Source organism: Engystomops pustulosus, chromosome 1 (genome assembly GCF_040894005.1).
Source record: "Engystomops pustulosus chromosome 1, aEngPut4.maternal, whole genome shotgun sequence".
Lineage (NCBI taxonomy): Eukaryota > Metazoa > Chordata > Amphibia > Anura > Leptodactylidae > Engystomops > Engystomops pustulosus.
Genome location: NC_092411.1, coordinates 266,592,118 through 266,664,206, shown reverse-complemented (window position 1 = coordinate 266,664,206; position 72,089 = coordinate 266,592,118). Strand labels below are relative to the sequence as shown.

General features: G+C 43.7%; 3 protein-coding genes across 10 annotated transcripts in view; 1 reads left to right on the top strand and 2 right to left on the bottom strand.

Moving 5' to 3' along the window:
* The window catches only part of NSG1 (neuronal vesicle trafficking associated 1), a 53,351-nt gene extending 30,959 nt beyond the window's left edge, over window positions 1-22,392 (bottom strand). Inside the window, exons 1-3 of the mRNA XM_072126093.1 lie at window positions 22,160-22,392; window positions 21,680-21,832; window positions 12,698-12,814 (exon numbers count right to left, since the gene is read on the bottom strand). Of these exons, the coding sequence (XP_071982194.1) occupies window positions 12,698-12,814; window positions 21,680-21,808 (246 nt within the window). The 5' untranslated portion in view covers window positions 21,809-21,832; window positions 22,160-22,392. The remainder of the gene's footprint in view (window positions 1-12,697; window positions 12,815-21,679; window positions 21,833-22,159) is intronic.
* A 17,662-nt stretch (window positions 22,393-40,054) lies between these two features.
* Window positions 40,055-63,849, top strand: LYAR (Ly1 antibody reactive). 5 transcript variants are annotated; one of them, XM_072126089.1, is made up of 10 exons: window positions 40,055-40,151; window positions 47,875-47,974; window positions 56,951-57,105; window positions 57,190-57,304; window positions 57,413-57,520; window positions 57,904-57,987; window positions 59,132-59,501; window positions 61,520-61,591; window positions 62,130-62,215; window positions 63,525-63,849. In XM_072126089.1, the coding sequence occupies exons 3-10, from the start codon at window positions 56,984-56,986 to the stop codon at window positions 63,657-63,659; spliced, it is 1,092 nt and encodes a 363-aa protein (XP_071982190.1). In that variant the 5' UTR covers window positions 40,055-40,151; window positions 47,875-47,974; window positions 56,951-56,983; the 3' UTR covers window positions 63,660-63,849. The 5 variants fall into 5 exon arrangements, with proteins under 5 accessions (XP_071982190.1, XP_071982193.1, XP_071982189.1 ...); XM_072126092.1 differs by lacking the exons at window positions 40,055-40,151; window positions 47,875-47,974 and adding an exon at window positions 56,189-56,337 and having other exon boundaries at window positions 61,523-61,591; XM_072126088.1 differs by lacking the exons at window positions 40,055-40,151; window positions 47,875-47,974 and adding an exon at window positions 56,189-56,337.
* Window positions 44,312-56,244, bottom strand: ZBTB49 (zinc finger and BTB domain containing 49). 4 transcript variants are annotated; one of them, XM_072126086.1, is made up of 9 exons: window positions 56,104-56,216; window positions 54,168-54,241; window positions 53,429-53,602; window positions 51,400-52,430; window positions 49,652-49,698; window positions 48,595-48,668; window positions 47,864-47,946; window positions 47,628-47,789; window positions 44,312-46,006 (listed from the first exon to the last, which is right to left on the bottom strand). In XM_072126086.1, exons 3-9 carry the CDS (start codon window positions 53,578-53,580, stop codon window positions 45,378-45,380), a joined length of 2,178 nt encoding a protein of 725 aa, XP_071982187.1. In that variant the 5' UTR covers window positions 53,581-53,602; window positions 54,168-54,241; window positions 56,104-56,216; the 3' UTR covers window positions 44,312-45,377. The 4 variants fall into 4 exon arrangements, with proteins under 4 accessions (XP_071982187.1, XP_071982184.1, XP_071982188.1 ...); XM_072126083.1 differs by lacking the exon at window positions 54,168-54,241 and having other exon boundaries at window positions 56,104-56,244; XM_072126087.1 differs by lacking the exon at window positions 54,168-54,241 and having other exon boundaries at window positions 56,127-56,221.
* Window positions 63,850-72,089: the final 8,240 nt, after the last annotated feature.

Sequence of the window (72,089 nt, the reverse complement as noted above, 5' to 3'; positions counted from 1 at the left end):
TGCGCATGTCCACATCGGGTGGCTGGTTTCCCACACCCTCAATGGAAGCTTTGACTTCCTTTCAGAGTTGTGCGCCTGCGTAACTGATTGCCATCCTCGATCTGATAGTGCGAGCATGCGCAGTATTACTGTTTACAAACCGTGTTTGACGGACCCATGCTTGGAAGTATGCCTACCCATGTCCCGGTAATGTTTTTAAATAGCACCTGCACTTTATATATATTAATTACCTTGTTAAGAGGTTTATGTATAGTTTTTCACTTTCATAACACTTATTGAGTATCTATATACTCCTATAATATACTGTAATTATGCACTTTTGAATGTACTGTGAGTAAGCACTGCACTTCGCTGATTATGCACTTTATTCTGTATTCTGTATTAATCATTGTATTGTACAGATAGAGTATATATATGTTCACTTGCCTTTGTAACCTCACTTGAGAAAGGCTCACAAGCCGAAACGTCGTCTTTTATGGATTAAACCACCGTTTTTTCACCTATTTTTGTGCTGCCTTTTTCGTCATTTGTTTAGATAGATAGATAGATAGATAGATAGATAGATAGATAGATATGGGATAGATAGATAGATATATAGATAGATGATATATATGAGATAGATAGATAGATAGGAGATAGATAGATATGAGATAGATAGGAGATAGATAGATAGATAGATATTAGATAGATAGATATGGGATAGATACGAGATAGATAGATAGATAGATAGATATATAGATAGATATTAGATAGATAGATATGGGATAGATACGAGATAGATAGATATGGGATAGATAGATAGATAGATAGATAGATAGATAGATAGATAGATATATAGATAGATGATAGATAGATAGATATGAGATAGATAGGAGATAGATAGATAGATAGATAGATAGATAGATAGATAGATAGATAGATATGAGATAGATAGATATGAGATAGATAGATAGATAGATAGATAGATAGATAGATAGATAGATAGATAGATATGAGATAGATAGATAGATATGAGATAGATATGAGATAAATAGATATGAGATATGAGATAGATAGATATAGATAGATAGATATGAGATAGATAGATAGATAGATAGATATGAGATAGATAGATAGATAGATAGATAGATAGATAGATAGATAGATATGAGATAGATAGATAGATAGATAGATAGATATGAGATAGATAGATGGATAGATAGATAGATAGATAGATAGATAGATAGATAGATAGATAGATATGAGATAGATAGATAGATAGATAGATATGAGATAGATAGATAGATAGATAGATATGAGATAGATAGATATGAGATAGATGGATAGATAGGTAGTTAGTTAGATATATATGAAATAGATAGATATTAGATAGATAGAGAATAATTTTGTTCTTAGGACACTGCGCCTATCAGTGGCGTCTCAACTATATCTGAATAACCTGGACTGACTGTACAGATGTCTTGGGGGGACCAGTCGGCTGAATAACTATTCTGCCAACATCTAATGACAGTGTATGGGCACCTCGGCTTTTATACCCTCACTGCCAAAAACAAGAGCGGGAATAAGGTCGCCCTTTCTCCTGGTACAAATGATTGCGGGCTCTCAGCAGATGGTCGCTGTCTTGCTTCTGGCATGAAGAGCACTTATCACTTCTGCAAGAAGACATTTCATAGTCTGATCAACTCAAGAGTGTGAATTCAGCAGAAAACACGGCTCAGTGATGTCAGGGGGTCACATGGAAGGCTCCATCTCATTGCCTTGCAGTTCTGTTACATAGAAACAGTAGATTGCAGAAGTATTCACACCCCTTAAACTTATCCTCATTTCAAATGTTACAGCCACAAAGTTAAATGTAATCTATTGATATTTTATTTGATATAGCATAGGAGGGAACCTAAACTCTCTTCTGCCTGAGCAGGCTATAGAACTGCACCCCTCTCCACCCCATCCAGTAGTTATATAACACAGATTTTTAACAAGTGGTTTCTCCATGCTGCGTATCACATCCATGATGACATCAGGTGTGAAGAGACACTATTTTTAAGTGTCTGGTCCTGCTTTGTACAGGTGACTGCATCCTTGATGCTGCCCCCCCATCTTGCTGCAGGTGATGTCTGAGGCAAGAGGCTCAAGTCGTCTCATGGCTGGTGCTCCCCTGATACAAAATGTGAACACAAAATGAAACACAAAATGTAAAGAAAATCATTTGTGCTTTTGCAAATTTTTGCACATTCAAAAGCTGAAAATTGTAGTGTGCGTAAATATGCATACCCCTAATAAAATCCAGTGTGTCCACTTACCTACAGCATTATTACCTAATTAGTATACCTAATACTAATACCTCTATGTTATCCATTCTCACTATAACTACAGCTGTTTTGTGAAGGGATCAAAGGTTTGTTAGAGAACGTTAGTGAACAAACGCCATCATGGAAACCAATGAACACACCAGAGCGGCCCAGGGATGAAGTTATGGAAAAGCGTATTGCAGATTTAGGTTTAAAAAACATTGCTCCGGCTCTGAACATCTCACAGAGCACTGCTCATCATCAGTAACTGGAAGGAGGCACAAATGCTAACCAACCAGAACATAGTGTCCACCTAAACTGACAGTGTAGACAAGGAGAAGCAGCCAAGAGACCCAGGATCACCCCGGAGGAGCTGCAGAGATCCCCAGCTCAGGTGGGAGAGGAGAGCCCAAATATAAGTAGTGTCCTCCACAAATCTGCCCTTTATGGAAGAGGGGCAAGAAGAAGCCATTACTGAAAGCAGGAAGCCATAACAAGTCCACAGTCTATGTAGGAGACAAAGCAAATGATATCAAGAAGCTTCAAGAACCAGAAGCTACCTACTCAACTGGCATTACACGGGCACCTGGGTTTACACAAAGGAATAGTGGAGAATGGCAGATGGTATGGAGTGACCCTCACCAGGGACTATGTGCATTGATTGTCACATCAATCATATTGACAGATCCATAAACAGCTATTGATTTCCGCCACAGAGAATCTGCTCATTATACACACTGAACGCCTGTCCTCCCACCTCCTACCAAGAACTGTAGGTAGGTCAGTCCTTATCTATGTACTGGGCTTCAAGCGTCTTTTGGGAAATTTGGTGTATTTGGACCTTATTTTGCCAGATCTATAAGAGTGTTACCTTATACCGCTCAAAATAGTCTAAATTTTTTTTACAAACAGTCCAAATTTTAAGGGTAACTCCTTTTCTATGCAAAAAATCCACATGTTTTGTTCCTGTTGCAAATCATGTCATACCACGTATTGCATTGCCTTTGCTTCTGTCGAAGAGAGGGCAGCTGCAAGTCCAGAATACACCTCTATGAGTGTATGTCACGTATGTATGTAAGTTTCGCACGAAAACCTGGACTTTTACAGGTGCTTTTGATAAGTTTGTGCTGTATTAGTCTCTTCTAACAATGCCTGCCTTCAAAAACATTCAAAAAGTGGGGTTTTTTTGGTCAGGCTTATGGCTGTCACACAAAGCTGTAGGGAAATTCAGTGCAGAATGGATGATGGACCACCCTAGAGTGTAGTTCTAAGTTCTGCTTCTTAGAGTGTTGCACTCTAAGAATTGGTTCTAGGAACATGTTAATTCGAGTCAAGATTAGCCAGTTGGCCAGTTGGTTGGATCATATTCACCTTCTTTCACCCTAAAGTTTAAACGCTGAGTGAATTCATAAGGTGCGTGCCCCATCTCCATGGGTGACTACCTACATTGCCAAGTCTTCCTACTCATGATGACAGCTCTTTGGAGACACAGAGGGTCTACTGTTGTCTACACCATTGGCTTGAGAAGCATGGAATAGATTTACCCCGGTCACCAAAGATCTTCCAACCCGAGGAGATTCTTTGCCTAACGTCGAACACTCAAAATGACTAATCAGCATAGTGGATTACAATATAGGTGGGGTGGGCAGTAGCCCGAGGATCAAGCTATTAAGGGAGTCCATGGCCACCCCAAACCAGAAGAAACAGACACAAGAGCCATTTTAGGAACTTTGCAGGTCCTCCAAAAGCAATCAGAAGGGACACATCCTCCATTCCCCCCAGAAGCTGATTCTAGTCCCATATGTAGGAAGTGATTCCAGACTTGTAAGTGCTATAATATTCTTACAGCCCAGGGCCCATGGCAGGCTTATTTGCCCCTTCTAATCCGATCACAGGGTCTATTCTTTGTACGACAGCTACATATATATAATCATCACCCATGTAGATTTGTACCGATCCCACATCTCTGGGACTGGATCATCACCACTATATGGAATTAGAATTACTTTGGTAACATTTCAGACGCGGGGTAAGGAGGTGGGTTTGGTTAGCGCCGGCACGTTCTCTAACAATACAGATATGTAGTTAATGGCGGGCGCATCATTTAATTACACTAAATATTTGCCTTTGTAACAAAAACATCCTTCAGGTCTCTTGAAATCAACAACAGCAGCAGCGAACATGATGATTCTCAATTAGCGAGGACCCAGGAGGTAGCGCCAGACGACACCCCTTTTAATTACCATATTTATGAAGCACCATCTATTATTCATGGTTTCCTCAGCTGGGAAAAGGAATTATAACAATGGATACGGTCGGAGATAGCATCGGCCTTCCATATATTGACTCTTTACTTTCATGTGACGCCAGTTGTAGGCTCGTAATAGAATCGTGGGCTCCGCCAACTCCGCTATGACTAGAGATGGACAACACTACCCACCCAAGATACAAGATCACCACATATAGCATCTCACAGAAGACAAGAGGATCAATTCACCAACCACATGTGCCTGGTAGGCCTTCATATGGTGAAGCCAAAGCAGGACAGTTACTCTTTCCCTGGTTGACTATATGTATTACTACATCGTTGTCACTCGTGTCTTCCAAGATCCTATATATTTGGACATATGATGTGGTCTGGGTTGGTCACCAGCACTCAGGACAGTATTATGGGCAAACACTAACTTACCAGTGGCCCACTAAACAAATCCTTGATAGACTTCCAAGACTCATGATTGACCCACACCCTGGGACCTCTCGTTGCAGAGTCATTGACCAATCTCCCCTTGTCTTGAGAAGTTCCAAAGGTTGACTAGATCACCCAAAGGCTTCCTGAAGAGAAACCAGTAGAGATGAATAGACCACTGTATTTAGGGGTGCGCTTAGGGAAGTAGGACTCAACTATGGAAGGTGGATACCCTTCATGACTACTCTGGCTCTATCCACCTTCCATAGTTGAGTCCTACTTCCCTAAGCGCACCCCTAAAAATCCTAACAATCCTATGGGCCACCCAACTGTAAGGTGTCTCCAGTGCTTTGTTCAAAATGGAGAACAAAAAGCCACCCTGATATAGATCTAGGGCAAAAATCTGAATTGTGCCCCAAGTGAAGAAAGCGCTGGCTACACTTCACTCCAATCCCGTAATGATTCCTACATTATAACCGGTACATTGCGCAGATTGTTAAAGCTCCTGCAAATAATTTCCTCCATTCTTAGTGATTAGCCTGAGAGGATTGAGCCCACGGCTGATCTCGTCAGCTCCCAAGATACAAAATCTTACAATACCCTGCGTGTGATGCTCCTGTTACCTAGCAGCACATCATAGCAACACAGGATGCTGAATAATCCCAAAGAGACAACACGGGGGGAAGAGTTCAAACTAAGAACATCATTAGGTCCAAACAAATGGCAAATTGTATTATTAGTCTAAATGATTATTTTATGTTAGTGCCGATCCCTGCAGTTCTTGTTCTACCCTTGAATCCTCACCTCTGGGCACCGGCTAGAAGCACACAAACGTTGTATTGGTCACATGCTCGCCATTGTTGCAACAGGCAACACATCTTGCTATGGGCTAACGGACCCGGTTTCTACTGCCCCGTGTTGGAGCCGACTGCCGAGTCACAAACACGGCCAGGAATAGGAACAGGAACGGATTTAGGCTACATTCACACTGCCGCATGGGGGATGTATATACGGCCGATATATGTCCCCCATAGACGGCAATGGGCTCACGGCGCCCTACGGGAGCGATGCGGTGCAGCACACATGCTGCAACATACTGCTCCGTACCCCGTGAAAAGATAGGACATGTCCTATCTTTTCCCATATTACGGCGCCGTGCACCATGTATCCCTATGGAGAGGGGCGGGGGTGAGCAGCGTCACCTCCTCTCCCTGCGCTGCCGTGTGCCCGCCGTGCTACGGTACACCGCGCAACGGCAGTGTGAATGTAGCCTAACAGTGGCACAAGTCCTGCACTGTATGAAAATTTACAGTGGTAAAAACACTGTAAAAACATTTTACACATATTTAAAGCACAAACTGGATTTTTATGTGTCAAATAAGCAGATTTATAACAGTAGGTTTGTGTAGTGCCTATATATGCAGGATAAGAACAATAGAACTAAGCCCATGTATACATATAGGATGAGAACAATACTATGCTATGCCACATATGCAGATTAATTGTACTACTGTGCTGTGCTGAAGTAGTACATACAGAATAGGAGTAGTAGTACTGTGCTGTGCCCATATATACATGATAGTAGTAGTAGTATTGTGCTGTGCCCATATATACAGGATAGGAGTAGTAATACTGTGCTGTGCCTATATATACAGAATAGGAGTAGTAGTACTGTGTTGTGCCCATATATACAGGATAGGAGTAGTAGTACTGTGCTGTGCCCATAAATACAGGATATGAGTAGTAGTACTGTGTTGTGCCCATATATACAGGATAGGAGTAGTAGTACTGTGCTGTGCCCATATATACAGGATATGAGTAGTAGTACTGCGTTGTGCCCATATATACAGGATAGGAGTAGTAGTACTGTGCTGTGCCCATATATACAGGATAGGAGTAGTAGTACTGTGCTGTGCCCATACATACAGGATAGGAGTTGTAGTACTGTGCTGTGCCCATATATACAGGATAGGAGTTGTAGTACTGTGCTGTGTCCATATATACAGGATAGGAGTAGTAGTACGGTGCTGTGCCCATATATACAGGATAGGAGTAGTAGTACTGTGCTGTGCCCATATATACAGGATACAAGTAGTAGTACTGTACTGTGCCCATATATACAGGATACAAGTAGTAGTACTGTGCTGTGCCCATATATACAGGATAGGAGTAGTAGTACTGTGCTGTGCCTATTTATACAGCATAGGAGTAGTAGTACTGTGCTGTGCCCATATATACAGGATACAAGTAGTAGTACTGTGCAGTTTATGTAAATGCTGGGTAAGAGTAGTAATGTGGTGCTGTGCCTACATATACAGGATAATAATAGTTGTAGTAGTACAGTGCACATATATGTATGGTAAAAGCAGAAGTACTATGCTGTGCCCATACATACAGACTACAATACTACATCAGCAGTAATTTGTATACAAATGTGCAGGATAAGAGTAGCAATACAGTGAAGTCGATGACACTTTTCCTTATCTTGAAGTATTATGATACTGGAGAGTAGTTGGTGGTGGAGATGGGCCCTGGGCGGCCGTCCAAAACTCCCATATTATAATCCACTACTGTCAGGCGCTGAATGGAAAGCTGAATAAGGGGAGTGTGGTCTACCAAAGTTATAGACAACATTGAATGGGATTTAGTTCTAAACTGATCTGTGTCCACACACGTAAGTATCCAGTCAGGGAGGCTGAGCAGAACGGTGTAACAGGAATCTGTATGATTATCATAGAATATTATATTATATTAATAACTGCAGAGAGTCTATGTGGTATTGTGCATCATACAGGATGTTTTAATCATTTCATAATTTAATAATCGAGGGGGAAGTGTTTTTAACTATGTGTCAATACACCAACCAGGCAAATAAATGGGAACAAAAGATTGTGGTCATCAGCACATGAACCCCTGACCTGATAAGCTATGGATGAGGAGAACACTAGAGAAGTAATTTCCCGGCTGACATAAGAATTGCCGGTCTTTGCCGGTGATTTCTTTTCCTCCTCTGTAAATCAATAGCAGGAATCCTTAGCGCAGCGACTTGTGCGATTCTGACAAATGCACAAACAGAAATCAAGTGACACAGATGTCCGGAGGCCTCCGATCAAAAGTGTCATTTTCCAGGAAAAGTCTATTAGCTGATGCCACAAATAGTCTTATTAACGGGGCCTGACGTATGCGCCCTGCTGGTGCGCCGATGACCTGGATACTGGAAGGAAAAACCAGAAGACAGGAGACTGCTAGATAGATAGAGCTATATAGATAGATAGGCATAAAAAATGGCAGCTCTCCAAACAGAATGATCCAAAAGTAAAGGTTACTGTACACCAACACCAACTAGTGTATAAAAAAAGAAACTTACATACTCAGCTACCGGTGGTCCCTGATGCTCCGCACGGCTCCTCTTGCCTCTTCTCTTTGTGTGTAGCAGTGGGCGGAGACGCGTCCATGCACTCTGCCGGCCGGCGCTCACTATGATACGGTGGTGTCACTGCTAATGATGTCATAGTGTGCGCATGGACACGTCTCTGCTCGCTGTTACAAGGAAAGAGAAGAGCCGCACGGAGCATCGGGGAGCGCCGAAAGGTGAGTATGTAATTATTATGTAATGTTATTTTTTTATACGCCGAGGGGATGCAGGGCATTTCAGCAGAGGGGTGGGGGGAGGCTGGCTGCATGGGGCATTACATCAGAAGGTGACAGGCTGCAGGGAGCATTTCATCAATAGGGGGCAGGCTGCAGGGAGCATTTCATCAGCAGAGGGGCTGGGCTGGCTGCATGGGGCATTTCCTCAGTAGAGGGGCTGGCTGCATGGGGCATTTTATCAGTAGGGGGGCAGGTTGAATGCAGCATTTCATCAGTAGAGGAGCTTGCTGCATGGGGCATTTCATCAGTATGGAGCAGGCTGCATGGGGCATTTCATCAGTATGGAGCAGGCTGCATGGGGCATTTCATCAGTATGGAGCAGGCTGCATGGGGCATTTCATCAGTATGGGGCAGGCTGCATGGGGCATTTCATCAGTATGGGGCAGGCTGCATGGGGCATTTCATCAGTATGGGGGCTGGCTGCATGGGGCATTTCATCAGTATGGGGGCAGGCTGCATGGGGCATTTCATCAGTATGGGGGCAGGCTGCATGGGGCATTTCATCAGTATGGGGGCAGGCTGCATGGGGCATTTCATCAGTATGGGGGCAGGCTGCATGGGACATTACATCAGTATGGGGTCTGGCTGCATGGGGCATTTTTAAACAGTAGGGGGAGGCTAACTGCATAGGTAATTTCATCAGTACGGGGGCTGGCTTCATGGGGCATTTCATCAGTGGGGGAGGGCTGGCTGCATGGGGCATTTCATTAGTAGGGGGGTCTGGCTGCATGGGGCATTTGATTATTGTGGAAGGCTGTGACCAATGCATTTCCCACCCTAGGATTATACTCAAGTCAATAAGTCTTCCCAGGTTTTTGTGTGGCAAAATTAGGGAACTCAGCTTATACTCGGGTCGACTTATACTTGAGTACAGGCGGTCCCCTCGACTTACATACAACCCCTAGTTACAAACGGACCTGTGGATATTGGTAATTTATTGTACTTTAGTCCTAGGCTACAATAATCAGCTGTAACAGTTATCACAGGTGTCTGTAATGAAGATTTATTGTTACTCCTGGTTCTTATGACAATCCAACATTTTTAAAACCCAATTGTCACAGAGACCAAAAAAGTTATGGCTGGGATTACAATGATAAAATATACAGTTCCGACTTACATACAAACTCAACTTTAGAACAAACCTACAGACCCTATCTTGTATGTAACCCGGGGACTGCCTGTATATACAGTATTTTATTCAATCGTACAACATTTCAGCTTTCTCTATTAAGAAGTTCTGATAAGGAGGTTAAACGTTGGACTAAAGTAACCCTCCTTTTTGGATAATTCTATTTGAAGTGCTGCCATTTTTATGTTTACATTGTTTATATGTTTTTATGTTTATACTGCAAAGTACTGATTAAACCTTGGTGGAGCCCCCATTGCTCATATACTGGTGGGATCAATTTTGTTGTATAGATAGAGATAGTTTTTTCTAGTTCTATCAGCTTCACCAGTCACTAGAAGTTGGTGCCCTTTCAGGAACTAATCAATTCTCTATAAACAATCAAGAAAAATGGCGGCACAAGAGGTTGGTTACTTTATTCCCATGGTGCAACGTTTCAGCTCCTCTATCAGAAGCCTTTCTCAAATGGAGCCTCCAGATAGATCTGGCGGGGGAGGGAGGTGGGAATTACAGCATACGCTGACGCACCTAGCAGCGGTGTATTATAAATCTCCCCCTTTATGCCCCCCCCCCCATCGATCTACACGATCGTCCAGTGATTGGAGTTCACCAGGGGTAAATTCGGTTGGTTGGACATAATTTGGAAAGACAATTCTGTCTACAGAAGGTGACAATTTACAGAGGGTTGCAAAAGTATTCACACCTCTTGAGCTCCCAATCACTGTAGCTACTCCAGAGTGACCCTGGGTGTCTTGGCTGCTTCTCCATGTGTGGGGGGGTCAGTTAAGGTGTAGGGCCTTGGTAGGTTAGTACTTGTGCCATACTCCTTCTATTTACTGAGGACTGAACCCTGCTGTGTGATTGGGGCTTTTTTTTTAAACCCAACCCTGCAATACACTTCCCCCAACGTCATCCCTGAGCTGTACTGGTGGGCTCTTTGGTTGTCATGATGCTGTTGGTTCACTGATGCTCTATAACAGTCCTCCGAGACCTTCACAAAACTGTGGTTGTAATGAGACAAGTGAGACAAGAAGTGGACATTGAATTTATTTAGGGACATCAGAGTACCGGGGACTGATACATATGGAGCCCACACTTTTCAAGTTTGAATTAGCAAAAATTTGCAAATGCAGATATGATATTGTTGTACTTCACAAAAACTTGATACATTGGGGCAGATTTACTTACCTGGTCCATTCGCGATCCAGCGGCGCGTTCTCTGCGCTGGATTCGGGTCCGGCCGGGATTTATTAAGGTAGTTCCTCTGCTGTCCACCAGGTGGCGCTGCTGCGCTGAAAAGCATCAGAACGCGCTGGAGTTCACCGGCTCGGGCTGAGTGAAGGTAAGTGCAAGCTCCGCGACAGATTTTTTGTTTTAAATGCGGCGGTTTTTCAGAATCCATCGGGTTTTCGTTCGGCCACGCCCCCCGATTTCCGTCGCGTGCATGCCAGCGCCGATGCGCCACAATCCGATCGCATGCGCCAAAATCCCGGGGCAATTCAGAGAGAATCGGCGCAAATCGGAAATATTCGGGTAACACGTCGGGAAAACGCGAATCGGGTCCTTAGTAAATGACCCCCATTGTTGTGTTCTATCACGTGAAATATCAGAAATTTGTGACTGTAATATTCTAAAATTCAAAAGTTTTACTCGATACCTGTCAAACCCACAGACTAAATTCCAGTGGAACCTATCAGTATGGGATCAGTGTGGAAAGGAACGCTACATCAGTTTGTAACACAAATTGAAAAAATGGAAAGTGTAAACATTTTGGAATGGTCTGATGTGAAGCCACGATCCCAACTCTGTAACAAATGTAACACCTATGCCACTGGGTAACCACTGATCCATCTAGGTAACCGGTGACCAACTAGCATATCCACTAATCCACCAAGGTAACCACTGAGCCACAAGGGTAACCAGTATGCGACTGGGCTAATCACAATAGTAACCACTGAGACACCAGTGTGACCATTAAGCCGTCGGTAGGGTATCCAGAAAGATACCGAAAGATACCGGGCTAACCAATGAGCCCCCAGGATAACCACTGAGTCACCACTAAGCTAATGAGCTAACAAATGAGCCATAAGCTTAACCACTGAGCCACCAGGATAACCCACAAGCCACTGGACTAACAACTGAGCCACCGGGGAAACCACTAAGATACCGGGCTGACTGATGAACTATGGTTACCACTGTACATCCAGGTTAACCCCAAAGCCACCATATTAACCTCTGATCTACAGGGTAACCATTGAGCGCCAGACTAGCCACTGAACCACAAGGGCAACCACTAAGAAACAGTGTTAATTAATGAACCATGGTTACCACTGTACCTTAAGGTTAACCACTAAGGCACCATGGTAACCACTGAGCAACCAGGGTAACCACTGAGCCTCCAGGTTAACCACTAAGGCACCAGGGTAACCACTTACCCACCATGGTACCCACTGTGCCACTTTGCTGTTATTGGAAGATACATTATAAGAAGGATTGTGTCCAGTGTACATGTCATAGGTGCTGATCCTATCTTTTGCTTATAAGTAAATGTTCTGTAGGGTTCACATTGTATTACACATTCACTAGAATAAAGATCTGCCCTGCAGTACCTGACACAGCCTGTACACAGGAGCGGCGCTGTTTTCGGGGAAAAAAACTGTCGCATATCCTTTTGCACAGCTTTTTGTACTTACTAAATCAACTTCACAAGATTAAATTTAGTATTCAAAATATTAACTTATTAAAGTTTTACATGCTGAGCCAACAATGCAGGAAACCCGGGTCATCTCATGAGGACGCTCGCTCAACTTTTTCTTCGTCAAGATCAAAAACATCTTTACAAGGTCAATTGTAGGGGAAATGTTTCCCGTGTTCTCGCTATCAGAATTTCCACGTCTCATCCAGATCATCCGGACCTTACAATTAGTGACCTGGTATATCTCTTACCTTGAATCTTTCCGATACTCCTTCGCTGATACTGATTGTGAATTCCGCAATTTTCGGGGGGCGAAATTTCCCTTTCTTGTGATCACGTTCATACTCGGTCTTTGTTTTCACCACAACCTAAATACAGTGAATACAAACAGTTAATAAATCGATCTATAATAATAATACGTTGGGTTTTTTTTTGGTAAGGAAAAAATTTGCGCCCCCCACAGGCAAGAAAAGGTATAACAGTCCATATCCACAACATAAAAACTCAAAGCAGAATTTAATTTGGACCCATGTCCCAATCCTTACCGACGAGGTGCCAGTCTGTGTACCGGAACAAGAAAATGGAAGCTAGGCTGCAGTAAAGCAGTTTGCCCACTACATGGAGAAGGGAGCTGTTCTCCTGAGTTATTTCCATTGCTGATGGCTGACTGTTTTGTCTTTATATTATGATGATTAAAGGGGTTTTCCATGTAATGATGTTGATGACCTATCCTTGGTCCTCAATCACTATAATAAGCATAGATAACAGAGCTGGGAGAGCAGCCCCATACTCTGTATAGTGGCCAAGCTGTGTTACTACAGCTCAGATCTCCTATATTGATGACCTATACAATACAGAGGTGTAATTTTAAACTCTAGAATATGTAATGGGGCCTGTGCGTATCATGAGCCATTAATAATACTACTGTATGGCTAATCTCCTTTGTGATCCCTCATTTTTTTTAAGGGACAGTATTAACTTCTACTCTTTTACCCACAACATCTAAGCCCTTGGTACACCATTATTTATTAAAGGGATTATTCAGTACGAAAAAATTACATAGAGCGCCATACATACATTTGTGGCCGTATCTGATACTGCAACTCAGTCTTAGTCCTCGCGTGCTATAAGTGGACAGCGCCACCTAACGACACAATAAAACTGGGATATTTGACATCCGGATGTCATGTTCTTGTCTGGTGTAAATGGAAATATAATCCATTCCTGTTTTATCCCAATCACCAGGAAGAGGTTTTCCCTGCAGAAATCCAATGTTGTTTATCACGGAGCGATCATATTAAGTAAGAACCACTTATCCCAAGCTGACATCTCATAGAGCTCCGTAATCCTGCACACACCACTGCCAGGGGTGCATGTCATGTAGATGAGAATTATCACAAAGCTGCACTTTTCCACCACCCAGAAGTCGCCCCCCACTATCTATCACATGGAATATCGTATGGCGCGGCACGATTATTCCATAATTGATTTTTAGCTCGGCAGGAGGGTGATCGGAATGCATAATCCAGCACAAAGCTAAACTTCCCAATAATGTTCTGTATGCCCGATACTTTAAGGGGATTACTGCCGCTCAGTGTGGACAACAGGGGGGAATTCAATTGTTACTATTAAGCCATATAATATAATATTTATTTCTTGAGCAATTTTTACTCATTTCCTCTTTTCATTTTGTCAGTGTCAAGTAATTCCAGTGTGAAGTTACTTAGCTTAAATTATTTAAAGGGGTTTTCCAGTATAGTGGTCTAAGTCATCACTATACTCAGTATAATGTATAAGGTCATGGCTGCCCAATGATTTGGCTGCCCACTGGCATTGGCTGGTCTACAGACCCGGTTTGATTCAAGTCAATAGGAGTGGAAATACAGTATAAAGATCAGCCACTACACACAGAATGGAACTGTTATTCCGACTCAGTCTCTTGTGTACCCGCGGCAGCAAGAATCAGCTAATAAATGGAGGTCCTGAATGTTAGACCCCCCCCTCCGTATATTGATGACCTATACTATGATTCAGCCGGCTTATAATGACTATGGACAACAGCCTTATAATGATAGCGAGATGACTTTTCTGACTCAGTCCCAGTCTACACAGCAAAGCTGTAAAGTGAACTGCTGTAAAACAGGAAATGGCAGCCCATTGAGTGTCTTTCTATGGCCAATTTGTAGAAGGGGCGAAGGGATTAACCTTATATCAGTGGCGGCGAACCTTTTAGAGCCTGACTGCCCAAACTTAAACCAAAAGCCACTTATTTATTGCAAAGTGTCAGCACAGAAATTTAAGCAGTAATTTATTTCTCCTTGTTCTTTGACAACTTTCAGTCATTCAGTCTCCTAAAGACACCAACGCAGCTGAAAGGGGGAGGGCAAATTCACCTATCATTTTAGGAAGATTCTGTAGGAAGATTCTTTTAGTTCTGTCTGGTGAACTTCATGCTAGGGCGATGCCCCGGGTGCCCACAGAGAGGGCTCCAAGTGCCGCCTCTGGCACCAGTGCCATAGGTTCGCCACCAATGCCTTATATGAATGAAGATTATTAAGCTACACTGATGAATTCACAGTATCTGTATAATGTCTATTTATGTATGTGAGAGTGACTGTACAGATATGAGATACTTAACAGAGGAGGTATCAAAGTAGGTTCGCTATGTCCAGGAAAAGTCTGCAAGGCAAGAAAAAAACTGTGCTGGAAGGGGGCAAGAAAATCAAAGTCTAGGGTGAGGGGAACATTTGATGAAGAGGGCAGTGAGTATGAAAATGAATATGGACAGACATTTTGGTACCACGAGGGAGGTGGACCTCCTTTTGGGCTTTATTTTATGGATAATAATAGAGGAGGATTGTCATCAGCTCATGTCGTCAGGACTTTGAGGTCATTTGGGGCTCTCGAAAAAGTCAGTCTGGTATGGAAGCTGTTGAGGAGAAGTTGGCCTGTTCTCTTACCTTGGGGTGACTGTAGTCAGGGTCTGTTAGGGATCTGGGAACCTCCCCAGTTTAGTGGAACAGTAAGATAAGGTGAAACCTGACCTATGGTTGATGTGAGAATGTATCAAAGACCTGATGTATGATCACCATTATCCCGTATTGGGTGATTGTCCACTGGTCCTGATCATGGAGCAAAGGGTAGAAGATGGAAACCAAGAATCCTCAACAGACTGGTTGAAGCCTTGAGATGCAGAAGGCTGTGACCAGGAAATTAAACCATTATCAGCAGGGCCTGACGTCTGACATGTGATGGGGAGAGACCTATGTGAAGATACATTGTCCACAGAGAGGCCTATTCTACTGTTTTGTGTTCTTTTTCCGGCTTTCAGTTCCTGGGTCACATATAAACCTAACTTTGGTGGACCATGGGCGTGACCACCATGGGCCCTCTCTAGCCCAGTTTCAGAGGTGGTGCAGAGCACCACTTATGCATAGTTTAATCATACAATCTATGTGTAACTTATATGTATATTTTATCCGTTTCTAATTTCAGAATCCTAGTGAGGAGGTGGATCAATAAAGTCGTGTTCTGGATACTGTGTCCAATGTAAATTTCTGAGCGATACCACGTAGGTGTTGGCTGAGACACGACCATCTCATGTAGTCATTTGTCATATGTCAGTACTATACTGCGTTCTGTAGCAGGGTATTGATTTCTAATCACTATATATAAGGACCTGGTGGAGAGACGGATATTCTTCATTTCACTCAATTAGCTTCTTTCAGGTAAATTAGTCTTTAGCCAACAAAAGGCTCATTAATTACAGCAGAGGCAATTTACTACAGGACGGAGCCTCATATGGGTAGAGAAGGAATGGATGGAATGGATTTGTGTACTGCCGGCTATAAGGTCATCTGAAATAATGATACATGATACAATTAGGCACAGTTTTCAGACCCCATGTCTATGTCTAGTTCCACGATATTGTGCAGTATGTTATTGTTTCATGTTGTGTGTCGTTGTCTTGGTCCATAGACAAAGGTGGAGAGAGAAATTTACATCAGTGACCAAATCTCTATGTCTACACCAAGGCGGCCATTTTGAATTGCAAAAAAAGGATCCAAAGGCGTCCACAATTGCTCCAATGGTGGCACAAGAATTACAAAGTGGGAAAGCTTATATATTTATATGAAAATAGCATATGGGAATTATAAAGACTTCCAATCTACTAGAAGAGAGTAATGTTCTGAGTATGGTGCATCAAAAACTACAGCATGCACTCGTGAGCAGTATATAGACTCTTAAGCAGGCAGAAATACACTGGAAAATGGTCTAAGTCTAACTATCAGCAGCTCAGCCACATACTTGGAAATATCTATTAGTTCCACTTCATCTGATGAAACGGCTCTACCCCACGTTTATCCAGGAGTGCTGCTCATTGCGGCTCATTTACTTACAGGGTGACCAGAGTTCACTGAAAGTGCAATGTCCGCCTATAAAGCAGTGTGTGGCTATTCACTAAGATCGTGTGCCCGATATCCTGCATGTGTCGCTTCCCCGCTCAGGTCTGACAGAGTTCACCATCTTTTTTGTGGTGCCAGTAAGTGCTTAGGCTTGTGACTGAGTTTGAAAGTTAAATGCCACGCTCAGTCCAAATCAGTCGGATCGTCCGACGGCACACTACCAAATTTGTGCTGCATGAAAGCCAGTGCAGCTGCGGCAAAAAACTATCGAGTGCGACACAATCTCAGCACAGACACCTATTATACCTGTCCAAGCCATGCAATCCCCGAAAAAGGTGTTGTCCGACGGCACGCCCCCCGTTTTCTATCGCATGCATGCCGGCGCCGGTGCGCCGCAATCTGATCGCGTTCGCCAAAAACCCTGGGCAATTCGGCACAATAAGGAAATATTCAAGGAAACCGGACAGAATCGTGGTCCGCGGATCCTTAGTAAATCTCCTAAGACCCGTTTAGAAGGCAGGGGATAGCTGTAGCTAGTCATATTGGAAAAAGGGAAAAATAGTATTCCATAACAGCCAATACAGATTAGAGAATCACCAAAGATTTGCTGAATTTTATAAAAAGGTTAGTTTCCGGTCAAAATCTATTTTCCTTCCAATTGTCCTGGAAATTGGTATATAACCCCTAAAATACAGATATTTTTCTAAAAAGCTCCAACTTTTACTTTGGGATTTTAACAGATATTAATAATCTTTATTTGTATAGTGCCATTATACATTATACATTATACTTAGAGAACTATTCAAGATACAAGACATTGTAAATATACCATCATTTTCGACCCAGAGAGATGAGCCACACATTTGGACCTCATTTATCAAAATGTTCTATTTTTATACTTGTCTTTGTTGCCCATGGCGTCCAATCAGAGTTTAGCTTTAGCTCTGGGAAAATGAAAGCTGAGTTTTGGTTGGTTGCTATGCAACTGATTTTAATCAGTGGGGCCTGAATGTAAGGCTCATCACCCGGGTATTTACTGTAGATGATGGTCCCAAATGAAGAACATACCCAAAAAATGTTATACGAGCGTACACATTACAGTAAAATCTAATTAGTTGCCTACCATTTAATATATAGTGGATGCTGCATTTCAACATGTCCTAATGACCCAATCCCAGAGCTATTTGTAAGTGGCTTTTCCCCATATACATATTTATCAAGGGAGAATGTTTGGCCAACCTTACTGTTTGATATATATGGGGCTTTTGTAGATCCCGGTCCGTTTCTATATTGAGTGGTTTGCCATATTTGATATAATATAATATGCTATTGATATATAATATTAGATGCAGTGGCAGTAACAGCTTCCAGTTTCCAGTCATTGGACTGTACAATCAATGGACAATTTTCTGGTGTACAAGACATGAAAAACTTGCAATTTCTGGGGCACTGCCAGGAATTGTGACTTTTTATCCCCCTACACCACCATAACAACAATAAGAGTGTGTGAAGGGGCAGGGACAGTGGTAGCAGCCATAGCAGCTGTTATGGGGCCTGCATTGTCAGGGGGCCCTGAAATCCAAATTTACAGACCAAAGAATGGAAGATGTGCACTATTTTATACATATTATGCTGCACATTGTATAGCACAATATGTATATAACAGTATACATCTTCCACAGCATACAGCATGAATCGGTCATTAGCTTAGATAAGAAATGTCAGGGAAGAGAGAAAGGACTTCCGAATGACAGAACTAGGGATCTCTCATACCTGCTGTGGTCTTTACCCACGTGGTCCGCAGCTACCAGGACAGATCTGTGTGTAAATGTACACTCACCGGCCACTTTATTAGGTACACCTGTCCAACTGCTCGTTAACACTTAATTTCTAATCAGCCAATCACATAGCGGCAACTCAGTGCATTTAGGCATGTAGACATGGTCAAGACAATCTCCTGCAGTTCACACCGAGCATCAGTATGGGGAAGAAAGGTGATTTGAGTGCCTTTGAACGTGGCATGGTTGTTGGTGCCAGAAGGGCTGGTCTGAGTATTTCAGAAACTGCTGATCTACTGGGATTTTCACGCACAACCATCTCTAGGGTTTACAGAGAATGGTCCGAAAAAGAAAAAACATCCAGTGAGCGGCAGTTCTGTGGGCGGAAATGCCTTGTTGATGCTAGAGGTCAGAGGAGAATGGGCAGACTGGTTCGAGCTGATAGAAAGGCAACAGTGACTCAAATCGCCACCCGTTACAACCAAGGTAGGCAGAAGAGCATCTCTGAACGCACAGTACGTCGAACTTTGAGGCAGATGGGCTACAGCAGCAGAAGACCACACCGGGTGCCACTCCTTTCAGCTAAGAACAGGAAACTGAGGCTACAATTTGCACAAGCTCATCGAAATTGGACAGTAGAAGATTGGAAAAACGTTGCCTGGTCTGATGAGTCTCGATTTCTGCTGCGACATTCGGATGGTAGGGTCAGAATTTGGCGTCAACAACATGAAAGCATGGATCCATCCTGCCTTGTATCAACGGTTCAGGCTGGTGGTGGTGGTGTCATGGTGTGGGGAATATTTTCTTGGCACTCTTTGGGCCCCTTGGTACCAATTGAGCATCGTTGTAACGCCACAGCCTACCTGAGTATTGTTGCTGACCATGTCCATCCCTTTATGAGCACAATGTACCCAACATCTGATGGCTACTTTCAGCAGGATAATGCGCCATGTCATAAAGCTGGAATCATCTCAGACTGGTTTCTTGAACATGACAATGAGGTCACTGGACTCAAATGGCCTCCACAGTCACCAGATCTCAATCCAATAGAGCATCTTTGGGATGTGGTGGAATGGGAGATTCGCATCATGGATGTGCAGCCGACAAATCTGCGGCAACTGTGTGATGCCATCATGTCAATATGGACCAAAATCTCTGAGGAGCTTCCAGCACCTTGTTGAATCTATGCCACGAAGAATTGAGGCCGTTCTGAAGGCAAAAGGAGGTCCAACCCGTTACTAGCATGGTGTACCTAATAAAGTGGCCGGTGAGTGTATATATCAGTGTATAAATGTGTGAGTGTATAAATATTTTCGGAGGGGTAAAAGGGCCCTATTCAGAAGCCTGCTATGGGGCCCTGCCTCTCCTAGTTACGCCCCTGGGCAGGGAGAGGGCCCAGAAACATCCCAATGTGGAGCATATGCAGGTCATAGCAGAATTCTACACTAGACGGGGCCTGGCGTGGTATATGGGCCACAGGCCGGAGCCTCTTAGTATATCAGGCGTATTGTGCGCTGGCAGGGGGAGGATCAGGACTGCCGAATAACGCGGTACTGATAAATCCCCCCATTGACTACCGGAGGTAATTACTATGAGACTACCATCCAATAATCAGCAACCAATACGAGTCATTGCATACATGAAACCCGTTATCTCTAAGTAACATTTTGTGATAAAATACAGAAATCCATAAATATCATCCCGGCCATTTTTACAGCGATGACTCAGATGCAGCAGTGCTGAGTTTGTTGCTGCAGCAGAGCTGAGTTTTTCTATATCGAGATACCCTCAATGTAGTTTTACATGGGACTGCTGATAATCCTGCATTACCTCAGCCCTGTCACATCTGTATCTGCTCTGTATCTGTATATAGATGATCATCAATGAGACCACAGGCTGACATCACCAGCTTTATATATAAGGAAGTGACTCGGCCAATGCTGCATTCCAACTGCAACATCCCGGTGATTATGTATTATTAATATTATTATTATGGCGCAGCAGAGACACATACCAGCCAGGACTCATACACAACACGCTATTAAAGGGACACCAACCTCAACCTGCTAATGAAAATGCAGTGCTACAACACAAAATGCTAATAGCACTCACACATATCTATGTAATAGTTCCTGGAGGTGCGGGAGATATTCATGGGGGCAGGGATTTTACTGGCTGATAACAGGGAACAACAGAATGGATTCACATCTAAAGAAAATATATAAGAACATAAACGGATTCATTTCTCTATTAACCAAAATATCAATCTTGTACATAACCTGGGGACTGCCTGTATATATAAAATAGTAGTAATAATAAAGAATAAAAAATGTAATAATATATTAATAATAATGTATGGAAATATAAGTAATAAAACATATATAGCTATAAAATATAGTAACATAAATAGCACAGTATTAGGTCTATTATATTATAAATTAATCAATAATTATATATAAAGTAATAATAACAGTTACCTGGTCTAATTATTAATTTAGATTGTGTATTGTATAAATATGTATAATAGATTACATTAGAATATAATATGGTTTATAAACAATGAAGGAATACCATCTATACTATCTGTCCTCCCACAATTCCTTGCACTGCAGCTCTCCCTAATGTGGGTGAGATATAGTCATAAGCATCTACATATCAATAGGATGCCAGGGCTACAGTACACAATGACACACCAGCAAAAGAAGAAATGGAGGATGTAGCATTGCATATTAATGCAGATTTATGTCATTCAGGGTACGAGGAAAGCTAGGTATGAAGTCAATGCTGGTATTTATTTAAAAAAAGCTAATTTAAGATCCTAAAAATGACCTAAATGGTGAAGCTATGTGACATACTGAAATAAAGGTTATGTATACAGGTAATTTGTAATGGTTGTATTTGAATATTACAAAATTAAGCAAAATTGGAGGAGGCTCCCCCCCCCAAAAAAAAAAAAACCTGCCGGATGCCCATTGTCTACCAGCCCTTGTATAACATGGGCTGCACCTGCAGGTGCCCACCTTTGTGTGACCACCCCCCCTGTACCTACCTTGTCAGGGGGTGGGAACTGCAGCTGATTGACATCCAGAGGGGTCATCAATGGGATGGTATCAAATCCATCTTCGCAGATAGGAGGCTTTGTCCCCTTGTCGCTAAAATTATTGCCCAGCTTGACCATTCTGTCCAAGTACTCAGCGCACCCCTGCAAAGCCAAGGCAAAGCATCAAAGTCTCAGCAGTCAAAGGCGACACCAGAGGGATGGGGGGGGGGGCTACAAATTTCAGTAATGCTGAACAAAAGCAATAACAAAATCAGGAGAAGAAGAAGAAGGAGGGTGGGTGGCTTAGACAAATTCTAGGAGGAGGATGCTACCTCTCTGCTGCGCAAGAAGAGAATGAATCCCTCCCTGAGCCTCATCCCCATCAGACTGTTACCATATAATAACATATAATATATCTTCAGGATAAATCACATCTAATGGTCTGGGAGATATTTGGTATATAGGAAGAAGATGCTCCAGTCTACTCACCAGGGGAGGATGAGATGTGATACCTGCTGGTCCCCTTCTTCTTCTTCTTCTGTAGGGTGCGGGGGCTCCTCTAGGTTGGAGGGTCTTTGTGTGGAGATGGAGACAGGGTGCTGCTGGGCTTGACACTTACTGCTAGCTAGATTTGCATGGACCCATGGGTTTGCAGCTTAGAGGCTGCTGCTGAATCCAACACAAAGAAGCCCCCTGGAGGCCACCAACCACTCCTCCTTCCCTCCTCCTCCTGTCCCTCCCTTGTATCTGGTGCAAACCATCATCCGATCCCCAGCACCTTCTACCCAGGTTGTGCCTCAGCTCTGGATTTTTAATATGGTGTGATATATAATCCATCGCGGTTAACTCTTTCAGGGCTGCTCAGGTCAAGGACCAAAGGGGTTGTCTCCCTGCCAACTGCGGAGCTGTAGGAGGAGGTCAGGAGGAGATGTAGGTGTAGGCAAATGTATACATTCTTCTACTATATATAAACAAAATGCAAAAAAAAAATGAATGCACACTTGGTTATATTTTAGAACTGAGGCTGATATAAAATGACTCAGTCTACATGATGATACACTGTGAGCCCATAGCCCGTGTCATACAATAAAACATACAAATGAGGCCTGAGGTTCATTACATCCAATTGAGTTACAACTACAGAGATTCCTCTGTTACACTGAAATGTTTCCCATTGAGATAATATTGTAATACAGAATCTGGGAGAGATTTATCAGAAGTGTCTGAGTTTAGAACTGTTCTAATTGCTCATGGCAACCAATCAGAGCTCAGCTTTAATTTTCCCAAAGCAGTTTATAAAATGAAGGCTGAGCTACGATTGGTTGTCATGAGCAACTGGAACAATTTTGATCTCAGACACTTCTATATCTAATATATGTTTCCTCTATCTATCTCATATCTATCTATCTAGGTAAAGTTCAAGTCTGTACAGCACATAAGTCTCCTCAGAAGGAGGGGTGCAGCGCCCCCAAAGGTCCTAGCTTGGTCCTTGTGTAGATAAGTATTTGGAAGAAGTGGGTAGCACTCCAAGGTTCAAAGTCAACAAATGGTGATCACCATTATCTATCTCATATCTATCTATCTCATATCTATCTATCTATCTATTTATCTCTCTCTATCTATCTATCTATCTATCTATCTCTCTATCTATCTATCTCATATCTATCTATCTATCTATCTATCTATCTATCTCATATCTATCTAACTATCTCATATCTATCTATCTATCTATCTATCTATCTATCTATCTCCTATCTATCTATCTATCTATCTATTTATCTCTCTCTCTATCTATCTCTCTATCTATCTCATATCTATCTATCTATCTATCTATCTATCTCCTATCTATCTATCTATCTATCTATTTATCTCTCTCTCTATCTATCTCTCTATCTATCTCATATCTATCTATCTATCTATCTATCTATCTATCTATCTATCTATCTCCTATCTATCTATCTATCTATCTATCTATCTATCTATCTCCTATCTATCTATCTATCTCATATCTATCTATCTATCTCCTATCTATCTATCTCATATCTATCTATCTATCTATCTATCTATCTCATATCTATCTATCTATCTCATATCTATCTATCTATCTCTCTATCTATTTATCTCTCTCTCTATCTCTCTATCTATCTATCTATCTATCTATCTCATATCTATCTGTCTATCTATCTCATATTTATCTATCTATCTATCTCATATCTATCTATCTCTCTATCACATATCTATCTCTCTATCACATATCTATCTCTCTATCTCATATCTATCTATCTCTCTCATATCTATCTATCATCTATCTATTATCTATCTATTATCTAAATACCTACCTACCTATCTCATAACAACGTTTCGGCTCTATATGAGGCTTGAAAAAGGCTCACGTAGAGTAGAAACGTCGCTGTACATGTTATGAAATAAAGAGGATAACTAACTTTTTTCAATTGAATAATGTGGAGTGCTGCCTTATTTCCATTTTATATTATAGAGGAATGGAAAGTTTCGGGGCGAGCACAGCAAACTCTAATGTTGAATTCAGCTGTGGGGAAGAGTCAATGGATCCCTGTTCTCAAGATAAGTGCCGATCCCAGTGTGTATGTATGTATGTGTGTGTATATATGTATGTGTGTGTATATATGTATGTGTGTGTGTATATATGTATGTGTGTGTATATATGTATGTGTGTGTATATATGTATGTGTGTATATATGTATGTGTGTGTATATATGTATGTATGTGTGTGTATATATGTATGTGTGTATATATGTATGTATGTGTGTGTATATATGTATGTGTGTGTATATATGTATGTATGTGTGTGTATATATGTATGTGTGTGTATATATGTATGTATGTGTGTGTATATATGTTTGTGTGTGTATATATGTATGTGTGTGTATATATGTATGTGTGTGTATATATGTATGTATGTGTGTGTATATGTATGTGTGTGTGTGTTTATGTATGTCCGCTAAAGGAATCTGGAATGCTGCACTGACAATCACCAAATTTTGCAGCTGCCGCTCCAAATAATTATGCCCAGGAACTGTAGTGCTATCACTGCTATTGATATGGGGCTGATTCTGAATATGATGTTACCCTAAAGAGTTAATTCCTATTAGTTCCGACAGTGTCTCGTGCTCTGGGTTTGTTCACACTGATGCCTTTCACCCTCAGGTATTGTAATATTCTGGATGGTGAGAATAGTGTAGTTTGCTCTGCAAACAGTAATAGAAACCGGGGACATATAATCATGAGATCCGTCATGGTTCTTGATGCAGAGTGAACAGAACCTTGGTGATTTAAATTAAAATTATTGCAACTATTATTTGTAAAAAGATACATTTGTGTCTCATTCTATGTATCCAGTTATATTCTGCCGTCAGCAGTACAGACAAGTTAGAAAAAGTGGCACTGGCAGTGTTTCACCAGCACCCATCCTCCACCATGCGGAGATCACATGGGTGACTAATGTTGTAGCAGCGATACACAGCAACAAATCCCATATGTACCAACAAACAGATGCTGTGTGTCCTTATAGGTGTGAACAGTAATGGTGACAATGCTATGTTGTGTAATGACTGCAACCCATAGGAAAGAGTCACACAGGTGCAATGATGACACAACATGATACAACTCCAAAAGCGGATATTCCTATACTATGGCCAATGGCACACACGAATGATGTAAGCAATACTGTATACGAAATATTAATTCTCAAGATTGTCAACATCATCCAAACAATAAAAAATTATGAAAAATCTCAAAATGTGTCCAAGGGTCAAGACTAAAAAACAAAAATAAACATACTTCTGCCATTGCTGTGTCATTTCAGTATGTGAGCCTAGAGAGTATGAGCAACTTACGTATGTTTGGTGTGCAAAGGCGTCTACAAGTAAGTCTGACCATACAAAGCTACAGAGACTGTTAGGTATTGTCCCTAGAGATCTGTGTAATCAAGCCTTTATATATGTTGTTGAATAAAATTGAATAATATTCCAGGATTGTAGCTGGACTTGTTGAACTAGGGGAGGGTCCTTACACTGCTCTGCTGTAAAATCTCTGCACTGAATTGCCCCAGAACTTCTCCATTCTGAAGGACTTCTGTTCTATTAAGCCAGAAACCTCCTACAGCTTTTACTTAGAGTAGAGGGTAGGGACTACAGAGCAGTTCAATGCATAGAGCTAAGAGTGCAACAGTGTCAGAACTTCATGGTCAAAACTGATGAAAGTTTCCTTTAAATGTAATACATTGCATTTGAAAAACCTATTTTATTTTACCCAGAAGTACGATTAAGTGAGCTTTATATTCAATGTCATCATGATATATTTTTTATTGTTTTCATGGAGTTTATGCTGCAGATTTTGAGCCAAAAGCAGAAAAGTGATGAGCGGATGATTTAGAGTTCTGGTTCAAAGAAATTTTATAAATCTGTGGGTTCGGTAACCAAACCCCACCAGTAACCCTTTTATCCATTTTGGGGAGGTTTGTTGTTCCTGATGATGTTATTGAGAGTGATTTTTAAAATTTGACCAAACCCAAATTTGAAAGGATCCACTCATCACTAAGTGACTGTGCGACTGAGCATGTGTGACCCCCAGCAATTGTCTCAATAGGTGGACATGCATATTGCTGTACATTTTGAACACCAGGTGGCACCATATATGAAAATAAATGCTATTTGCTGCCTTTTTTTTTAGAAATAATGCAGCGTGTACAACATCAGAGCCAAATTCATACATATATTGGTAATATTTCAAGGGTTCAAGTTCAACAGTCGGATGGACAGCGGCATCTTAATGGACTATTTGCTATGAATATAGATCTTATATGAGGAACCTTGTGTTTGTCCTCATCACTCAGTCCCTTCTCTCCAAGACTTGGGTGGGCACCTTTATAGTGGGCACCTTTATAGTATGGATGCTCACTGTTTACCGCTGAGGTCTAGTGTCTGTACCAGGAAAAAATAGGGGGTTTTGGCGATTTGGTTGTAATTAATTGTCAAGCCAAGGTTGTCACTGATAGTACATGTGCCCATTCCATAGGAGGGTGGCATCTCTTACCCACCCTCAGCATTGTGACAGATTGCAACACAATTGCTATAAGACTTTGCAGCACATATGCCGCCTTCATATAGTGTGAACATGTCATTTCCATTCTGTAACACGCCAGAGAAACAGCTCTTCACATAAACCCTGTAATTACCGATGTGCAGCAGCTCTGCCAGCCCTGGCACCACCGAGGCATGAGAGGAGGTGCGGAGACGTGTGTGCCTCAGAGGCTCCCAGCACACCAGGTGTTAAATCCACACAGCACCAGCAGTGTGCGGCATTGGAAACCTGTCTGAGCTACTTGTGCATTCAGCTGGCATTGTGCAGACGTCAAATGCAATTGTATGCCCCCTCCCCCCACCATCCACTCACCAACATACTATATTGATGGAAGCGGCAAGAAACGCACAATATAAGACAGGGAGAGCAGCCGTGTACCACATCACTCACCGATATGTAATAACGGGGGAAAATTCAATCATTTCCTGCGTTCAGGCAAGTTTTTGAGTCATAATAAATACGTATAAGGCAACCACCGGTGATGGGAAGACTTTCCTTTTGGCCTTGTATCCGCACCAGATTACTGCCCTATGGAGCCATAGGGGAGTGATTGCCAGCTGTGTTTCATACAGACGCGTTTCGGTTTATCAAATACGGACCTATATTTCTAGGTTTGACACAGCACAGGGACCAGGACTCAAATCTGTGATGCTGTGATCCACAACCTCCCCTGCAGGATCAATGTCCAGTCCTAAAGGTGTGATTATAGTACAGGACCATAGTCCGTGACTCACAGCATCATATAGGACTATAATGTGTCAGGCTTCAGAGGTAGTGGACCCGCTGTACCACCGCGGGCGATGACATAAGTCGACACCAGGGAGCGGAGTCTGGGTCTGTTTGTAATCACGAAAAAAACCTCTTTAAGGCTATATTCACACTGCCATTGCCTGCCCGTACCGTACCGTAGCGGGCAACGGCAGTGCACGGGGAGAGGAGGAGGAGGTGAGCGCAGCTCATCCCCGCCCCTCGCCATAGGGATACATGGCGCACGGCACCGTATTACGGGTAAAGATAGGACAGGTCCTATCTTTTTCCCAGGTACGGTGTGCACGGTGCCGCACGTGGCTGCACCATACTGCTCCCGTAGGGTGCCGTGCGCCCATTGCCGTCTATGGAGGACGTATATCGGCCGTATATACGTCCTCCATACGGTAGTGTGAATGTAGCCTTAGATCCACTTTACATGTATTATTATGTATGATGGGACCTGGGTAACAAACAAATTAGGGCACTCTATACTTCCCAAAGTTTCCCTTTAATTTCCATTCACATATTTCCATCATATTATGCCAGTATAAGACATATTCCTGTATATTATCCATATTTGCAGCCCCCATAATATTGCAAGATATTTCTAAAAAAGGTTCTCAAATTAAAAATGGGTTTTAATATAGAGTCTGTTTTTATGTAAATTTTGACATTGGTCTTTTCCATTTGCAAAAAAACATTTCAATAAATTATTATAAAAAAGGGCTCCCCTTCATTCCCCTATGGGTGTTTTTTTATTTAGATGGACCCTTTGGAACACAACGCACTAAAATCTATCCGTCAATATGGGCTGCAAGCATCACCACTGTTTTTCTAAAAAGTTGCTTTCTAGAGGGGTCGAGGGCTTTCCATAAAGCAAATCTACCATCAAAATCCATCATAATAAACCAGGGACACTTACTCATAGATCCACACACTGTGACTGTGGTAATCTTCTTTGCTATCCATGTTCTCCTTTCTTCTAAAATCAACTTTTAAAATTGTGGTTATGAGCCAGAATGGCTCCTGGGGGGTGTTACCTGAAATCCTCTGTGTTGCAGCTTCACAGGCTTTTACACTGTGCAGGAGCACTTCCTCCTCCCTTAATATGAGATCACATCAGGCAGAGGGAGGGGAAAGTACTGAGTGAGTAGGGGGAGACAGCATAACAGCTTGTGATTTGGCAGCATGGAGGGGAGCTGGTAACACCCCTCAGATCCCTTCAAGCTCATCAGCATCATTTTAGACTTTAGAAGGAAGTCTGCCTTGCATAACAAATATAAGACGAATACCACAGTCACGGTGCCTGGATAATAATTCTTTATTTATATAGCGCCTACAGAGCCTGCAACGCTGCACAAAGCTTGCCAAATCAGCAAGATGGTAGAATTCCTTTAACTCTCACCCAATATAATCCCGACAAGGTATCTACTACCGTTTAGATATGGTGCATGGGCATGTGCTAATGTTCCTAATGCTGTGGTTGGCATCTGGTCTCCCTATTTACCCCGTATAGGTTCTCTATGTAGGTTGATTTTCTCTTGGATGTATGTGTGTTAATACAATGGTTGTTCACTGTGTCGCTTATCGATACCAGTTCGCGTGGTTGAACATCCACCATTTGTGGACAACCACCTCTTTCCCCAATGTAACACAGTCGGAGGCCATTTTTGATTTTGAGTGACAGTTCTGTGTTTTTGAAAAAATGTTTCATAAAAACATCCAAAACATCCAATCCGGTACAAGGAGATATCTCGTTGCCTGAGATGCAGGGAGGTTTGTGCTGAGCGTTGAAGCTGCAGCTATTTGCATTGTCTCCTCCCTGGAGACGTCCACGTGTTTTGGTCCCCATGACAAAATTCCTTTGTGATTAAGAGCGGAGAACAACTAGAACATCTCCGAGTATTTCATGTAGGATAAACCTGTGCACCGGGGGCCATTACAAGCGCCCTGCATTCTAGAGTCTCTTTTATCCACCCACGTATGAACAAAGTGAGAAAATAAAGCACAAAGAGAGTCCGCGGTGACAATCGTAATTGTAGACTTATTCAACTTTGACACCCCAGCGGCAGAGCCGACGCATGTACTCATATATTTCATCAGCCGCTTCAATTGAGAATACACAGCGAAGCCTGAACTTCCCAGTGATCCGTAGCAAACGCGAAAACAACCAATACCAGTTCCTAATAGACTTGTGGGGTTTCCATATCGTCTGCGCTTTAACTCGTCTTTAGAAATGTCATTCAGATCTGGATGAAGAGTCTGGTGATGTAAACCGCTCTTCAGATACACATTATCTTCCTATAGCTTCAGCGCTGTTCACACTACGTTAAGCGACGTGATTGGGGTACAATGAAACATCCCAAATAAATATTACATTTCCTTAAGGTAGCCCAAAAATATGGCTTTTGTTAATCACTGTGTGTGGGCGGGGTAATTAAGACTCTCACTGTCAATCACTGTGTGTGGGTGGGGTAATCAGGACTCTCACTGTCAATTACTGTGTGTGGGCAGGGTAATCAGGACTCTCACTGTCAATCACTGTGTGTGGGCGGGGTAATCAGGACTCTCACTGTCAATCACTGTGTGTGGGCAGGGTAATCAGGACTCTCACTGTCAATCACTGTGTGTGGGCGGGGTAATCAGGACTCTCACTGTCAATCACTGTGTGTGGGCAGGGTAATCAGGACTCTCACTGTCAATCACTGTGTGTGGGGGGTAATCAGGACTCTCACTGTCTATCACTGTGTGTGGGAGGAGTAATCAGGACTCTCACTGTCTATCACTGTGTGTGGGAGGGGTAATCAGGACTCTTACTGTCAATCACTGTGTGTGGGTGGGGTAATTAAGACTCTCACTGTCAATCACTGTGTGGGAGGTGTAATCAGGACTCTCACTGTCAATCACTGTGTGTGGGCGGGGAAATTAAGACTCTCACTGTCAATCACTGTGTGTGGGCGGGGTAATCAGGACTATCGCTGTCAATCACTGTGTGTGGGTTAATAAGAACTCTCACTGTCAATCACTGTGTGTGGTTGGGGTAATCAGGAATCTCACTGTCTATCACTGTGCGTGGGCGGGGTAATCAGGACTATCGCTGTCAATCACTGTGTGTGGGGTAATAAGAACTCTCACTGTCAATCACTGTGTGTGGGTGGAGTAATCAGGACTCTCACTGTCAGTCACTGTGTGTGGGTGGGGCAATCAGGACTCTCACTATCAATCACTGTGTGTGGGTGGGGTAATCAGGACTCTCACTGTCAATCACTGTGTGTAGGCGGGGTAAACAGGACTCTCACTGTCAATTACTATGAGTGGGTAGAGTAATCAGGACTCTCACTGTCAATTACTGTGAGTGGGTGGAGTAATCAGGACTCTCACTGTCAATCACTGTGTGTGGGAGGGGTAATCAGGACTCTCACTATCAATCACTGTGTGTGGGCGGGGTAATCAGGATTCTCACTGTCAATCACTATGTGTGGGCGGAGTAATCAGGATTCTCACTGTCAATCACGGTGTGTGGGTGGAGTAATCAGGACTCTCACTGTCAATCACTGTGTGTGGGTGGAGTAATCAGGACTCTCACTGTCAATCACTGTGTGTGGGTGGGGTAATCAGGATTGTCACTGTCAATCATTGTGTGTGCGTGCGGTAATCAAGACTCTTTTTGTCAATCACTGTATGGGGGCAGAGTAATCAATATCAATCACAGTGTGTACGTGGGGTAATCAGGACTCTCCCTGACTATCCTAGGAGTCCTTTTAAAATAGTACTCTACCTTTTACTCAGAAAGCAAAATAAAGAAAACAGAGCTCAGATTTTCCATCTCTATCAAATCCTATTTTCAGAAAGGGTAACAGAAATCAGTAAACTGATTCATTTCTGAAGTGTATTGTGGTTTGCAACCTGAGCATCAACGTAAGTATCTTTTTAGAGCCTAAAGTTACATTCCAAAAGGGTTTCTCCAGATTCTAAACCCAACATTATTTCTTGGAAGTAAGAAGTGTGATACCTCCTAACATGCTTTAAACTGCATCTGCATCCACAGGATGTCAATACAGTGTAAATCAAGACAGAACAGGGGTCAATAGACTCCCTCTCAGTCAGAGTAAAGATGTACATTAGGGGGTCTCAATACAAAACTGTGCTTGCGGCCCCTGATATGCCAAATTTGTAAGTACCCTAAGATATGCCAAGACTAAAAAAACCGCTAAAATTCTAATTTCAATTTATTACATTAGACATGTGCAGTATTAGGCTGGACCACCAGAGTACAAGCGGATCCTCCGGTGGGCCCTGGTACAACCTAATGATAAACCCCACAGGGCCAGCAGAAAATAACCCAATTTGGAAGCTGCTAGAGTCTATTTCCTGGGGGATAATGAAGAGTGAGGCCCCAGTCTAATTTTCTCTGTAGGGCCTAAGTAACACGAGTCCAACACTAGACAACTGAGTCCCATCTTTATACCACTCACTCAAAACTATCCCCCTACCCCAAGCTTCTCCTCACACTTTTAAGAGGGTTCTGTGTCTGTTAGCAGTCAGCTGTCAATCACTGACAAGAGGTGAAGGGAGGTTGGGTCAGACATGAACAGCACTCAACTCATGAATATACTAGACTCATAAATTATCTGTCCACTCTATCCATTGATCTATCAGTCCCAAGCAGGAATAGGGCTCTCTATACTGAAACAGTGTGATAGACCGTGCAGAGATAACAGACACAGAAGTAAATTACCGTCAGATAATGGACAACAGAGTGTAAATACCAGGCCCCTGTGCCAGCTGATGGCATGTCTGGCATGTGATTTTCTGCTAATTGCCTGGTCTTGTATTGTGCCGCTACCTCTGCTCCCTGCTACTCGTTCAGCTCGGATAATCAGCTGAGTCATCTTCCTATGAGATGGGTCACAGCTTCCCCGGATGAAGTGTGTGCACCCTCCACCCAGCACAGTCACTCGTGCGGTGCCCCCTTCTTTGTGACAGTAAGAGCAGAATTAATGGAGGCAATCGTGTTATGAAAATGTATTCACGATAGATAGATCTAAGCCGTGCGGCTTGTGTCTCTATTGTAACAACCACCAGCTGTCTACTGACAATAGACTAAGAATGGATAGAAATTGGAGTCACGTCTGTCCAGGGTGACAATAAAGCGGTGAATAGGAAGACGTAACCTACAAAATGATGGACAGGATAAGGCAGAATTCCCTTATTATCTAAGAAAAGGCACATATGATAACCCAGCAAGTAATAGGTGAGGGGTTCATCTTTTAGGCTAGGTCCAGAACATTGCCGCCATCTAGGAAGCCGCAATATTAGATTGAAGGAGGATGGTCATGTAACATATCAAAGAAGACCAGAATTGTCTCAGATATTGATTGCCACAATCAGAATTGCAATATCTCTTGTGGTTCAAAAGTTACCAACACGGAGGTCTCCAGAGATAATTGCTCAGCTGCTCAGTCGGGCACATTCCCAGTGGGCCATTCATAACGTAGGCTGCTCTGATAACCCGGGTTATGCTATTCCAGATCTGTATCATAAATCAGCTGCTCCTCCAGCAACCTGCGCTGATAACTTTTGAACCACAAGAGATAAAATTGCAAATCTGATTGAGGCGATCAATTCCTGAGTCAATTCTGCTTTACATGACCACCTTCCCATTGGGAAAACTTGCCCTTCATCCTATATTGTGGCTTTCAAGATGGCCGCCATGTCATGAGCATAGCCTTAAAGACAGGCCAACCTCACCGTCTCCTTGCTGGCGTTAAGTTGATTGAGAAATAACGCAGCGTTCGCAAAATAGGAAAAGGGACAGTACCACCATGAGAGCGATGTCAACCCAATGGGTTTTACAGCTTCCCTTGTTTGCATAATCGGGTCAGTAACATCGGCCGCAGCGTCTCCTGCTGTTCAAGGGCTCAAATGTCCTGGTAAATTCAACACATATATAAAGGTGAAGTGGTAGATGCCAGGTAGATAGAGGCGCCATTCACAACAGTAGAGGTGCATATCCCTTATTGATGATCTTTCTGATAGGATAACGAGTTTCGGGAGTGGACCACCCCCTTCATCAGGTCCAAGGCAAAAGGTCTAAGCCTAATGTGTTATAACAAAATTATTGTGGGCGATGGTGAGTCCTTCAGGAGTCGGTGGCTGACATGCTACATGCGTCCACCCCTTGCTGTCTCATTTTTCATTTTGTTTCTGAAATATAAGGGTGTTCTGAAGGGTGAGTTATAAGGGTTTTGACTCACCCTGTAAATATGTTTTGTTCCCTTTTGTTCCCCTTTCTGGGCCCACCATGGTCAGTCAGTTTATAACATTACCCTACCCAGTCGGCCAGGATCCTATGGGGCTCCGCTAACACTCTATAAGCAGAAAAGGACATGGGGTCCTGGAGCTTCACCTTTGTCAATGAATAATACCATATATATATATATATATATATATATATATATATATATATATACAGGCGGTCCTCTACTTAAGGACACCCGACTTACAGACAACCCATAGTTACAGACGGACCCCTCTGCCCACTGTGACCTCTGGTGAAGCTCTCTGGATGCTTTACTATAGTCCCAGACTGCAATGATCAGCTGTAAGGTGTCTGTAATGAAGCTTTATTGATAATTCTTGGTCCAATTACACCAAAAATTTTGAAACTCCAATTGTCACTGGGGCAAAAGAAAAAAAATTGACTAGAACTTCCATTATAAAATATACAGTTTCGACTTACATACAAATTCAACTTAAGAACAAACCTCCAGACCCTATCTTGTATGTAACCCGGGGACTGCCTGGTATATATATATATATATATATATATATATATATATATAAAATGGAAAATAATTCATATACAAAGTACACATACAGGGGTGTAACTAGGAGTGGCTGGGCCCCATAGCAGACTTCTGAATTGGGGCTCCTTCTCCCTTCATCAGGCAGATTTCTTATTCCAGGGGGGGTTGAAGGCACATATCATTCCCAGTAACTGCAGACCACAAGGGGGAAGGTAGACAGCACACAACTAGAGATGAGAGATTCCGCTCTCCCAACATTTCTTATCTGAATTCCCGACTCAGCTGTATACAGAGGATGATTTTGCTGTACAATGTGCCGCATATTGGGGGTCATTTACTAAGGGCCCGATTCGCGTTTTACCGACGGGTTACGCAAATTTTTCCATTTTGCGCCAATTTTCCTTGTATTGCCCTGGGATTTTGGCACACGCGATCGGATTGTGGGGCATCGACGCCGGCATGCACGCGACGGAAATCGGGGGCCGTGGCCGAACGAAAACCCAACGGATTTGGAAAAACCGGCACATTTAAAAAAAAGTGTCGCGGGACACGCGCTTACCTGCACCAAGTATAGGATCGTGAACTCCTCGGGGAACTTCAGCGCAGCAGCGACACCTGGTGGACATCGGAGGAACTGCCTTAGTGAATCGCCGGAGACCCGAATCCACCGCAGAGAACGCGCCGCTGGATCCCGAATGGACCGGGGAAGTAAATCTGCCCCAATATGTATATAATGGTGCACATCCTCCTGTCTTTAGTGTCAGGTTGGATGCCGGGGCCCCCTGACACTGCGGGCCCCATAGCAGTCGATATGGCTGCTAACCCTGTAGTTACACCCCTGTACACATGAGTATGTGATATAAAAGACATAAGATCTGGAATATGGGTGTCATGTATACAATACCAGCTGGGTGACTACTAGAGGGTGAACGCTGCAGATAAAGAGACATCAGTGAGCGCCGGTAGACAAAGCTTTCCTCTTTCAGCTTCGAATTTATCATTTTTCTTTCACGTACATGTAAAAAAACCCCACAAAATCCTCAGTATCTAAATTGCTAGTAAATGAGGCAATGATATATGCTTAATTCCCGCCTGCGCCTGATGGGAATGTGTAATGGATGTCCGTGTCAGGCGCTGGAGGAGTAGTCGGCTGTGTGAAGCGAGGGGTAGCTTCTTTTATTGAGAACACCTGGATGCATTAATTAACTAATACGTTATGTAAAACGCTTGCAGTAATTACAGCCGAGGCTTTTATATATACATCCAATCCCTGGCAATGCCGAGCGGATAGAAGGGCTTATTAACCAAATCGTCTCTACTCTACTCAAGGGATAGTATGAGATGAACTATCTTCAGGAAACAGCGCCACACTTGTCCATAGGTTGTGTTTGGTATTTGCAATTCATCAAGTGCTGGGATCTGGGGAGATCTTTCTGGAAGGTTCTATTAAGAAACTAGATCTAAAGAAGACATTGGGGCAGATTTACTTACCCGGTCCATTCGCGATCCAGTGGCGCGTTCTCTGCGCTGGATTCGGGTCCGGCCGGGACTTATTAAGGTAGTTCCTCCGACATCCACCAGGTGGCGCTGCTGAAGTCCGCTGGAATGCCTCGAAATACACCGGCCTATCCTGGATGAAGGTGAGTGAAATTTTCGCGACACAATTTTTAAAAAAAATGCGGCGGTTTTTCTGAATCCGTCGGGTGCCGCTGCGCCACAATACGATCGCGTGCGCCAAAATCCCGGGGCAATTCAGGTACAATCGGCGCAAATCGGAAATATTTGGGTAACACGTCTGGAAAACGCGAATCGGGCCCTTAGTAAATGACCCCCATTATATTCTTTGCTTTGTGGTAGTAGAAACATCCAGGCCAGTGGTGGCGAACCTATGGCACGGGTGCCTGAGGCGGCACTCAGAGCTCTTTTTGTGGGCACCCGGGCCATCGCTCCAGCACACCAGACAGGACTCAAAGAATCTTCCTCCAGTTCCAATCAAATAAAAAGATGCTGCTTTCAGTCATATATTAACCCCTTAACGCTCTGCGCCGTAGCTCTATGGCGCAGAGGTATAAGGGATGTATGAAGAGGGCTCACGGGCTGAGTCCTCTTCATACAGAGGTGGGGGTTTTTGCATTTTGCACAAAACCCCCACCGCTAATAACCGCGGGCGAGTTAATGTACCCTAGATCAGTGATGGCGAACCTATGGCACTGGTGCCAGAGGTGGCACTCAGAGCCCTTTCTGTGGGCACTCAGGCCATCAGCCCAGGACACAGTTCACCAAACAGGACCAAATCCATTAAATTTTCCCACAGTCACAGGCAACTTATAAGATGTTTCTCTCAGCACTATTTTACAGCGACACTTCATTGACTGTTTGGAACTGCAGGAAAAGTGAGAAGGTGTTGACAGAAGTGCATTATCTTTGGAGCTCATCCTGCTGGACCTAACATTCTTCCTGTACAGAGAGACCCGGGAAGGAAGCTACAATGAGTCTGAATTTGCTCACCTTCTTTCAACTGTATTGGTGGCCTCAGGCGGCCGATATAATTAAAGAAGTTGAAGAACAGGAAGGAATAAGTTACTGCTTAAAATGGCACGTTGGCACTTCACGGTAAATAACTGGATTTTGGTTGTAGTTTAGGCACTCGGTCTCTAAAAGGTTCGCCATCACTGCCCTAGATGGTCTAAAAAATAGTGAAAAAAAAAGAAAAAAAAAAGTTTAAAAAAGAAAAAAATGATTAAAATATTAAAAGTTCAAATCACCCCCCTTTCCCTAGAACGGATATAAAACATAATAAACAGTAAAAATCACAAACACATTAGGTATCGCCGCGTCCCAAAATGCCCGATCTATCAAAATATAAAAACGGTTACGGCCGGCGGTGACCTCCGAGACGGGAAATGGCGCCCAAATGTCCGAAATGCGACTTTTACACCTTTTTACATAACATAAAAAATTAAATAAAAAATGATCAAAATGTCGCACAGACCTCAAAATCGTAGCAATGAAAACGTCGCCTCATTTCGCAAAAAATGACACCTCACACATCTCCGTGTGCCGAAGTATGAAAAAGTTATTAGCGTCAGAAGATGGCAAAAAATTTTTTTTCTTTTTTGTACACATTCGTTTAATTTTTGAAAATGTATTAAAACACAATAAAACCTATATAAATTTGGTATCACCGCGATCGCACCGAACCAAAGAATAAAGTAGGCATGTTATTTGGAGCGAAGAGTGAAAGTTGTAAAAACTGAGCCCACAAGAACGTGACGCATGTGACGTTTTTTTTCAATTTTTCCACATTTGGAATTTTTTCTCAGCTTCGCAGCACACGGCATGTTAAAATAAATAACATCACGGGAAAGTAAAATTTGTTTCCCACAAAATAAGCCCTCACACAGGTCTGTACACGTAAAAATGAAAAAGTTATGGATTTTTGAAGTTGGAGAGCGAGAAATCAGCCGAAAAACCCTGCGTCCTTAACCCCTAGGGGACTCAGCCTCTTTTGGCCTTAAGGACGCGGCCCCATTCTTCAAATCTGCCCTGTGTCACTATAAGTGGTTATAGTTTTGGAACGCTATGAGATATCCAGGGGATTTTGAGATTGTTTTCTCGTGACACATTGTACTTCAAATTAGTTTAAAAATTTGGATGAAATATTTTGTGTTTAGTTATGAAAAAAAACAAAATTTGGCAAAAATTTTTAAAAATTCTTTATTTTCAACGTTCTAAATTCTCTACTTTTGATGCAGATAGTCATAGCTCCCAAATAAATTCATAACTTACATTTCCCAAATGTCTGCTTTATGTTGATGGTTTTTTAAGATTCCACATATTTTACTAGAATGTTATGAGGCTCAGAATTTAGGTATCATTTTTCACATTTTTTGTAAAATCACCATAACCTGTATTTAGATGGACCTGCTCAACTTCTAATTGACACCGAGAGGCCTAAATAATAGTGAGACTCGTAAATTACCCCATTGTGGAAACTACACACCTCAACGTATGAAAAACCACTTTTAAGAAGTTTGTTAACGCTTTACGTGTTTTATAGGGGTTAAAACAAAATGGAGGCGCAGTCTACAAATTGTAATATTTTTTCACAATACACTCATTTTGGGTGGAAAATTAAACATTTACAATGGATTAAATGAATAAAGGCTCCACAAAGTTTGTTACCCAATCTCTCTCGAGTACACGGATACTCTATATGTGGTGGTAACCTGCTGTATGGGCGCACGGCCGGGCATAGAAGGGAAGGAGGCGCCATCCAGATCAGATTTGCTATGTCACAATGTACAGGCTATAATTTTTTTCTTTTTTTTAATGTGGACCTATAGGGGCTTATTTCTTTTGCCACATGAGATGCACTTTTTTGGTGCGTAATTTGGGGGAATCTATAGGCTAATTGGTGAGATTTTATTAACTCTTTGTTGGTGGAGGAAATGAAAATCATCACTTTTCAGGAAGATTTTTATGGTTTTTTTTTTTTTGGCTGTTTACCATACCATAAAAATAGTATATTATTTTTATTCTATGGGTCCCCACGATTACAAAAAGACCTCATTTATATAGATTTTTTTTTTTCCCCATTTTTACTGCATAAAAAGTAATTTGGCAAAAATGTTGTTAATTTTAGCATCACCGTCTTTCATATGCATAACTTTTTTATTTTTTCGCCTCACAAATCTGTTTAAGGGCTTATTTTTTGCGAGAAGGATTGTTCTTTTTAGTGGTCTTATTTTAGAGTGCATAACATTTTTTAAAATCCCTTTTTAGAGCATTTTTATAGGGTATTAATTGAAAATGATCTTTTTTCTGGAGCTTTTTTTTGTTTTGTTTTTTACGGGGTTCACTTTGCGGATCTAATAACGATTCTGTTTTATTATGCAGATTGTTACGGACGCAGGGATACCAAATATGTGGGGGTTTTGTGTATTTTATTCAATTGTACTGAATAAAAACCAATTTGGAGAAAATCTTGTTCATTTTAGCATCACCATCTTTTCATATGCAGAACTTTTTTATTTTTCGGCTGACAAATCTGGTTAGGGGCTTATTTTTTGCGAGAAGAGTTGTTCTTTTTAGTGGCTTATTTTGGAGTGCATAACATTTTTTAAATTACTTTTTAGAGCATTTTTTTATAGGGTATTAATTAAAAATTATCTTTTTTCGGAAGTTTTTGCGTTTTTTTTCTACGGCGTGTACCGTGCGGGTCCAGTAACGATTCTGTTTTATTATACAGATTGTTACGGATGCGGCAATACCAAATATGCAGGGTTTTTTGTGTTTTTGTGTTTTTTATACTTTATTAAGCGTTTTTATGGGAAAGTGACATTTTAGGGGCTTCTATTTTTATGTATTTATTTTTTATTTATTCTAATGTTAACTTTAGTGTTTTTGCATATTTTTACTTATATATACTTGAACTTGAACCAGTGATGCTCTGATCACTGGTTTAAGTTCAATACACTGCTCTACAATACTATTTTATTGTAGAGCAGTGTAAACTGTCTGAGCAAGCTTGCGCATGCTCAGACAGTTTACAGTCAGACCCGGAAGGGGTCTGGCTGCCATGGAGACCGGGCAGCTCCGGGGCACATGCCAGTCCTCGGAGCTGCCCAGAAGTGGATCGGATCCCCCGGTAAGCGGCGCGGGGGATCCGATCCACAGCGCAAACACCCTTACACGCCGCGGTCACAGAGGTTCACTGGAACGAAGCTAAAATGATGCAAATTTTCCATCTTGTCCTGAGGAGGCCAATATGATTGAACGTTGTTGAGGAACAGGGAGCAGTAAGTTACTGATTTAATTTTTGGTTGGCACCTTGCGATAAATAAGGAGGGTTTTGGGTTGCAGTTTGGGCACTCAGACGCTAAAAGGTTCGCCATCACTGCCTAGGCCTTTACACACAAGTGAGTGCGATGCATCCTACTCACATCACACTTAGAGGCATATGGGTGGAGTAAGGGTGATGGCACACGTGGCGTTTTGAACACGTTTTTGGCCCATTTTTAAGCAGTCCGTTAAAAACGCATGCGTTTTTGACAGGTCTGACCAATTATCTTAATTGAAGCATGCATTTTTTGACAGACTGCATAGAAATGGGCCAAAAACTTGCTCAAAATGCCACGTGTGCCATCACCCTGACTGCCATGTGCCCTGGGCTGTATGAATATTATAGCCCCTACAAGCTAGAACCAGCTTCTTGGGGAAAGAGGATGTGTCCCTTCTGCTGCTTTCAATCTGTGGTTATAGGACCTTTGCTGCACCTTCAAAGGTCCTGCAATGGCTTTTGTGTCCATGTGTACTGAGAGCAGGAACAGATGGACAAGGATTTCACTGGTGAAGACCCTTTCAGTATAAAATGTGGTGGGTGGTTTAGGTGGTAGGGGGTCCCCTAGGAGCACTGGGCTACCACCCAAAGGGTGCTGCCACAGGTCGCGTTCTGGGACCGTTTTAAAGCATGTGTTTTCATAGTAGCCGCGTTTGGCTACTATGAACCTGTTTTTCTTTATTTCTAGAAGTGTAGGCAGCTGTGAAACAGATTAAAATCAGCCAAACGCAAGGTAAACATTCAAAATCATTCCATTTAAAAATGGTCCAAAAACGGTTCAATCATGCAATGTGTGGCAGGACCCACACTGTCACTCATCCTTCATCACAGGATCGCACACCTGATTGTAGAGTCTAATTATATTAAAGGGGTTTTTCCCACGAAGAAAAGTTAGGCCCTATCCACGGGAAAGGGCCTAACTTGCTGGACAGTGTGGGTCTCAGTGCTGACACCCCCACAGATCATGAAAATGAGGGGTCCCACAAACCTCGGTCAGACTGCTTGTCGCTCCGTCAGACTAATGGAACACATCGCCGCGCATGACCGTTCTGCTCCCTTAATCTCTATGGAGCTGACCGAAATTGCTGAACCCTGCGCTCACCGATCTCCATCAGCTCCATAGAGATTAATGGAGCAGAATGGTATTGAGCGGCCGTCGTCTCCATTTATCTGACGGACCCGTCTTTAGTGATCTGCGGGGGTCTCAGCACTGAGACCCCCCCGATCAGCAATTTAGGCACTATCCCGTGGATAGGGCTTAACTTTTCTTTGTGGGAAAACTCCTTTAACTTCAAACATAATATAAATAGGTAGCATATTAACTACTTAGTGGCAGGCATAATGTGATGTACATGTAGACGCTCCTTTTGGGCAGTAGATGGCAGCAAAAGATCAGAATTGGATAGCTATAGCATAGGTTAGATGACTCTCAGGGGAATATGTGCACTTAAAGGTGGTAAATTTAATGATGACCTATCCTGTGGGACATGACATAAACACCAGTCCATAAACACCACGGAGATCATTTGGTCTTAACCATTGCCCTATGAATTGAGGGTTAGCATTCAAGGTAAAAAAAGGCTGCAGGGGTGGGGGGGAAGTCATGGTTATAAGTGGACTTTCTGACAAAGCTCAATACAGTAACATAAAATTATTTGGAATAAAAACATGGGAGCGAGTGAAGCGATATAGCGTATGGTAAATATCCTAAAGGGGTTGTAACAAATTTAATTGTCATCTACTGTCATCAGTACAGAGGATCATGATCTTATCAGCAGGGATACAACTGTTGGGACCCCATCCATCAAGAGAACAGGGTTCATGTTCTCACAAATGGGAGGAGCGGCAGACTGAGCTCGTGTCCTGCCGCTCTATTCAATACTACAAGAGTGCTGGAATTACTGAGCACAGCGCTCAGGTATCTCCAAGAGCTTTCACATTCATTAAATGGAGTTGCTGAAGGTACCTGAGCACTGTGCTCCACGATTTCCAATGCTCCTATAGCATGCTCCACTCTCTACTTCATTCCATTAGTGAGAACGGAACCACGGATTTGAACAAACGGACCCCCACTGATCAGATTGTTATCTTCTAGGGGATAACAATGAAAGTTGGTACAACCCCTTTAAAAACCACAAACTGAACCCACTTCGATTTATTTTTCCATGTGGATTAAATCTGAAACTGATCAATGTTGTTTAATTTTGTCTGCATTCTGGGGGTCCCATGCGTAATTCCTATACAACCCCCCGCCCCCCCGGATCAACACTGGGCCGGGTCTCTCATATAGCTGCCAAGCAATGTAGGATGTGGGGGTCCTTTAAAAAATAAAAAAAATACTGTTCTGACGCTGAACTTCAGGAGAAAACTTCTCCTTGTTTCTTGTGATCCAGCACACATTATGTAGTATTGTCCTGTGCTGTATAGGGCTGTCATTATCATAATGATATACATTTGTAGGGATCTGATTGAGAACGTTCATCAAATTTACTTGCAATTTTACACAGTGGAAGGTAATAATTACAGGAAGATAATTTGCCGGGATGATGAATGGCTGCAGCGCTTTCGGGGGGGGGGGGGGTCTTAGAATTTTATGTATTTAAAAAAAAGATGAGATAAAACATGTACACAGCCGGAGCGCCCAGGTAAAGATGACAAGAAAAGATACTTTATTAGTCATGTAAACAGAGTATAGAATGCAAATAGGGGGGCGGAGAATTCCCCACCCCATCTCTTAAACCAAGCATGCAAGTGTATGGGGGGATTGGCAGGAATAGCTGTCGAAGGAACAAGCCCTCAGCCAATTGCTATTCCTTCTAAGTATGGAACAGAGGCAAGATGCATCCCCTCTTTTAAAGGACATCTACCACCAGGATGAAGGATTGTAAACCAAGCACACTAACATACTGGTGTGTGTCCCCTCTGGGAGGGTCTGCTCTTATTTTTGTTTCATACGCCCTTGTTTTCACAAAAAAAAATGTGACTTAAAAAATTAAGCAAATGAGTCCGAGTGGCTCCAGGCTCAATTAACAGCTATGGAGTCTGGATCACCTTGGGCTCATTTGCATAATTTTGAAAGCCTTTTTTTTTTTCAGAACAAGGGCATAAGAAGCTAAATGAAGAGTTAATCCTGCCAGAGGGGGCACACACCAGTATGTCAGTGTACTGGGTTTACAATCCTTCATCCTGGTGGTAGATGTCCTTTAATTCAGTGTTAGCTAAGGGCATTGAATAATACATGGTGCAGGGCCTTAAGGGAGGAGCAGGACTCATTCTCATTGTTATGTTATCAGGAGGTCCTGCCACTGGTCATTATAAGATAGACAAGACACTGGTACAAATGATCACCATCCGGCTTAATTACTTTTCTGCCCCTATGCTGTGCTCGTCAGAAGCACAACATAGAAGCAGAATCCAAAACTCACCTTTCCTTGTTCCCCCGAAGCAGCGCTCCGCACTGTATGCGATGGCTCAGAAGCCGGCGCACATCATGACGTCATCAGATCACGTGTGCCGGCTGCTGGCTCCAGAGCCGGCCCGTGCGGCTGGCACATGCCGAAGAAAGATGGTGGCTGCAGGCTCTGCTCAGGAAAGGCGAGTTATTTTTCTTTCCCGGGGGGGGGGGGGGGGGTGTGTGACTATAGGGAGGGGGGGGGCAGTGTGTCTACAAGGGGGGGGGGGCACTGTGTTTCTAGGAGGGGACAGTGTGTCCACAGGGGGAGGGGCAGTGTGGCTACTGGAGGGCGACCCACGAAAGGGCCCACTAAGGCACTGTCGCCCAGGGGCCCACTAAAACCTGGAGCTGGCCTTGATTTTGGTAATCCTAATAGACCCAAAACAGGAAAGGTTCACTCTGATTTCATGTCAGACAGTGAGAGATAAATCATGTGTGTCTTTGTGTATACCGTATGTAAAATTCTAAAAAAAAAATAAAAAAAAAAAAATTACATTTTATTTGTAGGTGAATGTAGGGGTGGTCACCCCTAGGACTCCAGTTCTTGTGTCTACTGTGGGTCCTACTACTGGGACCCCCTAATACCTGTCTGTTTTTATGTTACCAGTGAGAGCTAACAAAGTTTTAAATTAAAAAAAGAAACATTTTGTAAGATTTTTTTTTAATCAATAAAATTAGAAAAATACTGCATTTATAAAACTGTAAAATATTAAACAGATACAGTTTTTTTTTTGTTTCACACATGACAAGTGAGCAGAGATCCATGGGTGATGTCTATAATAGGTATCTACTAGTTGTAAAACTAACTATTAATGGTCTCGGCTGTTAATGTCCATTTTTATAAATATGCAAATGAGCATTTCAGTGCTCAATGGGCGTGGCTGCAAGGTCTGGTGCATCGGCTCTTGCTCAATATTGATTGGTTGTGCCCTGCTCAGGAAAACCAAGCTGAGAACTTCAGGGTCATAGGTCTCGTTTAGACACAAGACAGTCCATAGGATGGGACTACGGTTCTTCCATTCAATGGACTTTTTAGCGGCATTCTCTTGAAGGGAGTTTAGGGTCTGATCTGCAGGCGGTATGTTATAGGGCAGGGAAAGGTCTAAATATAGTTTTTAGGAAAAGACTCAATGTGATTTGTCATTTCCAGTTCTGGGGGTCCTTTTCAGTATAGACAGCCTTCCCTCAAAACACTGGAATCCTTATGACATATGACACGTTATTGTGGAACTTTTCCAATGAAGCAATATTAATTTGCTCAGCTCCTCTTGCTCTATAACATACTGCCTGCAGATAGGACACTATGTACAATCTGCTCAGCTCCTCCTGCTCTATCACGCTGCCTGCAGATAGGACACTATGTACAATCTGCTCAGCTGCTCCATAACATGCTGCCTGCGGAAAGAACACTATGTACACTCTGCTCAGCCCCTCCTGCTCTATAACATGCTGCCTGCAGATAGGACGCTATGTACAATCTGCTCGGCTCCTCCTGCTCTATAACATGCTGCCTGCAGATAGGACGCTATGTACAATCTGCTCGGCTCCTCCTGCTCTATAACATGCGACCTGCAGATAGGACACTATGTACAATCTGCTCAGCTCCTCCTGCTCTATAACATGCTGCCTGCAGATAGGACACTATGTTAGTTCATTGTGCTCTATTTCATGATGTCTCCGGAGAGGACTGCTTGCATATTGTACCAGATTCCCTTGGAAGAAGAGTAGAAATCACTGGTCCAGGTCATTTTCATTCTGCAGCGTTTTCATAGCGAGACCCCACAGGCTCATACTGGAGAAGAAGGGGCCGTCAGAGCCCCTGTAGCCATTAGAAGACGCCCGATTATTCATTGCAGGTTCAGTGCAGCTATTCTCCAGAGTGACTAGAGAGGAGCGTATCATGGACATGTCGGGGTGTAAGCTCTCCTCCGTCACTGCCACCTCCACCTCTGTGAAGGCGTAGGCGCTGCCCGCTTCTGCTATGTGCGGTTTCGCCATTTTGGTGCAGTCTGCACCTCTCTTCTCCTGTGCCGTATGTTCTGCCGTCTGCATCTTACAATAAGAGTTATCGCCGCTCTCCTCGTAGTCGCTGCCTGCGTTCTCCACGGAATGTCCGTGCTCCTGCATAAAATCGTCTGGAATGTCCGGAGTTAAAGAATCGGAATTCTGCGCTTTCCTCGATGACTTTGTGGCGTTGGGGACCTCCTCCTCCTCTGTCGGCTTGCAGTGCATGTTCTTATGGCGTCTTAGGACGGCTGAGCGGGAGAAGCTCTTGTTACACACGTCGCAGGTGTACGGCTTCTCTCCCGTGTGGGATCTCACGTGTCTGCGCAGATCTCCGGAGCCGGCAAACTTTTTACCTGGTGAAAAAATTTATCAGGGAGTGTGAATTTTAGGGAGGCCTAAACATGCTCTTAAAGGGCTACCACAGTAATTTTCAACGTTCCCCATTACTTTTATCACCTATGTCCTGCCGTTTCTTTGCTATTCCAATCAGTTTACCAGAATTCTTAGCTCTTTTCTCAGTAGTGATTATCTGTGAATCCATACTGCGCTTACACAAAAAGGGGGAGGAGCTAGTGCTGCCTGCTCACTCTGGAGGAAGGACGACATCATGTGATGCTGCTCTATGTAACTAGCAGGAGAGCTTTGTAGATGCAGAAGTTTCCTGCAAAGAATAGCGTAGTATAAGATCTTCCCTGCTCCCCATTAGTCCCTCCATCCCAGTCTGTTATTTTGCTCTGACTCTCTCTGCTGTATCATGAACTCATGAACTCCTCTGCAGCCCCACTCACTCTAGCCTCTGCTCTTCAGAAACTATATAGTTTTACAGCAAGGAGCTGTTAACTATTTGGGCTCACACAGAACGGACTATACGCCTCATGTAACTGTTTCACTGCTGGTTTCTACTATTTATTACACTATGCAGTGCTCAGTGGATTTACTTGTTATAATCTCACTGGGTTTTCTGCAAAAACTCCTTCATGAAAGAACATGAAGCATTATGGGAACTGTGGGCAGCTTAAAACTGACTCAGCAACAGGGCAGATACAGTAAGAGGTTAGTCTCCACCCACTTCACTGCTGCTAAGGAGGATTTCCGACAAGTGGTTTCAGAACAGTAAATCCCATAACTCTGGAAAGAAAAAGACAAGGGACATGATATGGGCATCTTTTTGTGTGTTTTTAACGTGGGAATAACATATCAATCAATTTAGTAAAAATTATTCAGAAATCAGAGTTACGTTTTGAAAGGGAACCTGTCAGTAGGTTAGGGGCCCCTAAACCTCTAGTATACCTTCATACAGTTGGGGTTTAGGGTCCCAAACTTTTAAAGGTCATAAAAAAGGTGGGAGTCTTGTGGCTTGAGTTGGCTTTGGACCCCTGGTGAATGTGTACTGACCCTCTGCTTCAACAAGGTTATCCTGTCAAAGTTTCCTATAAGCAGCTAACCCCTTCATCCTGTAGTTACTGTTGTGTACCCTACAGTATCTATAATGACTTCTCTTACAGATTTCCTTTATCCTAGCAACCATGTATCTGGGTAGCCTTTACCTCTGGGAAAGTAGTCACAGGGATAACTACCTGCTATACCATACACTGCCTCTATTATCTAGCTTTGTGTTGGTTCTTTCAACTGAGACGTAAGAAAACAAAAAAAGATCTTGAAAAATGCCATGAAGTCAAGAAGACACAGAGGAAATGTGTAGGATTTGTAATAAGTTTTGTGGGCGCACAGCAGGGCTTATGTATAATCCTATGTTTACATCCATGTTGTGGGCTCCGTTATTTGATGGGAGATATATCTGTACATGCAGAAACCTCAATGGGCCCCACTATACTTCAACACAGTCCATCCGGTAATGCATCTAGTATGATTACAGTGCAAATGTGAACAGTGCTGAAGAGCCATTGTATATTGATAGCCAATAAGTACAGATCCTATAGAGACAATAGGCTTCCTATAGCACAGCAACCTTACCACATGTCAGGCAGCTGTATGGCCGCTCCCCCGTGTGCCGAACCCTGTGTTTGATCAGTTTCCGGGGCATGTTGAACGATTTGCCGCAGTCATCGCAGGTGTAGAATTTGTCGGCTGCGTGAGTCTTCTCGTGCTCCTTTAAGTTGCTGACATTGCTAAAACCTGGTGGAAAAACACTGCAGTCTTACACGTGACCGGCGCTAGAAATAATATCCGTCCTTACACTTTTCTCATACCTCGCCCGCAGATGTCGCACAAGTGAGGCTTCTCTCCAGTGTGAATGACTATATGACGCTGGACATCACCAGAAACGGCAAATCTAGGACCATACAGGGAAATATGACCAGGTATGTACAGTACAGTGATGATATATTGTGCAGAGCCATATAAACCACCATGACAACACAAACACATCTTAAAGGAACGCTCCTGCCAAAACTAATTCATTGAGTAATCCTGGAGGGAGGAGCAGGACTGGAGTGTTCCCTTAAAAATTTCATCCTCACTTTTTTACCCCTTACTTAACAATTTTACTCAGTTTTATTACTGTTTAAGCTCCTATCACTCAGTGATGGTCAGTGTAAGATTCTAGAATGTGGGCGGGGCCTCTCTAAGCAGACACTTTATAATCCCTGTTGAGCTGTGTGCTGACTATGTGCTTCGATTATCAGGGTACAGGGTTTATCTTATCTTTAAGCCCCCCTTTAAAGAGAATAAACATATTAATAGCTTATTCCAAGTATAAGATGGGAGGAGGTCGGACATCAGCTATTTTCAGTACCACCTACACCGGACAGAACCAGAAGCTGACAGCTCCATCTATTGTGTAGTGGCCATTCAGGGTTACTACAGCCTTGGCTCCCAATGAACAGTGCTGAGCATACCGATTATACAATGAATGTTTATTTCTCAACTTACTACACAAAAAAAATTGTATGTGAATAGTGTATATATAATGTTAGCATACCTCTTACCACAAATCTCACATATATAAGGCTTCTCTCCCGAGTGCCGTCGTAGGTGAGTCTGTAGATTGCCGGCCTGTAAGAGAAGACGGTAAAGGAAGTCGTATCCCATCATTTATTAGCGATGCCCTCCCCCTGGTGGACAGTGTGTGTAGTAGCAGGATCTTACAATGTTCTATTTTGGAGGAAAGTAAATTAGATTATGTAGATTATAGTGGGTCCAGTAGCAGGACATAGAACAATCCTATAAGCCTCGCATACAGGCCCTACAACCTGCCGCCTTCACTGCAAGAACATCTCTTGCATCTGATTCTCAACCTGGAGTCTACAAATTGCTAGTTCATGCTCTCATCATCTCCTGCTTGGACTACTGCAACATTCTTCTATGCGGTCTCCCAGTTTATTCCCTTAACCCCTCTCCTATTCATCCTTACCTCTGCTGCCCGGCTAATCCATCTGCCTCCTCTCTTCTCCTCTGTGTCTCCACTGGTTACATGTTGTACAGCAAATTCAGTTCAAAATATTAACTCCGACTTACAAAGTTGTCCACACCCTGTCCCCTCCATAAATCTCCGAACTCATCAGCCAATACCGCCCCACACGTATTCTCTGTTCCTCACAGGACCTTCAGCTTCTCTCCATTACCATCCGAGCTTCTCACAACCTCCATGACTTCTCCCGTGCTTCCCCCATACTCTGGAACTCTCTACCCAAATGTGTCAGACTGTTCCCCACTTTCTAAACATTGAAATGTAACCTGAAAGCCAATTTTAACATTGCCTTGTGTTTCCATCTACCCTCCCACATAGATTGTGAGCCCTCAGGCCCAGGGTCCTCCTTCCAGTCCTCATAGATCTCTGTTACTTTAGTATCTTGTTATTTTGCATTTGTTCTTGTCTTATTGTAATGTATGTGAACCGCTAACCGATTGTACAGCAATGTTAATTAACCCTTCGCCACAATTAATTATTAAAAATGTCTTTTTGAAGAATTGTAGTACGTAACGCTGTGTATTCCAGTCTGTACACAGCTCTAGGTATATACATGCTTGTGTCTCACCTGGGAGAAGTGCTTCCCGCATACACTGCACTCAAATGGCTTCTCACCTATAAGGAGAAGAGTACAGATCATATCAGGGAGAGGAGGACAAGCTACATACACATAAATGTCTACATGATAATGAATCACGATGGAAGGTAACTAGTTCAAAATCAAGTTACCGTGTTGTAGTCAGACATGAAAAACTTTATACTAATCCCAATCTATGTTTCTGCCTCTAGGGGGCAGTTCTAGAATAAGTAACTTGTAGTAAATGGGGCACATTTACTTACCCGTCACGTCACGAACCCCGATCCGGAATGTCCGACAAGGATTCGGAGCTGCCGCGATTCCCTAAAATCGTGTGCCCGATATCCTTCCTGTGTCGCTGCTGCGCTGAGGTCCGCCGGAGTTCACCTGCTTCTTCCCGGTGCATGTAAGTGCTGATCTTGCGACACAATTTGAATTTTAAATTCTGCGGTTTGTCCGAATTACTCGGGTTTTCCGACGGCCATGCCCCCCGATTTGTGTCGCATGAAAGCCGACGCGGATGCGCCACAATCCGATCGCTTGCGCCAAAAACCCGGGGCAATTCAGCGCAAATCAGAAATAGTCGGGGAAACCAGACGGAAATGTGTCCAACTGACCTCTATGGAGGTCAATGAGGAATAGGACATTTTCAGTTCACCTTTTGCTCTTAGTTTTTGTTACCTTCTCCCAAAATGAAAAACGTAACAAAAACCCCCTGCGCCGGTATGTACTGAGCCTGATGCTTACGGCACATGTCATGACCTCCTCTCCCCTATGGGGAACACGTATGTGTAATGTGTATAGGACTGTCCTCATTAGATTTCATCAGGTCTTTCTTTCTGCAAGAGATCAGCTCCCACAAGGGGTGTATGGAAAGTACATGCACACTTGAGTTGTTGAACAAGTGTTACTCTGGAGTGGAAGTTTTTGGGTTCACTTCATCCAATGAGTGGCCTCCTCAGACATGGCATGTCCCTTCCGTTTTTGCAGGGGACTTCACTTATTGGATGAAGGAAGTCCTGTGACCCCCTGGAACTTCTGGTCAAACTCAGGCCTGGAAGCACCAGAAGGACACATAAACTGGAGCGGTGGAAGTACATGCTCTCTTTTTATCTTACCCCCTGGGGGTTAACCATGATCATGGAAACCCCCTTTAAAAATGATTTAAAGGCTACATTCACATCACGTCGTAGCCATCTGTCATAAGGAAACATCTGGCAATGTGTCCTTACAACAAATGGCAAAGAAGTATCCCACTGTATGTTCATATAGTGTGGTACATCCTCCGGTTAGACTCCTCCCTCTAAAAGCAGGAGGCGGAGTAAACATTGGCAGCAGCCACTGGGTTCAGGTAATTTCCCCAGTGATGTAATTGGGGACCTCCCTGAGTATACACTCAGTGGAGGTGGGGATGGATGCAATACTTTGCATCCATCCCCCATTGCCTGGAATGGCCTGTATCTGTTGCTTAGCAGTAGGGAGCAGAATGGAAAGACATATCATGCTGCGTCTTTCCATCCTGTGTTTCCCACAGAATAAAGAGACAAAAAGGATGCCCCCACTTGCCAGTATATGTCTATGTCAGTGTATATGCCGGGAGTTTTCCTGATGTATACACTGAGAGAAGGTAGCTTAATCTGTAAATTGGATTTCCCAGCCCTATCATAGAGGTCAGCTTAAACTCCATAGAGGAAATATGCAGAGCACTACAGATCTAAGCCACCATTACCTCACTATACCTGTATGCGAACGCTTGTGCAGCTCCAGGTTACTGGGGTGTTTGAACCTCTTCCCACACACATCACAGGAGCAATGCTTGGGGACGGGGGCGCTCTGGTCTTCCGGGATAGGACTCTCGGCTCTCTCCACTTCTTCATTGTGTTCCACATTATCCAGGATTTCGTTATTTGCTTCTTTTTCTACAAAGCTTTTCTCCGTACTCTCCAGCTCCACATTGGGGAACGAGGTCTCCTCTACAGCTTTGTGCAGAACTCCGACAGGGCCGGAAGACTCCTCAGCCGCCTTCTGAGACCGCAGAAAGTTTAACTTCTTCAAATGAATGGCTTTCTTAAGACGCATCTCATGAGGGAATTGTAATGAAGACGTCTCAGGATCCTGGGGGGTCACGAAGGTTTGGGAGAATGCAGGTAAGGGTTCAAGGGGTAAGGAGTCGGATGGGGCCAGGATAGATTCGGAGTTATTCAGGGTCCAGGGCTGGGGTTCAATGTTGGGCTCTGTACAGACACTAGATGCTGTCAGCTGCTCTGCTGCCTTGTCTGCCGTCTCCTTGTAAAAGAGTTTACTGTAAAAATCCCGCAGTTTATAAGGTTGTCCGAATTGCTTCAGATGACTCTCCTTATTACTGGGGTTCAAGGAGGCAGGTGCGCTCTTGGGTGGGGCGCTCCCTTTATCAGCCTGGGGAGGCCTCTCATCAGATATGGGTTCCTCTAGCAGCGTCGTGTTCAGATGCTCGTTGGAAATCGGGTTAGGGAACGTGTTATAAGTGCCCTGGGCAGGGAGAGAACCAGTGCAGGGGATGGAAGAAGCCGGATCGACATTTGTGGTGAGCTTCAAGAAGCTGTAACACATGTTTAAGACGTTTTGTACCTGGAGGCATTGTGCAATGTCCAGCATCGCCTGTATGTTGTCATTGTTCAGGTCCAGGTGAGAGGTATACATGAAGTCCAAAATCTGACCTATGCCGCCAATGTTCTTAATGTCCAGGTGAAAGACGTCATTTTTCTGGTTCGAAGCGTTCTGGAAGAGGGATCTGTCAGGAGGAAGCAGAAGCAGGTGACATTTTCTAATGGAAAGTGTAATATAATAGTACGATGGCTGTATACAATGCAGCAGGTGGGCCAAAAAAACGTGGTATTTTGCTGTAAAATCGAGGTACAATACTATTAGATGGTAATAGATCATGATAAACCAGGGGCACTTACCCATAGACCATGATCCATGACCTCCTTCCTTCTAAAATTAACTTTTATAATTAATCTAATGAGCCAGGAGGGCTCTGGGGGATGTTATCTGTGCTGCAGCTTTACGCCTGTTATACTGTCTCCTCCTCCCCCCTCAGCATTTCCCCTCCTTCTGCCTAATGTACAATGGGAGGGAAAGTCCTCCTGTAGACTGTGAAGCTGCAGCACGAAGGGGCTCTGGTAACCCCTCCCCCCCAGCACCCACGAGGTTCATAAGCATAATTGTAAAAGTTGATTTTAGAAGGGAGGAGAACATGGATAACAAATATAATTAGATTACCACAGCCACTGTGCCTGGATCTATAAGTAATTTCCCTGGTTTATCATGATGGATTTTGATGGTAGATTTCCCTTAAAGGGAGGTATATGGTCCAATAATAATAATGTCAGATGTCTTACTTGTGCAGAGCAGTAAGATGGCTGGGAGAAGTGAATGGGAGCTCAGCAGTAGTTCTTGGCCTTGGCCCATGTTACACTGATTGTATATTGATGACTAGAGATGACTGGACTTGATGTCCGTGTTTGGGTCGGACGCATGACCCAGATTAAGCCTCTGCAGCCAATCCAACAAATTGATGCGCCTTGCAACTAACAATAGCTATGATTGGCCAGCTTATCTCTATTATTGACCCATCATTTTCTTAAAGGGGAAAATCCCCTGTGAGAATTAAGCTATAAATGGCCAACTTGGGGGCAGAGGGGTTGTAGCGCCACCCTCAGTTAGTGCACATAGAACACGGATGATTACCATTCACAGAAAATCATTGTGACTGATCTCATGACCTACCGAAAATACTGACTGAAGGCGGCCAGCACGTTCTTGTGAGCCTTGAAGCAGACGCCCTTCACCACCAGCATGCAGTCACACAGCAGTCCTTGTATCCGCTGCTCGTGGAGCTGCTGGAGGAGGTGACAGCTGTGACTCGCCGTCGGGTCCATCCTTCATCACCATTTCAATGTTCTAAAAAGTAAATGGAAAATGCAATCTGATTACAACCTATACGATGTATGAGGACATATAGAAGAGCTCATTTGCATATGGATTTCGTCAAGGGGAACCTAGACCTTTCAAGGTGTGCACCACATGTAATTGTCTTCTACTAGTTATTATGTTCTGTTCTACGTTGCAGTATACAGCACTTGTCTGTGGCTACAGACCCCAAGACCTGTGTACATCACCACAAATCATTGTAAATAAAGATATTTGTAATAAAAACAAGGATAACTGCAGTGAATTGAGTGTACAATCTTGGCTGGAAAATAGAAAAACTACAGAAAATATGCAAATTACAAAGTAAATTGTGACCTATTCACACTGCAAAAGCAACAACCGGGACCCCAACCAATCCCGATCTCCCCCATACGAATGGAGTGGACAAATCCTTACATTTATGTCTAGTATTACGTGTGCGTCATTAAAGAGCTGCCTTTCTGTTACGGTGACGACTATCGCACAAGTGATCACTAGTCATATGACTGAAGAGCACATAGAGCCCCTGTCCTGTATAATAATACCGTATACACACCTACGTATATCAGAGGACAGTCATCTACTGTCCAGAGACAACGCTCTATGGAGTCCAGGGATCACCTGTGATTCCTACGGAGAAGGCAGAGACAGGAATGACTATAATCTTGTCAGTAATGAATGGGCTCTGATACCGGGACAGGAATAAGCTAATTTCTACATAGGAAATAACAGACCTCTAACAGGGTCATCACAAGACATGGACTCCCTCTGACCACATCTATTACCTGTGACTGTTACACCAATAATAATCTCGTCCCTTTCCTATAAACTCATCGTTCGCCCTCACCTAAAGTCATACATCTCCAATATAAAGGGAACTTATCCACTCTTTTTGATTAAAAAAATAATGAATATTTATTTTATAACATTGTTAGAAAATATCCGACGTTGACAAACATAATGACTTAAAAAAAGGTCCTAAAATTATCAGGGGGGCGGACCAGACTGTTGCAATAAGGTACACCCTGACAGAATCCTCTGTGTAGTACCAGGGCTTGGACTTTGGTTTGGATGCATTAGAAAAAAACAACATGTGACTTGTATGCGCGGCAGACTCCTTAGCTCTCAGCCTCCACCTTTGTGCTCCTGTGCAGCTCCTCTCTCTCTCACCAATGTCACCAGGCTGTGAACTCTGTGAAGGATCAGGGGGAGGAGCTGCACAGGAGCACAAAGGTGGGGGCCGGAGAGCTGAGGAGTTTGTAACACATACAAGTAGCATGTTGTTTTTTCAAATGCATCCAAACCAAAGCCCAACCCCTGGGACTACACAGAGGATTCGGTCAGGGAGCAAGGCAAGTTATAATATACAATTACAGGCAGTCCCCGGGTTACGTACAAGATAGGTTTTATAGGTTTGTTCTTAAGATGAATTTGTATGCAAGTTGAAACTGTATATTTTATAATTGTAGCTCCAGTCAAAGATTTTTTTGGCCCCAGTGACAATTGGAGTTTTAAAATTTTTCGCTGTAATGGGAACAAGGATTATCAATGAAGCTTCATTACAGACACCTTACAGCTGATCATTGCAGTCTGGGACTATAGTAACATCCAGAGAGGTCACCAGAGGTCACAGGGGGCAGGGGAGTCCGTCTGTAAGTCAGGTGTCCTTAATAAGGGGACCGCCTGTATATTGTAATGCAAATTGACCTGAGTTGTATTTGAGTCTTAATTCCTGACATCAGCTTATCAACAGATCCCCCCACAGAGTGGATATATATATATATACCATATAATATTGAAAACGTCATCAACATCAATAAGTTAGAAAAGCTCTATAAAGGGGAAGTATGAAGTATGATTGTCATTATGTATCTACAAGATAACAAAGTAATCTGTTGGGCTCCAACTACTGGAACCTCCATTGATCATGAGAACAAGGATCCGGTTCTAGGTCATGCATCCTGCCATTTCTTCAAGGCTATAGGAGCATCAGGAATTGCTGAGCACAGCGATCAGGTTTTTACCTCACTCTCATTGTCACTATGCTTGCCATAGAGCCCATAGTAATACATGGAGAGGCAGGACGCATGGTCGACCTACTGCTCCATCTGTTAGTGACTGGATGTCTCAGGTGAAGGGACTCTCGGTGGTGAGACAACTCTTCCAATCAGCCCCACTGGATGGCTTAAAGGGGATGTCTTGCATTAGCAAAACATGGCAGCTTTTTGCTGTGTGCGGTACTGCAGCTCCGACTTGATTAGGTGAGTGTGAACTGGAGCCTAGTCTGAGTACTCGGCTATGGTGCTGCAGCACTTTCCTGCAGTACATCATCCGATGGCTGGGTACCGATTATCAGTAGGTGACTACCCCAGGGCACAGATCACAGGCTGCAGCAGTTACATGTGATGGTATGCAGTGTGTGTAGTAGATATAGGGGGTGTCCTGCCATCCTGACAATACATACACATACATTACACAGGACTGTCACTGACCAGGTCATCTCCCGCCGGCTCACCAGCGACTCTGCATCTTCTGTCACCAAATTCTGCCCCACCGACGTCACGCCTAAGCGACGGCGACGTCACATCCGCCCCCACATTGAAGCCGGTTTCGATTCCATCGGACCATTCAGGAAGTGACGTCACGTCTAGTCACCAGCAGCCGCTGTAGAGGGGAGCACGTGGATTGCCTTAGCCGGAGAGACAGAGTGCAGGGGTGACACAAGTGTAAGTGCAAAGTATGAGATTGTACATATCACTGCGCTCTGCCCGCACAACAGGAGGCTGTAGTGACAGGGTGCACAGTATGGCTGATATGTGCTGGTGCAATCACAGCCTGCACCAATGAATGTGTGGAGGAACTGCGCATGCTGCCAACTGGAGGAGTGGGTGCAACTGTACTGGTCAGTCACTGGAGGGGGAGGTGGGTGCAGCGCCCCCTGATTACCGGTCAGTCACTGGAGGGGGAGGTGGGTGCAGGGCCCCCCTCTGTACCGGTCAGTCACTGGAGGGGGAGGTGGGTGCAGCGCCCCCTCTGTACTGGTCAGTCACTGGAGGGGGGAGGTGGGTGCAGGGCCCCCCTCTGTACCGGTCAGTCACTGGAGGGGGAGGTGGGTGCAGCGCCCCCTCTGTACTGGTCAGTGACTGGAGGAGGGGGTGGGTGCAGCGCCCCCTCTGTGTGAGTCAGTGACTGGAGGAGCGCAGTCTCCCCATGTTTAGGGATATGTTCGGCTGCTTTTAGCTATCCTGTGTCATACAAGCTTATCCTACCCATGACAATAATATATGACAATAGGGCAGTGTGACCTCTCCAGCAATGACTGTGATATCCTTCCTATAGGTGTGAGGCTATCCTGTGTGTATAGGGGGCACCATGGTTTTCTTCACCTGCGATGCCTGTGGCGAATCCCTGAAGAAGGCCCAAGTGGAGAAACATTTGTCAATCTGCCGCAACTGCCGGTGTCTGTCTTGTATCGATTGTGGGAAAAATTTTTGGTAAGTCCAACGGTTACATGTTTTGTGGGGGTCGCTCATTTGGTAATTTTTAACCTGTGGTCATGCCTTCTGTCTGTGACACAGGGGGGAGGAATATAAGACCCACCTGAGATGTATATCCGAGAATGAGAAATATGGCGGCAAAGCCTTCGAAGCCAAAGCCAAAAAAGGAGATGTGAAGCAGCAGGAGTGGATTCAGGTAAGTGTCGGGGGACGTGTGTATTAAAGGGATTGTCCCATAATGGATAGGGGTCTGATCCCTGGGACCCCTAGTGACTGGTAAAATAGCGTCCATTCTGTTTTTCAGCGTATTCAAGAAGCAGCAAAGAAGCCGAACATCAGCAAAAATATAAAGAAAATTTTAGATCAGATTAGTAATTTTGACAACGTTCCGAAAAAGCAAGTCAAATTTCAGGTAGGTTGTCAATACCGAGCTATAATGGGTGCACTGTTTGTAACAAACTCCAGTAAGGAGTCCACAGGGGGTGCAGTAGAGTGCTGCAGCTTACTAACCAGGGTAAGTACAACACCCTAATGGGGTCTCGCGTATTGTACTTGCCTTTATAAAGTATGGGAGGAGTGGGTCACGTTTTGAAACACAATTCAAACAATACAATACAATGCAATATGGTGGCCGGTCCTGATCCGATGAGTTTGTCTAAACACATATGTGATTGGGAGTAATTCTTACCAAAGTGTAACATGTGAACGTGGCCGTGCTGTCCAACAGAAAAGAATGAAAGTTTGATACATATATTGGTACATTATGACACGTTTAAACAAAAAAATTTTTTATAGAATTGGATGAAAAATTGCTTAAAGATTTCTGATCCGAAGTTGATGGAAGAAGTTTGGCAAGTTGTCGCACAAGCTACAACTCAGGTGAGAGTTTGACTCATTATCTGATTTGGCGAATGATAAAGGCCGTGAGCCTAATCTACCATGAAAATCCATCATGATAAACCAGGGACATTACACATACATCCAGGCACCGTGACTGTGGTAATCTGCTTATATTTGTTATCCATGGTCTCCTTCCTTCTAAAATAAACTTTTAAAATTATTCTGGTCTTTGGGGGGGTTGTTGACAGAAGTCCTTCAGTGATGCAGCTTCACGGGCCATTACAAGGTCTCGCCCTCCCTCTGTTCCTCAGCACTCCACCCCCCAACCTCCCTCGCCTGAAATACACTGCAGCAGTGTCAGGCCGCAATCTCGCTGTTGGAGGGACGTATTTGCTGCTAGACATACACCATTTTATAGACTGCTATGGCAGTCTGACGGCATGATAGATCCCTCCCTGTGTGTATGCCCGTACAGCGCTGTTCCCTCCTCTCCAGTGCATCGCTGTATGCTCGCCCCGCTACTGCAGGACGAACATACATTTGTGTAAATGTGGCCTTACAGCCTTTGAATCTGTAGCACAGAGGGGCTCTTGTAATGCCCCCCTAGAGGGAAGGAGTTTGTGGGTTACAATTATAAGATTACCACAGTCATGAGGCTTGTATCTATGTGTTTATCCACGCTTGATTTTGTTGCTAGATTTCCTTTAAGGATACTAATTTCCAAACTGTACTCAGGCAGATATGCAAGATGGACCTTTTAAAGAGAGGTCTTTGTAGGGTTGGGGTCAATTAATGGCTATTCACAGGTTGTCCCATTGTCCCACAGGTAAACCTCATTGATCAACTCTACTCTGAGGGCAAAACAGCCACTAGTAGGTATCACAGGAGCCGCTTAATGTAATCGCCTGCCTCCTTGGACCAGAAGCCAACAAGGAAATGGCCCGTATTTGGGGAGGCCACTCATTGGATGAATAGGGCACCATTGTGTGGGGCCAGTTACTAGGAGTACTAGAGCAGAGCCAGATTAGTATGTGTTAGTTTTTATTTTCTTGCCCCAGCCCACATTATAGGGGTCTCGGCAGACTCCACTGCTGCGGACAGTAAGTTCCACTTTAGATGTCCCACATTGCTGAGGTTCTCCTTAAAGATTCATAAGAATAAACTTGATTTCACAATCTCACAGCAAAAAGATGAAACCAATAACAATGAACCAGCGCCTGAGAGCAAATCTGAGCCTTCTGAAACCACCGAGAAACCGGAGGAGGAGAAGAAGAAGAGCAAGAGGGAACGAAAGGAGGAAAGGCAGAAAAAGAACAAGAAAGAGAAAAAGGACCTAAACGCCGCCGAGGAGGCGCCGCAGAACGGCACAAAGAAGAAGGGGAAGAAACGGAGGATGGAGGAGGATGAGGAGAACAATGACGGAGGAAATGAAGAAGCTGATGGTGAGGAGGTCACAAGCCAAAAGACGAAGAAGCAGCGGAAACAGAAGGGCGGCCCTGCCACCGAGAACGGGGAGGCTCCACGGAACAAGAAAAAGCGCAACGATTCAGAAGGTACAAGCATTGGAGGGACGGGGTTTTCAATGTTCAGTTTCCTCAGGATTGATCGTGGTCTGACACCTGAACCCCACATCAATCAGGCTGCCTTTTGGCTCTGGAATCTATACAGTAGACAGATCCGAAGGCAGAATGTTTCATCCTCTAGAAAAGCATTCTAGTTCAGTCAACTATATAAATTCCTTCCACTAGGACAGTGGTGGCGATGCTATTGCACAGGTGGCACACAGAGCCCTCTCTATGGGCTCCCGCACCATCAACCGAGCGCAGAGTTCGCCAGACGGGACTCAAGACCTCTTGTAGGGGCACTCGGTGTCTACAAGATCTGCCATCACTGCACTAGAAGGTTGCCGGGACAGCTGACTGATAGTGGAGTAAAGGTGACAGACTTATCCACCCACTTATCGCTTCTTTTATGGGAAATTTAGCTTGTTTACCTCTCCTCCAGAGTCGTGTGAAAACGAGCAGAGAAGAGTCATATTTTACTTGAGAATCTTACTATAGGTAAATTGGTGAGAGAGAGGCAACAGAGGGAATTCTGAAAAAGACATTTCATCCCCTACCTGATATGGCTGTAGTTTAATTGGATAAAATGAGCTTTGGCCCCAACTTCATCCTCAACACAGACTGGGATCAAGCAGGTCAAACAACTTATACAATCCTTAGTAGTTCCTATGTCCACCGTTGGACCACAGTCTCAGATTTTGTTCTCTTCTATAATGCACCTGTCATTACAGCACATGACAGAGATCATGCGTTCCCTCCTCACCGGAGCCCCATATTATCTGTGACTGATGACATGTTTTGCTGCATAAGATTATATACATGCGCCGTCTTCTTGTTCCTGACTGAAAGCTGTAGACTGCAGGGAAATACTAGACAGAAGAGCACAAGGTTTTATATTAAAGGGAACCTGTCACAAGAGGGGTATTTTTAATTTTTTCTATAATTCAAATTTCTGGGTGACTGTGAGAAATATGCAATATTAAACGTTACCTGGTTCCCTGCCAGCACCCACAGCCTAGTCCTGAGGGTTGTGCTATTTCATATAGTAACATCCGCCTGATCCTTTGCACAATCGACGTTCACGCTGACGTTCGTATACATGTACCCCTACTTTGTTTAACCCCTTCATCTGTATAATACACAAGAGAGGCAGGATTTATCCTGTGTCTCTCCTGCCATTATCCAGCGTGTCGGGTCACTTTTGGTGCAATATTTTCTATCAATTTTTGAGAGACAGGTGACCTTTCCAATCACAAGGGTTATACCGATATTTTCTACCCAATCTTTTAACAGGTGGCACCAAAGGAATGTTTTTGTTAAAGGTGGTTTTCTTCCTCGTACATCTTGCCAAAAAGAAGATTCTTGAAATGTGTGGATAACCCCTTAAAGGGGTTGTACCAAGATTTATTGTTGTTTCCTATCTATAGTAGATAAAAGTCTAATCGGTGGTGGACTGACTGCCGGGATCCACACTGTTTACAAGACTGGGGATCCCGTTCTCGCAAATTAATACAGGTTTAGCATGTATTCTGCCGCTCCATTGAGTAATATGTGAATGGCTCAGGTATGCTGGAGATACCGGAGTGCTGTGCTCAGCAATTTTTTTTTACACTTGCATAGTGGATTAGCAAGAAAGGTAGAACCCCACTGATCATGTTTTTTTTTTTTTCTGGGTAATTTTTAATTCAAACATTTCCTATAATAATAGATTTCGTTGTAAGTGGTCTTGGACCACAAAAGAAACTTAGTGTGGCCTAGGCTAGTAATATGCCATTGCTTTCTGTAATAAGGAATGGCTTCCATCGTCTTGGTGTGGTTGGGATGAGCTGTGGCATCCTGTGTGAGCTCCCAGTAGCTGAACAAGCAGGAGCTCTAGATATTTCCACTTATCTGTCCGGGGCTCCGACCATTCCCAGTCTTGGGACTTTTTACCATCCTGAGGCCAATGTGTAAGGTGAATATCTACTAATTCCTACCTTTATCTAAACCCTTATTGGTTTTATCCCAAGAAGAAGTACAGGAAGAGGAGTCTGGAGAGAACGGCGTAGAAGAAAATGACGACGAGGACGGTGCTAAAAAAGGTAAAGGCAGTGACGACCCCGCACCACCGTTATTATTACCAGTGCAAATGCAGCCCATGAGCGAGGAAAGTCCAAGAGACTCGCCCCGTGCACTGCAGGGATTTCCCGGCACAGAATCTCAAAGCATTGGACTGAACTTAGAACTTCAGTTCAGTCCAGTGGTTCCAGGTTCAGTCTGTGAAATCCATTTAGCCTGACTGAACGAAGGCTGTGTAAGGCCTCGTGCACATGAACATTGTTAGGGGATGTTGTGTCAATGGCTAGCACAAGGCCCGAACCGCAAATTATGGAGCAGTCGTCTTCCATTGTCTTTGTTCCATGAGGTCCGTTGCTTGTGACCCGCAATGGTGCACACTGATGCTCAGAGATCCTTAGGCCTGGGTCACGGTGCACAGTGACCGGATGTCGTAGACCTCTATTGGGGGGTGGTGATATCTGTCCGTACTTGGGCTACCATAGGCATTAGTGGCATCACCTGTATAGGTGATAGGGGGAGGTACATTTTTGCAACTGGTTTTCATTACTTTTTGTTTGTTAGGTAAATTTTGCTGGAAGGGAACCATCAAGGCTTTGCTCCGACAGGCTCCGGACCATGAGCTGCCCATCAAGAAGCTGAGGAAGAAGGTGACTTTTACTCTCCTGAGACTGTATTCAATGTTCTGTCCAGTGATCAGAGATTAGCCCTAGCGAGAGGCGACCTTTCAATGGGCAGAGAGTACTAATGGCAAGAACCCACTTTAACCCTTTCGTGAGCAAGGCTCATTGGTACATGAATGTCCAGGTCACGTTTTGCAGATCTGTAAGGCTCTTCTTTGGAACAGCTTTACATATCAAAACTTTATTTTTAATAATTTCTTATATGTGAATGGAAATGCATAATTTTTTGTCCTCTGTCCACTTAGTTACAGTAAAATATTATAAACTTTTAGCCAAATATTGAAAGACATCACTCCGCAACCTTTCCCCAGGTTCAGCTACAGATTCAGAGGGCGCGCGTACTTCTGCAAACTGTCAGCTCCCTCTCCGTTCTGCCTTTAGTTGATCAGATATATCTTCTGATCAGTGGCACCTAGAAATGCAGTTCTGGTATCATACGAAAGAGGAGAACATCCCCTATATTTCAGGATTGTGTTTCTAGGTGCCACAGAACCAGTTGTATCAATTATTAAAATCAGAAATGTATAGCACCCCATTTCTTATTTTAACAATGGATACAGCTGGTTCTATGGCACCTAGAAACACCGTTCTGGTGCCATATTAAAGAGGATTGTGTTTCTAGGTGCTGTTAGAGATGTGTACTGTTAAATTTGCAGTAAGAAATGTGACATGGTTCTATACGTGTGCTATCTACACAGAGTATATAAGTAGGATTTATTTAGCTGTGCGTAGTCATGAAGGGGATAAACGTGTATTTTGGTCACAACAAGTTATCGACTATCCACAGCTGACCGGTGGGTGGTCGCTGTGATTGCAACCCCACAGATCACGAAAGTTGGGGGTTCTGTTGTACCCCCAAATGAATAGAGCAACCTGATTCTATCTTCATTGTATGGGGCTTTGGTATGGAACGGAAGTGTGTGCATTTCTGAACTGTTCCATTCATTTGGGGTACATTTGTCCCCCCAATATCAGCAAGTTATTCCCTTTTCTGTCAATAGGAGAGAACTTTGACTTGACTACCCCTTTAAAGGGGTTCTCTGGAGGTGGAAAAACATGGCTGCAGTCTGACAAAAACAGCGCCTCACCTGACCATGGGTAGTGTGTGGTATTGCAACTAAGCTCCATTCATGTCTATACAGCTGAGCTGCAGTACTGGCAGTAACCATGGTCGGGTGTGGTGCTGTTTTTGGAAGACTGCAGCCATGTTTTTACACCTCCTGAGAACCCCTTTAAGGAAACTAATATAACATGACATTTGTTTGTTGTCTTCTAGGTCATTGCACAGTACTACGTCATCTCTTCAGAGCATCACAAATCCGAGGAGGAGATCCTCGCCACCTTCAACGCCAAAATAAAGAACAATCCAAAGTTTAGAGTATTAAAAGACAGAGTAAAACTTGTAAAATAAGTATAGACCTATTGTATCCAGTTGGTGGGATTTCTCTGCAATGTTCTCCTGGTTGTATACTGTCTAAACAGAGACCAAACTACACATTTTAGGAAAGTTTTTTGATATTTTACCTTCAGAATTTCAGTTTAGTTTTTTTTTACAAAAACTATAGTGGATGCAGCAACGATAAAAAGCATAAAAAACCTCATTCCTTCTCTGTCTTAAGTTTAGTTTGTTTGAGACCTCATGCTTTCTATAACATCTGTGTAAGTGTGCGGGGGGCAGGATATGAGGTAATTTACCAATATACATCTATTAATAGTTCTGCTCCGATTTCTTGATAAAGTGAAGCCTCCTGTCTTTTACCTCATCAGCCGGAGATTCCTGTCCATAAATTGGCCGCAGATGGAGGGTCATGTGATCTCTACCTGTCCGCGCGTAATTGCCCTGCAAGGACCTTATGATGGAATTCATAATTATAGGATCATGGTCCTGGCAGGGCAATTGTTCATAGAGAGTTAGAGATCAAACATTTGATGGACAAGAATCTCTGGCTGATGAGGTAAAAGGCTGCACAATATCAAGAAAGCGGAGCAGAACTATTAATAGTAATGGTAAATTACTGAATAAACCCCCCCACACACTTGCACCCCCCCTGATGTAAAGTGACCAACCCCTTTAAGGACAAACATGGATGGTCAAGTGGATGGAATTTGTGTCTACTGTAAGTTCTGTTCCAAGGTTTTGTTTAAGAGTTGTATCAAACAATCTGAACCCAACTTGGCTCAAATAAAAGGGGTGTAGGGATGGATGTGTACTGTATACCCGGTGTGACACTGTACCTGTGTACATATTACGGATACCGTAATCACTTGAATTTAAATGAAACATTTTTTGCATTGATGGCTGTCTATAAGGTTACGTCTCAGGGGGCAGGGATGGTTACACAGTGAGGGAGCAGAATAAAAGGGAAGATGTTACATCCACAATGCAGATCTGCCAGGAGCTTGTCGTAGAGCAGTTAATGCTTCAGTATTGCAAGACCATGCTGACTAACCCTTTAAATGGGCCTAGGGATGCAACTGGGATGTAAGCCAAACCAAACACATATCAGCAGGATGGTTGAGGGCTCGGGCTGTTTAATGGGTCGGACATTGACTTGTAAGATCACAAGGTGGCAGTAGAGGTGCAGACTCTTCAAGACTCCTTAAACCTATTGAATTCTGCACCTAAGGAGGTTGGTTTCACACAGGGGGCAGATATGAAGCCGCTTTGTGACTAAACTGCTGCATTGTAAAAGCCAAAAAGATGTTTCCTGACATTGCTAAAAACATTAGGACCAGGGGCGGCGGGGGCCATGATGTTTTATCTTCCTGGGCTCAAAAACCATGAACACCTCGAGCTGCTAAACTTCCCTTTCCCTATAACAATGTGTCTGCAGATTAGGCTGCATGTTCCGGGTCTCTATTGGTTTATACATGGTTGTACATGTGTGTACCAAACAGGTTTTAATAAAGAAAACCTTTGTATGAATTTCCTTTTATTTTTCGTCTGTTTTGTGCTTGTACACAATCATCACTAAAAGTTTTAGGGATAGGAGACGCGGATGTGCAGGGGACTCCATTAATATGCTGGACTCTCCTTCTGTGAAGATGGTGATCGCTGATTTGCATATAAGTGTTTACAGCCATGGAGAGGAACCATTTGGGGCAAAGCTTTTTAATGGGGGTTTTCGGTGAAGTATTTATTTGGAGAATCCTCTTCAAGGGTATATAAATATATACTGGCAGTCCCCAGGTTAAGTACAAGATGGGTTCTTTAGTTATGTTCTAAAAGCGATATTATTGTCTGGGCATTGATATTTAATTCATCTGCCATATACATAAATTTCTTCAATTTAACTTATTTTTTTTTTATTTAACTGTGTGAAGATAATTTCCTATACATGTAGTCATATTGTCCCGTCGAAAAGAGATTGTCCTTGGATACGACCACCTCTGTTGTAGTGATGGCACAAATAAACTAATTGTTTTAGCATATGAAATCAATGGTAATTACTGCATGTCCTACAGCCGTCCTATGGTAATGATTGCTGAATCTTGTTGGTTGGGTACTGCAATAGCACGTGTGTGCCCACCGCTGCCAGTGCAGGGATGGTTGTATCTAAGGAGAGCTTAAAATTAAATGCGAATGCCCAGATGGGAATACCCCTTTAAATGTCAGAACAGGTACATTTTTGATAAGTGTAACATCAGTCATAAGTATTTTTTATTCCACCTTGTAATTTTCATTATTTTAAACGGTCCTTACTATATAGCAGTGAAGGCGAACCTTTTGGAGACAGAGTGCCCAAGCTACAACCAAAATCCACTTATATTTGGAAGGTGCCAACATGATAATTTAAGCAGTAACTTATTGATCCATGCTGTATTACAGGTTTTAATCGTATTGGCATCCTGAGTTCACCAATACAATAGAATGATGGAGAAATTTGGATTGTAGCTTCCCTCCAAGGTCCTGATCCTTCGTCTTCAGGGGACTCGGAGCATGGGGTCCAATGACAATCCATCTCTATCCACACCTTCTCACTCCTCCTGTAGCCCTGGCAGCTAAATAGCACTGAGCATGGCACGTCCTGAGCTGTATTGGATCACAGGAGAAAGCTTTGAGTCCTAGCTGGCAAACTCTGTGTTGGGGTGAAGGCCTGGGTGCCCACAGAAAGAGCTCCGAGTGCCACCTCTGGCACCCGTGCCATAGGTTCGCCACCACTGCTCTATAGTATCATTGCAGACGGCTTTGATAACTCTTATGTTGATCATTGCAGCCTAAAGTTTTTACCAGCATCCGGAGAGCTTCATCAGAGGTCACAGGGGATGGAGAGGTCCATGTGTAACTAAGGGTCATCTGTAAGTCAGGGACTGTCTGATTGCTTTGCCATTTGCTAACAAGAAGGTCTGTCTGGTAATATGGCACAAAGGCGTTTTGGGCCAAAATCTAAGGTTTTTCTCCATTGCTGCAGTGATTGCATCGCTCCATATGTCAGTTTAATTGAAGAGTTGTCCAACCAATGAAAATCTTTGAAAAATAAAGTCTTGATTGGTATATCAATACCCCTGCCTTTTGGTGATGAAGAGATCCTGCAGAACACAAACCCTGACTCTGAGTCATAAGTCCGGGTTTCGTTCACCCGGTGAAGTCACTGGTCACCAATGTTATCCTTCACATGCACACCATGACAATTGTTTCTCCCTGTGATGGGAAGCAACAAGATTGGTGTCAAAATCAGTGGGGGAATTTGATCCCAGGCTGATTTTGCAAGTTCCTCCTGCTCTGCACTCGTTACCTGTAGCTCTTCCTACTCTGTACTCATTTTGTGGATTAATTGTACATGTTTGAACTTGTTTCCAGTATAAAAGAGTCCAGTCCACAAACTCAATCACACATCAACCTCTCCACCATAGGCAAGACCAAGAGCTGTCTAAGCGTGGATCAGCTTCAGGACAATAGGCAAGTAGCTTGATGAGAAGAAAACAAATGGTGGCGCAATTATTAGAAAATGGAAGAAACATGACTGTCAAACATTAGATCTTCCTCAGGCTGGGGCTCCATGCCAGATCTCACCTTGTGGGGCAAGGAAAAAGCCGTCCTGAAGCCAAGCTGTGAACAGTCTCTAAAATTACCATTAGTACCACTCCATCATGGGTTAAAATCATCCGGGACTTTCCAGGTCCTCCTGCTAATGCACGCACATATCCAGACCCGTTCGAAGTTCCCCATTGACCATCTGGATGATCCAGAGGTTGTATGAGAGAAGGTCATGTAGTCAGATGAGACCAAAATAGAAATTTCCACTTCGTCCCCCATGACGGCCCACCTGGAGGATGCCCCTTGACCTCTGTAGGGACAGGAAGAAGAGAGGTTAAATTCCCCTCCCCGCATCCTCCCGCCAGTGTTCTTCCTGTCCCTACCGAGGCAGGTCATAGAGAGGTGCCCTCTCTCCTCCAGGTGGGGGGGGGGGGGGGCGAAGAATTACTCACGGGTGATGCCGTCCACGGCGAAATCCCGGCGGCCCCGGCTCTCGGTCGATCCAGGGTCCTCCTTGTAGCCGTCCAGGGGTCCGTTGACTGGCCGCCGCGCCGCAATTCTGATTACACGCGCGCGCGGCCGAAGAAAACTACATTTCCCAGCAGCCCGTAGTCTGGTGACGACTTCCGGCCGCGACCGGAAGTGACGGGGGGAAAACCGCGCAGCATCACTGGGAGCCGTGGGACGCGGACCAGCAGCCGCTTCTAAGGGGGATGGGCTCCCCATTAAGGTATTTAAAGCAGGTAGTTCACTATGATCTGAGGTCTAGTTGATCAAGTGACTACGGCTCCAGTATCTGCATCTAAATCTTCCGCTGTCTACTATGACTGACGAAGTTAACCCAATCTTCCTGCACCCTCCAGTATCCGTAAGTGGGGCTAATTGCAGGGGATATTGCCACTGTGTATGCAATGTTTGTGGGTTATTAGTCTCCTATATTTGCCTTTTAGGAAAAAGACCTGGGGTCTAAGGGGAAAGGCAAGGAGGAGAAGGGGGATAAGGCTAGCAGGCCTGAAAGACCCGAGAAATCGGATAAAACCAGGAGGAAATGTAACATGTGTAACCACTCTATGCCAGATTCATATAAGAAACCAATCTGTAAAGTGTGTATTGATAACTTCATGCGAGAGGAGAAATCATCCTTCCTAGACGAGCTCAAAGGGTTCATAGAAGAGAAGGTGGTCTCATCTATTGCCGCTGCTACATCTAGGGCTCCCCCGTGTAAAAAGCCCAGATTGGAACTGGGGTCGTCACCATCCGAGGCAGGAAGTGATTCAGAGACTCCTTCTTGTTCTATAATAGAGACGGAAGACTCCTTAAACCCCCAGGATTTTATAAAATCTGCTGAATCCAGACATCTTTTCCCAATAGATGAATTGGATGATTTATTGAAGGCCATCAGACAGACATTAGAAATTGAGGATGTGGTCGTACCCCAATCTAAAGAAGACGAGCTGTTTGGTGGGTTAAAAGCAAAGCGCCAGAGGGTGTTTCCCTTAAATGACACCCTCAAAGAGTTAGTGTATGAAGAATGGAAGGAACCTGAGAAGAGGATCCTTATATCAAAAAACTTTAGGAAGAGATTGGTTTTTGAGCCTGAAGACTCTAAACTATGGGATTCCTGTCCCAAAGTGGACGTGCAGGTTACTAAAATAGTAAGGAAGACAGACCTGCCGTTTGAGGACGCAGCGCAGCTTAGAGACCCCATGGACAGGAAATCTGACTCTCTGCTGAAAAAAGCTTGGGAAACATCCATGTGGGGTCTGAAATCAAATTTAACGGCCACCTCAGTCGCGAGGAATCTCCTGTATTGGCTGAACGAGCTCGAATCCCATATTAAAGAAGGAACTCCCAGAACTACAATTTTAGAGAACTTCCCTCTATTAAAATCAGCAACGTCCTTCTTAGCAGACGCGGCAGCCGAAGGTGTACGGTTCTCTTCAAAAGAAGGAGCCCTGACAAATGCTTCAAGAAGGGCACTGTGGCTGAAGCAGTGGAATGGGGACATCCGCTCAAAAACAAAGCTATGTGGTCTTCCCTTTTCAGGTGAATTTGTCTTTGGCCCTGAACTTGATACTATCTTGGAAAGGGCATCAGATAAGAGAAAGGGTTTCCCGGAGAATAAGCCAATACCCAGGAAGCAGCCCTTTCGGGACTTTAAAGGCCAAAGAGAGGAATACAAAGATAAGGGGAAAAGGGGTCGCTGGAGCTACCCGAAAGGAGGGAAAGGTAAAGGGTTTCTCTTTTCAACATCATCCGATCCTAACAGAAACAAGAAACAGTGACGCCATAGTAGGAGGAAGATTATTGAAGTTCAGAGAGGAATGGTTAAAAATCACCTCAAATCCTTGGGTTCTAGACATCCTTCTTCAAGGATACAAGATAGACTTCAAGAAGCTTCCTCCTACAAGTTACCTACCACCCTCTCCCCATACATCAGAAATGTCCCACTATCTAATCTGGCAAGAAATATCATCTTTATTGTCTTCTGGAGTTATTACCCAGGTTCCTCAGGAACAAGAAAAGCAAGGATTTTATTCTTCTCTTTTTCTTGTAAAGAAGCCGAACGGATCGAACAGGCTGATAATCAACCTGAAACGACTCATCGTCTACAACAAGTTCAGGATGGAGTCGGTAAGGTCTGCCACCCACATTATCCACAAAAATGCTGTAATGTGCACTATAGACCTAAAGGACGCATATTATCACGTCCCCATTCACCCGTCTTCACAAAAGTTCCTAAGGTTCTCTGTTTTTTCTCCGGGGGGTTCCACGTTACATTTTCAATTTCGTGCACTCCCCTTTGGCATATCTTCAGCCCCCAGAACCTTCACCAAGGTGATGATAGAGGTGGTGGCGTTCCTAAGACAGCAGGACATACTGATTATTCCATATCTAGACGACCTGCTGGTTATTGGACAAAACAAACAGAACCTAATTTCCTCAAGGGACATCACAATAGGAACTTTAGAAAGACTAGGCTGGATCATAAATTACCCAAAATCAGATTTATCACCAGCCACAGTAAAGAAATTCCTGGGAGTGAATTTAAATTCTTGCTTACAAATGTCATTCCTTCCACAGGAAAAGAGGGCTCATATCAAGGAGGAGTTAAGAAGGTTCCGGAGAAGGTCTCTTATCTCCATCAGGGGCGCTATGAAGGTCCTAGGACTATTAACAGCATGCATCCCCTCAGTGGCCTGGTGCCAAGCCCATACTCGTGTTCTCCAGAAATGGGTCCTAAGGTCCTGGAACAGGAGTTCGGAGGGACTGGACAAAAAGGTATCAATCCCCGCGTCAGTCAAGGAAGATCTCAAGTGGTGGCTGATGGACGCAAATCTAGACAGGGGAATCTTCTGGAGGAACAGTCCGTATATCACCATACAGACAGATGCCAGCAAGAGCGGTTGGGGAGCAGTGCTTCCTCAAAAGTTGACGCAGGGCTCCTGGACAGAGGAGATCTCCAGAAGGTCGTCCAACTATCGAGAACTAAGGGCAGTTTGGGAAGTACTCAGCTCAAACACTGCTCAACTAGCAGGACATCACCTGTTGATACTGTCCGACAACACCACGACAGTATCATACCTGAAGAGGCAAGGGGGGACCAGATCCCCATTACTGATGTCCTTAACACGGCAAATATTTTTGTGGGCAGAGGACCATGTCCTATCAATCTCGGCTACCCATCTAAAGGGAACAGAGAACACCACGGCGGATTTCCTCAGCCGAAGGAAAATACTTCCCAACGAGTGGTGCATAAAAGAGGAGATATTCCAGTATCTATCCTCCCTTTGGGGAGAACCTCAAATAGATTTGTTTGCGACAAAAAGAAACTCCAAGTGTCGACACTTTTTTTCCTTGGAAAAAGGGGAGACAAGAAATCGTCTGGATGCATTCTCCCACTCTTGGAACACCACTCTCGCCTACGCCTTCCCCCCTATTCCCCTGATCGCCAGAGTGCTGGAAAAAATTTATCTAGAGAAGACGCAGACCATATTTGTGTGCCCAAATTGGTACCCGATTCTGAAGCGGATGTCCACTCAGGATCCAGTCATACTACCAGTGTCAGAAGATCTCCTGGTACAGGGTCCAATATCCCATCCAGATCCAGGAAGACTCCAGTTATCAGCATGGATCCTGAATCGGACTATATGAAGTCCCAAGGACTATCCTCTGCTGTTATAAACACCCTGAAGGCAAGTAGGAAACCTGTCACTTTTGCCATTTATCACAAGATTTGGAAAAAATTTTGTTCTTTCTGTGCAGATAATCCACCATGTCAATCTAACCCCAATATCTTGCAGGTTCTTGACTTCCTTCAAAAGGGTTTGGAGTTGGGACTTTCCACAAGTACTCTAAAGGTCCAGGTATCAGCCCTAAGTGCTTTCTTCGATCAACCCCTCATCGAGCACAGGTGGGTGAAAAGATTCATTCTAGCAGCCTCTAGATTAAAACCCCAGGTCCTTAAAAGGACTTCTTCATGGGATCTTTCTCTGGTCTTAAATGCTTTAATTAAGGAGCCTTTTGAACCAATTTCTTCTGCTAGTGTAAAAAATCTGACACTAAAGACAGTTTTCCTGGTAGCAATCACCTCAGCAAGGAGACTAGGTGAACTCCAGGCAATTTCTATTAAGGAACCCTATATGAGGGTTCTTGATGATAGAATTATTCTCACACTGGACCCAAATTTCATCCCAAAGGTGGTCTCGGAGTTCCATAGAGGTCAAGAGATCATATTACCTTCCTTCTGCAAGAATCCGTCCTCAGAGAGAGAACGCGAATGGCACACTCTAGATGTAAGACGTTCTGTCGTTAAATACTTGGAAATAACTGAATCCTGGCGAGTTGATTCTAACCTATTTC

Bases quoted from the DNA above. Each gene is read 5' to 3' on its own strand.
- LYAR (XM_072126089.1), top strand. From the start codon at position 56,984: ATGGTTTTCTTCACCTGCGATGCCTGTGGCGAATCCCTGAAGAAGGCC. The intron at 57,106-57,189 runs GTAAGTCCAACG...TCTGTGACACAG, and splicing joins GATTGTGGGAAAAATTTTTG to GGGGGAGGAATATAAGACCC. The intron at 57,305-57,412 runs GTAAGTGTCGGG...TCTGTTTTTCAG, and splicing joins AGCAGCAGGAGTGGATTCAG to CGTATTCAAGAAGCAGCAAA.
- ZBTB49 (XM_072126083.1), bottom strand. From the start codon at position 53,580: ATGGACCCGACGGCGAGTCACAGCTGTCACCTCCTCCAGCAGCTCCAC. The intron at 47,790-47,863 runs GTATGAGAAAAG...TTTTTCCACCAG, and splicing joins GTGCGACATCTGCGGGCGAG to GTTTTAGCAATGTCAGCAAC. The intron at 46,007-47,627 runs GTAAGGTTGCTG...TTTTTTCACCAG, and splicing joins ATACAGCTGCCTGACATGTG to GTAAAAAGTTTGCCGGCTCC.